General features: G+C 40.1%; 5 protein-coding genes across 7 annotated transcripts; 2 read left to right on the top strand and 3 right to left on the bottom strand.

Moving 5' to 3' along the window:
• The first annotated feature begins 25,957 nt into the window (after nt 1-25,957).
• LOC133716320 (rust resistance kinase Lr10-like) lies at nt 25,958-27,052 on the top strand. The gene has a single exon (XM_062143028.1). The coding sequence runs from the start codon at nt 25,958-25,960 to the stop codon at nt 27,050-27,052; it is 1,095 nt and encodes a 364-aa protein (XP_061999012.1).
• Nucleotides 27,053-28,951: 1,899 nt separating this feature from the next.
• On the bottom strand, nt 28,952-33,836 carry LOC133715671 (organelle RRM domain-containing protein 1, chloroplastic). Its single transcript, XM_062142273.1, has 9 exons — nt 33,436-33,836; nt 33,256-33,353; nt 32,836-33,052; nt 32,649-32,746; nt 32,497-32,562; nt 30,308-30,394; nt 29,720-29,788; nt 29,511-29,617; nt 28,952-29,365 (listed from the first exon to the last, which is right to left on the bottom strand). The coding sequence occupies exons 1-9, from the start codon at nt 33,753-33,755 to the stop codon at nt 29,273-29,275; spliced, it is 1,155 nt and encodes a 384-aa protein (XP_061998257.1). The 5' UTR covers nt 33,756-33,836; the 3' UTR covers nt 28,952-29,272.
• Nucleotides 33,837-35,631: 1,795 nt separating this feature from the next.
• Nucleotides 35,632-37,927, top strand: LOC133715169 (DNA-directed RNA polymerases II and IV subunit 5A). The gene is made up of 5 exons (XM_062141558.1): nt 35,632-35,790; nt 36,008-36,214; nt 36,291-36,470; nt 37,176-37,289; nt 37,583-37,927. The coding sequence occupies exons 2-5, from the start codon at nt 36,014-36,016 to the stop codon at nt 37,706-37,708; spliced, it is 621 nt and encodes a 206-aa protein (XP_061997542.1). The 5' UTR covers nt 35,632-35,790; nt 36,008-36,013; the 3' UTR covers nt 37,709-37,927.
• Nucleotides 37,928-41,200: 3,273 nt separating this feature from the next.
• LOC133715245 (uncharacterized) lies at nt 41,201-45,855 on the bottom strand. 3 transcript variants are annotated; one of them, XM_062141664.1, is made up of 14 exons: nt 45,508-45,855; nt 44,796-44,907; nt 44,400-44,512; nt 44,204-44,326; nt 43,942-44,117; nt 43,718-43,793; nt 43,070-43,156; nt 42,492-42,572; nt 42,373-42,405; nt 42,107-42,160; nt 41,890-41,931; nt 41,678-41,756; nt 41,516-41,586; nt 41,201-41,412 (listed from the first exon to the last, which is right to left on the bottom strand). In XM_062141664.1, the coding sequence occupies exons 1-14, from the start codon at nt 45,697-45,699 to the stop codon at nt 41,326-41,328; spliced, it is 1,326 nt and encodes a 441-aa protein (XP_061997648.1). In that variant the 5' UTR covers nt 45,700-45,855; the 3' UTR covers nt 41,201-41,325. The 3 variants fall into 3 exon arrangements, with proteins under 3 accessions (XP_061997648.1, XP_061997649.1, XP_061997650.1); XM_062141665.1 differs by having other exon boundaries at nt 45,522-45,721; XM_062141666.1 differs by lacking the exon at nt 45,508-45,855 and adding an exon at nt 45,193-45,484.
• Nucleotides 45,856-47,110: 1,255 nt separating this feature from the next.
• On the bottom strand, nt 47,111-52,431 carry LOC133714039 (uncharacterized). Its single transcript, XM_062140050.1, has 5 exons — nt 51,863-52,431; nt 50,224-50,932; nt 49,702-50,068; nt 47,910-48,294; nt 47,111-47,393 (listed from the first exon to the last, which is right to left on the bottom strand). The coding sequence occupies exons 1-4, from the start codon at nt 52,113-52,115 to the stop codon at nt 48,244-48,246; spliced, it is 1,380 nt and encodes a 459-aa protein (XP_061996034.1). The 5' UTR covers nt 52,116-52,431; the 3' UTR covers nt 47,111-47,393; nt 47,910-48,243.
• Nucleotides 52,432-71,278: the final 18,847 nt, after the last annotated feature.

Consider the following 71,278-nt stretch of genomic DNA (forward strand, 5'->3'; position numbering starts at 1 on the left):
ACAAATTAACTACTCAAAAATCATTTTATATCAAAACCATGTTTTAACTTACCCATGAACCGTTGTCGATAAAGTTCATATATTTTAAAACAAATAATTTATTTCGATAAATACGATTTTGCATGCTAACAATTAAATCTACTAATTTAAAACATAATTAATTTAATAACTGAAACACTGTGAGATTTACTCACCTTTAAATTCCGTTGTGTCTTCTCTTACTGCCGAGATAAAGTATGAATACACTTCGTCAATCACCTAAGTAAAATACGTCTCAACTTAGTACACGAATCACAACAACAATTAAATTTCGAGTCTCCTAATACGATCCAAAAATCCGAAAGTGACGCCAATTGATACGAAACCTCATCCGAGACCACCAAAGTCTCCAGAACACTTCTACGGTCAACATATCAAAACTACATGTCGATCGGACAGTCGAATCCTCACAGATCGAAAACTGATCAAACTGAAAACCCTAAAAATCATAACTTGCTCATACAATCTCCAAAAATTACAAACTATAAATCGAAATACTCGTATCAACGAGTAGATCGCAATGAGGGACATAAATAGTCCCTGAGTTAGCTGGAAACCGCTGGAAAATACCGCCACAAAAAGTGGCAGAGTCGCCGCCGACCTTCGAATTAGGTGGCGAGACCTGTGCCAAACTCTTCCTCTCAATATGTACATCAACATTGATAACTAGCACAAAGTCTGAATCAAAGCCATTTGGCTGGAATTCACCTCGAAAGATTTGAAATCCGAAGAACCATAGATTCCCAATCTTCAAAATTTGATCACCACGAGTTGAATCTTTGCAAGCCACCTTGGGTGAAAGCTTCTACGTCCTACGGGCTCCAAAAGCCCCCAAGAATTGCCGCCAGAGGTGGCCAGAAATGAGATTTCCAAGATGACCTCGATTTGCAGCGCCGCCACCCCTTTCCGGCGTTGTTGTGCAGTCCACAGCTCGACCCAGGTGATAAAGCTTACCCAGACTTGGAGAGGGGAGTGAGGCAAAGAGAATGAGACCCGCGGCGTGGCCAACGGTGGCCGGACAGCAGAGAATGAGCTCAACGAAGGTGGCTGCTCGGGAAAAGCTCGGGAGAGAGGAGAGAGAAAAAATTTCCGGTTTTGGAAACTTTGGTATTTTCTGATTTTTTTTGGGATTTTTCCTATTTAACCAAAATGGAAACTTTTTCCGATTGCCATAACTTCTTCATACAAACTCCAATTTTTGCAATCCGCATGTTCACTAACTCGTATCGACGCTCTCTACAATTTCCGTTAAAGAAGTTTTCACAGAATCCTAACGTATAAAAGTCAACCTTTGAATCGAAGCATTTCGAGCAAATAATTATTCAAAATATTTTCACATCAACCTCGAACTACGTACTCGTACCAACAATCAACGAATAAATTTCGGGAAATCTTCAGAAAATAATAATGAATTTCTGGGGTATTACAGTATCGGCCTTTTCAATCTTTATACAGCCGATCTAGTGGATGCTGTGATCGGTTCAGTGTGGAAGTGACTAGTTCTTGGACTTGTGAGGCCAGTTCCAGGATTTTGGGCTTGAGACGCTGTTGTATGGACGGTGGTGGTGACAAAGGTAGTCTGGAAATGTGTGAACAAGTGAAGGATTGCAGTGGCCAGTTTAATGCTTCGGGGGCCAATTCGCCAATTTTTTAGCCGGTTCTCTGGATTTCGCTGTTGGTTCTTGGCTTCTGGGGTCAAGTGCTATTCTGTGTGCGGCGCAGGCTGTTAGGGTTTAAAGGTTTTGTTTTGGGTTTCAGGGTTTGTCTCTTTGTTTCAGGGTCAGGGCTTCGTGCTGATAACGTGTTGTAAAGAAACTGAATGAGAGATTGAATTGGGAGAATGAATTGTGTATTCTATTCATAATATGAGTCTCTTTATATAGAGAATTATAAGCAGAGAATTTGAGTCTTACAAGGAAAGATTATCGTATAATGATTAGGTTATCTTAGAAGATGTCTACAAGACTAAACCTTATTGTTAATGCTCAAAGTCCGGCGGTAGCCGAACCTTCGTTTAACGAGGGTCCGGTGGGCGGACTGCTACTTTGTAGACTCGGTGATCTTCGCTAGCTGTCAAATGAAAGACAGGGCGTCAGAGGGAGACCGCGTTGGGCGGTCTTCACTTCTCCGATGCCTAAGTCAGTCGATGCATATAGACAGCATAACAATAAATGAGTATTAAATGCGTAATTAATGAGGAGAGAGGAGAGAACCTTTTATAGGTGAGGAGAAGGCTGATATTCTCCTTCTTTTCGATGTGGGACTGATGTGCTTCAGTTCCCAGCGTCAGGAGCTTCTGATGCTATCTTGGCACGGCGCGTGGCGGCGCGTCGGCGGTGATCTGGGGGTGATCCGAGGCTCAGGCGGTAGCTCGCCTGGCTGTGTATCCGTAGGTTACTCCTTTGGCGGGAATCAGTACCTCTGGCGGTACCATGAGCGTAGCCCAATATAGCTAATTATGCTTGTAAATGTACATGTATGTACAAGTCCCTCAAGTCCCCAGTCAAGGAGGGCAATCTTGGTTGGGGAGTTGTTCAGCGGTTTGAAGCGTTATCTTCCGCTAGACTTGCAACAGCATAATTAGCGTCAGTGCGTTGTCAACCATGGATTTACTAAGCAAACGCTTTATATCCTTTCGGGTGGGCCCCTGCTAGGCCCCCTAGGGACTCCCCCACTCCCCGGCTAAGATGGACCTCCGGATGGTCGGTAAATTGTTTGTTGAGGGGGAGCTGCGCGGAGCAGAGGGTGTTGGGTAGCGAGCCCAATCTTTAGTACCCAAGTGACGGGGGTCAACGTACCTGATCAGGGCCGTCGTAGACTGTTGACAAGTCCCCGTGTCCCGTAGGGACGGTCTGACTGTAACGCCGCGTGGCGGTCGTTGTCAGAGTGAGGCGTGGCCTCGGGATCCGCCGTTGGCGGATATCCCCCCGCTGGTTGTAGCAGGAAGCAGCGTCAAATGGACGTGCTTGGCGGTATTTTATTGAGCGGTATTTCGCTGAACAAAGTACGCAACTTGCAAGATGAGAAAGGGGGTTCCGCTAGCGGTGTGTCATGTAGCGGAGGATGCCCCGCTTGCAGGATGACAAGGGAGAAGTTCCGCTGGCGGGTTTCGCTCAGCGGAGACTTCGTCACTTGAAAGGTGACAAGGGAGAAGTTCCGCTGGCGGGGTTTCGCTTAGCGGAGACTTCGTCCCTTGGAAGGTGACAAGGGAGAAGTTTCGCTGGAGGGGTTTCGCTCAGCGGAGACTCCGTCACTTGAAGGGTGACAAGGGAGAAGTTCCGCTGGCGGGGTTTCGCTCAGCGGAGACTTCGTCACTTGAAAGGTGATAAGGGAGAAGTTCCGCTGGCGGGGTTTCGCTCAGCGGAGACTTCGTCCCTTGGAAGGTGACAAGGGAGAAGTTTCGTTGGAGGGGTTTCGCTCAGCGGAGACTCCGTCACTTGAAGGGTGACAAGGGAGAAGTTCCGCTGGCGGGGTTTCGCTCAGCGGATACTTCGTCACTTGAAAGGTGATAAGAGAGAAGTTCCGCTGGCGGGGTTTCGCTCAGCGGAGACTTCGTCCCTTGGAAGGTGACAAGGGAGAAGTTCCGCTGGCGGGGTTTCGCTCAGCGGAGACTTCCGACGGTTGATGATTTCTTCCCAAGTGGTTACTTCCATTAGACGCTTCGTCTGATGGTGGTCGACACGTGGCCAACTCCTAGAGGGTTAGTGTCTGGAGGCGTGTTTCCTCAGCCTGGCCGTCTTCTCGCCATTAATGCGAGTAATTATGGATTTTGTAACCGAGGCGACGCCTCGGTTAATCTGGAGAGTAAGTTGAGACGTGGGACATGTGTACGGCTGGTGCGCGATGTCGTTTTTCAGTGGACGGTTTAGAATTCTTTGACGTTGACATAAAAGGGGGGGAAGCTAGCGAGATTTGACACTTTGCCAAAGCTTCAAACTCTACTCGTCGTCTTCAAGCCTTGTTTGTCCGAGACTCAAGAAAGAGGCTGCTGGGATTTCGTGGAATTATGGTACCTGGAAAGACAAAGATTTCCCTCATCGAAGACTACTGTTCACCATCACACCGGAGTTTTCGCCTTTGAGGTTGGTATCTGGATTCTCTTCCCTGTTTCATTGGGTCTGTTGGTTTCTGGGTTTTGTTGTTTCTGTTTTTGGGGTGTTCTGTTCTTCTGTGGTTTGCTCTGAGGGTGTAAAGTGAGATTTGGGGGCTGGGTTATGGTGTTTAGCAGAGAGTTGGTGTTTAGGGATTTGCTAGATGGTCGAATCTGGGTTGAGTGTGTTTGTTCTTGTTTTGGCATTTTCTGGGTAACTGTTCTTGATGTTCTTGGCTATAACTGATATAGGTATAGGCTAGATCTTGTTTGAGATAACTGATTTGGGTTTTAGGGTTTGGGATGGCTAACGTCGTAGAGATTTCGAGCAGTGAGGATTCCCGGTCTGACGTGTCGTTCAGCGTGGCAGATAGAATGTTTATTGACTTGTTGCGTCCGTCTGCCCATGCAGGAACCTCACTGCCAGAACCGCTAGAGGTTGAGCCGCTACAAACCATACCCTGGGAAGTATCCATGGGTTGTGCCTCGTGTCCAGAGAGTTCTAGGGCAGGGGAGGCTGCCGCTGCCAAAAATAGGCGTGATGAGCGGTTAGCAAGTAACAGCGCTGCCAGTGGTTCCGCTGATGGGGGAGAGGTGGCGGGGGAGGATGCTGAGTCAGCGTGGGTCCTCCAGGACGGCACCCCTGTTGATGAGGCAGGAGGGCGGATGACTGTTGCCGCCGTCAACCGGGTGAAGCGGATGTTCCGATTGCCAGGTGCGGTGAAGCTGCGTCCGCCGACGGTGGACGAGAAGGCATCGATTCTTCCAGAGGGGTTTGCCGCCGTGGACGAGGCGATATTCCGCCAAGGAGTGACATTCCCACTGGTGCCAAATCTTCAAATCTTGGTGTGCGAGTTTGGCCTTGCCTTTGGGAAAATTTGTCCCAACATGTGGCGGTTAATGTTGGCGCTGAACTCACTATGGCGGCTGTCCGGTTGTGAGGGGCCAACTGTGGCGGAAGTGCTGCACTTCTACGAGCTGGTGTTTGTGAGGCGCCAAGGTTGCAGAGGGCAGGTGAATTTGAGCCGCCGCCAGGGGGCGCCCAAGCTGATCAAGAACCTGAGGGATTCCATGTCCTACTGGCGGGGGACCTTCTGTGTTGCTACGGCGGGGTAGGAATACCAAGCTGGGTCCAACGAGGGGGAGCCGACGTTTAGGATTAAGTCAGAGTTTCAGCCTATCCGAGGTTGTTTGCCGGTCTCCGCTGAACATAGCTGGCGGTTTCTCCTATGCGTAGCCTTGTACTCTACTAACGATTACTGTTTTTGTTTGTGCAGCGGGCTTGCGCTATAACCTGACTTGTGAAGAACAGTGTCGCGTGGCACGCATCCGAGGCTGTTGGCGGAATCGCAACTTGCTGGACTTTCGCCTTCTTACCGATTGGGAGTTGTTGGTCGATCAACGACTGACTCGTGCCGTTGGTAAGAAAACTCCGCCACATTGTACCTTCGATCAGACTGTCCCAAGCTGACTGGTTTGTTTTTTTTTTTTTAGAAACTCCGCCAGGTAACAAAGCGAGCCACGACGCTTTTGACAAAGCTATGGACCGTGCTGAGATCGATAATTTCTTGGAGAACAAGTATGCCTCTGGGCTGGCGGCTCAGCAGACGGTCGTGAACCCGGAAACGCTGGCCCTGAGCCCGTCTGAGGTTCCAGTGGTGCTACCTATACCGCATCACTCCCACCTTGGTGGTGACAACCTGCCCTGCGTTTAGGCGGGGGCCAATGTGGACGGCGGGAAAAAGGGGTCTGCTACCACCGCGCCACAAAAAGAGAGAGTGCCTATCGTTCGGCGTGGGCCATAGAAGGAGAAAGTGGTGCAACCGGCGGGGTCCGTCACCGCCACCGGGTTGGAGCAGCCGCCGAAGGGGTTGAGGCCTACTGCTGGAAACACAAGGGTGCTTCAGCGTAGGCGCCGACAAAATGACTCCGCTGATGAGGAAGAGGGGGACGATGTGGAAACCATCAGGGCTCGCCAGCAGAAGAGGGCTCGATAAGCTCCGCCCAAGGCTCCCGTGGTCGAGGAGAGAGAGACGCCCGCGAGCGACCTGGATTCGTTCGCCGCGTACGCAGAGTTCATGTTTGACGGTTAGCGGAAATTTCTTTACCACCTTTGCGAGCGGCTGGGGTTTGGAGGCCTAGCGGGGATTTCGCGCCCAACGGCCATTGACCAGTCGCCCTTTAGTTCGGCCTTCGGTCACCTGTCGGTTGGGCTGCATGAAATGTTCTTGGTGGCGTCGAAGCAGCCTCGGGTTGAGCGGGAGATCCAGGGTCTTCAGAGAGAGCTGGAGGAGGCCAGGGACAGGCTGGCGGAGGTGGAACGGCGCCTGACAAAGGCGGATTGTGATGTCGCAGATGCCCGCGGCAAGCTGGCGGTGCCCGTCAAGCGGGACTTGGAGCGGAATGATCATGTCTCCAAGCTGGAGCAAGACATGTCCCTGCTGCAGGAACGGGTGGCCGCCAAGGATAAGAAGATTGATATCCTGCAACGGGAGTCCGCCGCCAGACTAGCCGAGGTGCAGAAGCTGGAGGGTGAGGTCGCCCGCCTGAGAGCTGAAGGGAGCCGCGCTGCGGCCACCGCTATTGAGGCATTCAAACAGTCGGCAGATTATAAAAATGCAATGACTGAGGCGGCGAAGGTTGGGGCCCTAGCCAATGTGGAGATGCTGAAACAGAAGGGCGCTATCGACTGGGGTGAAATCCACATTCCCCATTTTGTAAACAACACTCTCATTATTCAAAATCATTATTCAAAATAAATAAAAAAAGCCAACACTCTCATTTTCTCTTTTATTCATTAATATTTTCAAATTACTCCTACAATCTTCACTACTACAAAAACATGATTTAAGGACATTGGAAATGAGTCCTCTAGTAAATTTAAGGACACCAAAAAAAAAGTGTCCTCTATTCAGGAGTCATTATAAGTCACATACAAGGACACCGGAAAAGTGTCCTCTTTTCCCTACAAGGACACTTAAACTGTGTCCTTAAAGACCAAAGTAATGTGTCCTTATATCCAATAGAGGACACATATAATGTGTTCTCACATCAATAGAAATGTGCCCTCTTTTCCCTACTCTGACACATAAACTGTGTCCTCAAAGGTGCAAAATAAGTGTCCTTGTATCTATTAGAGGACAATAAAACGTGTTCTCATATCAATAGAAATGTGTCCTCAAAACAAAATGGAAGTGTCATCCTTTGCTTGTAAGGACTCATAATCTGTGTCCTTAAAAGTTGTAAACTATCCAAAAAAATTTTTATCCAAATCATCTGAAAAACACCAAAAGGACTATATTACTTACTAAAATACATTAATATACATACAAAATAAGCCAGAAGTGACTACAAAATAAACTAGAAAAAATAACTTAAGAGAGTTTCTATTGGGACCTCCAAATCTGCTTACTTGACCTCACTCTATTATGAATTATTAAATGACATATATAACCTACTATAAAATGACTATTAAGGACAATAATTATATAAAAAAAATTGTTATATTTATTTTCTCTAGACTTTCCAATTCAATAATATGACTATTAAGAAGCTTCTTATTATTTTCCTTGCGACTCATTGCATATTTCAAAACAATTAGAGTTCGCCTAGTACTATTTGGTCTAGTGGCATATATAGTCTCTCTTTCATAAGTGGGAGGTTGTGAGTTCGACTCACGAAATAATAGTTGTAGCATTTGAGTTGTTTATCTGATAAAAAAAAACAATTAGAGTTCCTGTTTCTCTGCCATCTTCTCTCTCTTCCCACATCTTATTCAATTATTTTTAATTACCATATATACTGTTAAATTATTGAAATACCGATGAAGCAAACCAATTAACCTAATCCCAGCTTAATTGATTCCTTGTCCAAAACGTCATTGGTTTAACACTCTCTACATGAAACAAGTGCTTTAACTCTCTATCATAAAACAAGCATGTCAACAGCATCCATTTGATCACATGTTATATTTCTCTACATTCTTCTAGAAATAAGAAACTAAAAATTCTAGTTTCATTTGGTTAATCAATAAGTGGAACCAATATTTGGACCTTCGAAATGCCACAGGCCTCACCAAGGTCGACTGTTTCTTTTAGAAGATGAAAAGGAAGATCAATAGGCAAATGTTAGAATTGAGAACATATTCACTGCTGATTAAATCGACGCTGTTCATGTGTGAAGTGTGGAGGAGGTTCGACAGGTCATTGGACAACCGTAAAAGCTTTACGACATTCACAATTCGAGAACTAAAGAAATGAAATGAAAAAAATGGCGACGAATAATTAATAGGGGTATTTTTGGAATAAACAGCAAACCATAGTGTGAATTACAAATGAGGAGTGTAAACCTATTTATTGTCTAACAATAAAAAACCTGTTTTAGGGAATTAGAAATTGGGAGAGAATGAGTTGTGCTTTCATTGATAATAGGGGCCTCTTTATATAGAGGATTACAATAAGAGAATTTGAGTCTTACATAGAAATAGAATCATATAATGAATAAGATATCTCCAAAAATATTTGTAAGACTAACCCTATTACAACTTGGACAAGTTACTAGAGTTTGGGCTAGACACATAAATCAGATGTCCTTAAACACTCCCCCTTGTATAGCCCAAACGTGGTGCTCCTCTAATTTCCTCGTCAAAAATCTTGCCGAGTAACAAAAACTAAGTAGGACAAAAATAACCTCGGTTGAAGGAGAAAAAGAGTACAACACACTCTTCATGTTTCGAGACCAAACATATAGACATCTCCGCATGATATCTGCATCTCCCCCTTATGACTATGATCATGGGAGTTCAGATAACTTCTGCAAACGATGCTACCAACATGTTTCTCGAAAGTGGATTTATGCAATGACTTAGTAAACAAGTCTGCCACATTGTCCTCAGATTGAACATAGTTCACTTTGATCCTGAGGAGAGTCTGTTGTTGCTGATTATGCTTGGTGTTGTTGCCTTTGATGTTGATTGCTTCATTTGTTCAAAGCAAGCAGCATTATCCTCATAAATGCTCGTAGGCTTATCCGTGGTAGATTTCAAACCACAATTGTTTCGAACATGCATTACTATGGATCCAATTCATATACATGCACGAACCGCTTCATGAAGAGCAATAATCCCTACATGGTTTGAAGATATAGCGACTAGGGTCTATTCTGTAGACCTACAAGATATAGTGGTTTTACCCATGGTAAACACATAACCAGTTTGGGAACGACCATTGTGTCGGTCAGAGAGGTACCCAACATCAGCAAAACATTCCAAAACGCTAATGTCGTTTTGGGATGGGGACAAAGGACGCAGGCTAGTGTTGGCGGCGTTCTTGGTGTGTGATGAGTCCAAATCTGTCATCACTCTGTAGGGATAGAACAAATCCATATCAATCATACATCTTAAGTATCGAAAGATATCTTTTACACCAGTCCAATGGCGTTGCGTTGGCGTAGAGCTATATCTAGCTAACAAGTTCACTGCAAATGAGATGTCTGGTCTTGTGCATTTAGCTAGGTACAGTAATGCGCCTATTGCACTCAAGTAGAGCACTTCTGCCTCTAGTACATCTTCGTCATCATTCTTCGGACTAAGAGGATCATTTTTAGGATCAAGACTACGGACGATCATGAGCGCGCTTGAAGACTTGACCTTGTCAAAAGGCCTAAGAATCAACACGGTGCTCAATTTCCAACAGAGATAAAACTGTGTTCTCCCAAAATCCTTCATCTCAAAATCGGATTTCAAGTGTTCAGCGATTTTCCTTAACTCATTAAGGGCTTCAATGAAGATCGTGTCACTAACATGAACCACGATAGAATCCGAAACTTGTCATAGAATCGCACGGGTATTTACATATCCCTTCCCAATCAAGTAGTCACTTAGTGAGCATTTCAACCTCATTGCAGGGTACTTTTTGAGAAGCCTTACGCCATAAGGCGAGATTACCATCTCTTTTTCTGAGCACGCTTTCTAACAAAGACCCATTAGTCAATAAGTTTTATGTTAGGAGGTGTTGGCATCACTGGCTCGAAAAACCTTGCTCTTCGTTAGAGAATCCAACTTAACCTGGATTGCATCTTTCCATTTAGACCAATTTTCTCTATATTGGTATTCATTCATCAACGGAGTGTGGTTCGATATCATCAGACTCAACAAACTCATGCGCTATGAAATGCGCGAATACATCATCAATCATGATAGAGTTTCTATCCCATGTCTCATGTACACTAGTGTAATCTTTAGAGAGCTCTATATTATCCGGAATAGGTTCTGACATTTAGGCGTCCCCCAACGATAACCTTAATTCAGAACATTCTCATGAGATGGATTTTGAGTGTCGATGATCAAATGATTAAATTGTGCCAAAGTATCCTTCGAACCCACGGGCCTCCCACACATCCTAGCTGGGGTCATGGTCTGTAATACCAAAGTGCCATACTCTATAACGTTGGTGTCATGTCTACCTCTGTGTAGGATGGCGTTACGTCCTCTCGTAGGGACGTCCATCCTTGCAGACATATTTGTCGCAGATCTGTGTGATCTCGTCATTTTAACGGGGATTGAGATGAGACATAATAGAGATAGACCGCGCCATATCCTGTCATTCCTGTTGAACATTTGTGTTCTTATCTCCCTCTAACAACGGGAAAACTGTCTCATCAAAGTGACAATCCGCAAATCTAGATGTAAAGTGATCGCCTAGCAAGGGTATTAAATGGCGAACGATTGTTGGAGTCTCTAATCCAATGTATTTACCCATTGGTCAGTAATGACCGATTATGGTGCGCTGTAGCGACACAATTGCCACATAAATGGTGCACTCAAATATGCGTAAGTACGAGATACTTATACCCAGTCACTAGCCGTAATGCAGAGATAGATTGAGTGGTGGTTGGTTGTAGATATTGCATCACCCCAAGCGGATATAGGGAGATTCGCAAGACCATTTTGGTGTGTATATGAGGATATGATGTCCAACATCAGTCCCAATGATATGCAATAATCATCGAAAATCTTCGATGTAAACTCTCTAGCATTGTCAAGTCGAATTGATTGAATGAGATGATTCGGGGAGTGAGACTGCAGCCATATAATCTTTGCTAGGAGTGTAGTATAAGCAGCATTACAAGTGAATAATGGCGCAACACGTGACCAGTGTGTTTGCACATCAACCAACATTATGAAATATTTAAACGTCTGCAAGTTGGTTAATCGGCCCACAGAATCCCCACGGATTCTATGTAACAGAGTGATTATTTTCGTATCCTTTGCGTAGGATAGTCTCGATCCTAATTTTACTAAGAAACGAGCTATGTAGAATGAGGAGATGCATTAGAAGCAATCAATAAGGATTTTGGTTAGGCCTGAGCGTCTGTAACGCTATTGGAAGCAAAGTTGATGATTGCAGCTCATCCATGGCTCCATGGATATGGACTACACTAGCCCTAAGCTGGCGGTTGATGGCGACTGCGGTCACACTTAGTCTAGCAATTAACCTTTGATTCGTGCTTATTTAGCTCGAAAGAATGAATGTCCGTGTGAGGTCTTTAGTAGACGGATCATTATATCATGACTAGGATGAGCTATCATGTCGTGACAAAGCCAATATGTGTCCAAATCCAAGAGATCTTCTCTCATAACTTTATTGAATTTAATAGCTCAAATAGTGGTGACATAAAATCCATTAGAGAGACACATAAGTTTCTCTAAGATGCGCCTGTATTTGCAATAACTAGAGGTAGTGCAAAAGAACTCTTTTCTGTTCTCTATATGCGTTTCCGCATGAAATCCGTTGACTCGAATTGCTCAATTGGGTTTGATTTTTCCTAGAAGCGTAGAGAGTTTCTATAACAGTGATCAAGGTGCCATTTGGCAAGACGAATATAGGACATTCCATGTCCTTGAACTAATCCTGATGGCCCAGCCATTGTTAAATGGAGTCATAATGAAAAGAACTAGAAATTTTATTCATAAGCCAACGGTGTACATAATTATTTCTTAACCATTAAGAAAAATCTAATCTGAAACTAGCTAATGCAAAAGAAAGGTAACCGTTTAACTTCTTGCGGTAACTCCAAAACAAATATGACTAGGTGAGTAGAGAGATGCCGGTGGAGCAAAGCTCGCTTAAGTACCACTTATCTCGAAACCTTCCTAGACATCATACTCACTTTGGATGAGCCTAGTTGAAGAAAAACTAAACCAATGGCATTTAGTACAAAATATATGGCAATTGCCTATTACATCTCTTGGAAATGACGTACTCAAAATCACCAGTCTCTTGATCTTGGCCAGATTTGAAGTCTTCCACCCCTAGCTCGAGATCACCTTTTTGCTCTCTTGTTCCATGTAGTTTGCTTACCTTGCTTCGTGATGCATCCTGTATGCGATTGCAACATTATGGGATGTATACAATGCTTTTGCCCAATGTCCGAACGCTCCATATCGAAGAGAAACATCTCAACTGTTAGGCTCCCTTGATCGAAGCGCTTTTGGGGCGCGATTTGGATGGCTTTTATGGTTGGTGGCACCACCACCATGACCAAAGGCTTTGCCTCCCTCTCTCTTTACACGTTGACCACCATGGTTCTGTGTCCGCTTGTTTTGACAATTACCTTCCTCAATAGACCCAAAATATGGACCAAAACGTCCAGAAATATCTCCAGACTTAGGTTTTCGCTCTTCGCGCCCTCTCCTAGGGGCGCGACTATAATTAGACTCTGGAACAGACTTGGTTCCCACGAGTCTAAAGTTATAATTTTTCACAAGTATGTTATCGTGCTTCTCAGCTACATTCATGGCTCCAATTAGCTCATGAAACCTTGTGATACATCCTGTAGTAACATCAATACGATAATTCTTAGCAACGATCAATACAGAGATGGGGAAGGTAGAGAGAGTCCTCTCCATCATCATCACATCTGTGATCTCTTTGCCCCAAAATTTCATTAAGGATTTGATACGAAGTGCTTTCGAGTTGTAATCAAGAACTGTCTTGAAATCACAGAAGCGAAGATTATGCCATCTCACTTCTATGTCAAGAAGCAGGGTGTCACAGAAGTTACCAAAAAGCTTTTGGAGTGAGACCCACAGCCTTCTGGGATCTTCTTCATTCAGATACTCGTACTGGAGCGAATCATCCATATGACAAGTCATTAGGATGACGGATTTCGCCTTATTTGCCTAAAAGGCTACTCTATTTGCTTCCAAAGCTTGGACTTGCTCAACAGTTAGCACGTCCTGACTAGGCTCAAGAATCTTTTCCTAGATTCCATGGGCTTTGGGATGCTGGTGGACATCCCGAACCCACTTGTGATATCCAGAGCCAGTTGTCCCAAATGGAGCGAAGTCTAGTTTTTTCAGGTTACTCATCCTAAAAGTGAACAAGAAAATGGGTTAGTTTCGGAGCAAAGGCTACCAGGATAACAACAAAAGTTTCTTGAGCGTAGTCCCTCCGAAGAAATTAGGAATTTCTTAGCGTAATCCCTCCCAAGAAATTCTATTTCAAGAGGTATTGGATTAGATCGAAACAATGATGTGTATATGGTCGATTGTATATTCTCAACAAACTCTAAATTTGGAGATTTCAACAATCTCCAAGCTTGGAGATAGCACGAACCCCCATAATTTAGCTTAGGTCTCTCCACAAAAGAAAACGTGGAGGGTAGAAGAAGGGAGGTTAGAAGTCCCCGAGAAAAGAAAAGAACTCAAAGTACTGAAAGCGGGAACTTTTATAAAAATTTACCCTATTTTGGGGTCTCCGAAAAATTGGCAGGAAAAAGGGTTACTGGAGATGGCTGGAAAAATCACCGGTGGCCAGAGGAGTCACCGGTGGTGTCTGATGCTTGCTGGTAGCGAGGCTTACCGAGGGGTTAGTGAGGGGTCAAAGAAGGTTCGGCGAGGCTGCTATGCGAGGTCGCTAGGGTTGGCGAGGCTAACCTGCAGGCAGATGACGCTGGGATATGCGAAGTCGTACCGGGGCTGTCGCTGGCGAGGCTAATTAAGGGGTCAGCGAGGGGTTTGCAAGTGAGGGCGTGCGCAGGGGGCAGCAAGCGAGGTATTTGTGGGCTGGCGAGGCTAACCGAGGGGTCAGTAAGGGGTCTGCAGGTGAGGGCGCTCGCGGGGTTGTGCGAGGCTGTGTGGAGGCGAGGCTAACTGAGGGGTTAGCGAGGGGTCTGCAGGCACACGGGGAGGCAGGCACAGGGGTGCGCTGGCGAGGCTATCCAAGCTAGGCTAACAAGGCCTGTTCAGGTTTTCCGGTGGCCGATTCAGTGCTTTTTCGGTCGGTTCCGGTGGTTCTGCAGCCGGTTCTGGACTCTTGGGATCACGGGTTTCAAGGTGTGCGGCAGAGGAAGCTAGGGTTTGAAGGTTATGATTTTAGGGTTTCAGGGTTAGGGCTTCGTGCCGATAACGTGTTTTAGGAAAACTAAAATTGAGAGATAATTGAGTTGTGCTTTCATTGATAATGATAAAAATTATCTCCCATAATTTTTATGATCTCTACATTATATTAGAAAGGAAAAAACTTGTATCCGAACCGGTTCAGATCGCTGCATCCAAACTCTCTTACAAGGCCCAATCCCCAACTGCCACCTCCTATTTGGCTTTTATTTTTTTCTTTTTTTGAATAAATGGCTGGTGTGGTTGCCCTCAAGCCTTGATTAATAAAACTGTCGAATACATGGGGTGGACATTGAGCCTAAATCCTTAATTACAATAAGCATTTAGAGTATTTTTTTAAATAATATCAAGAATCTCTATAAAAGACATGTATTCTAACAAGCACTAACTAGCAAAGAGTGTTCTACTGGCTATTCTATTTTCTGTGACATAGCAGTGACATAACAGAAAGATAACTTGATATGTAACCCGATTACAACATAGCATAGTTACCATAAGCACAACTTTCCTACTATGTTGCCATCGGAGGATAGGTCCGATGACACTTAGTTTCACCCTGCCACTAGGCGGTGGCAACCATTTGATGAAGCAAGGAACTCGCCGCCTACGTAAAGCAGATAAGATCATTTGAGTGAACACACAGGCATACACTACTACAAAAAGGCCATCAGACGACGGTGGATTTCTGTTGTGTGATGACCAAGCTCACCGTGGTCTAAGTGAGTGTTGTGTGATTGAAAATTCAGACAACGGTGATTTCACCGTTGTGTGATAATAATTTGCTCAACAGAATACCTATTTCCGTTGTGTGAATTCTACGCAGGCATGTGTCTGGCATGGCATGCGCGGGGATGCCTCCGCACATTCAGACAACAGAAAAAGAAATTTTGCCGTTGTGTGAGATTCATAACACACAACGGGTATAACTTATTCTTTGTTGTGTGAGATTCATAACACACAACGGGTATAACTTATTCTTTGTTGTGTGAGATGCATAACACACAACGGGTATAACTTATTCTTTGTTGTCTGAGACTAATAACAGACAACAGATATAACTCATTCTTTGTTGTCTGAGGTAAGTAACACACAACCGAAGTGAAATTATCTCCCTTGTCTGTTGGTTATCAGACAACAGAGATGATTTTATTTCTGTTGTGTGTTATGAATCTCACACAACATAATTTTGTTTTCTTTTGTTGTTGGTTGTTAGTTCACACAACAAATTCTTTTTATCAACCATTGTGTGAGCAACATTAGGTTTGTCGTCTGAGCTTGGTTCTCACAACATTGTTTTGAGCTGTTGTTTGTTCATTATGTATTCCATACCTGGAATATCTTTTCATAAATAATGGTCCATATTACCACATAAAACCACACTAATCCATATCATATAAGTTTTTCAAACTTCCAAACATTCAAGTTATTAGATAATGTACCAAACAAGAAAGCCTTCCTATGCTACTACCTACACATGAATCAAAAGCATTATTCCTAGCTGCTCGCTAGACCCATGAATCAAACTTGGTAGCTCATATGCTGAAAGGAGGTAATCCATAGCACTTGCTTCTCGAGCTCTAAGATCCCAGTCCAAAACTCATTTACATTGCTTCTCGAGATTTGGATCATTACCGCAGAGTGGGCATCCTTGTTATGGCTCTAATGTCTTCCTTCCCAGTCCTCACTGTCATAATTGAAGACTGTTGAAAACCAGAAAAACGTTAACAAAGACATAAGCAACATAAAAGGACCAGAAAATTAAATGAAATGTTACATGACAATATATGCAGCAATAACTGATGCAAAATGTAAGAGAATGAATGAAAGAGAGTTAAGTGGTGATGCATAATCATTTTGGTTGCTGTCATTTATGCCATTTGAATAGCTCATTAGTATTTAAGATGTTGTCATTTAAGTGCAGAGACGATCATACAAAGAAAGAACAATAGTCTAGTTAAGAAAAGATAAATGAATATATCAATGCAGTACGTTTTTACTCTATCAATTAACGATCAATTAACGATGGCAAAGAGCAATGCCTGCAAGACAAACCAACTCTATAACACCCGAAATAAGTCCTAGACAAATGTATATAGAGCTAGAGCAATACATACTGAACAAATCAAACCAGGCTAGGCATGAACTCATATCAAAAATATAATAAGTTCGACAGAAACTTGCCACTCGTGCTCGCAAGGTGCGTATTTTTACAAGTGGCTCAACCATTTCCCAATAAACCTCACTCCATATGGATTATCTCTATTTTATTTCATTCTTTAGTTCCTGAAAATGGAAAGATATATATAATGTCAGAGAAATTTTACATCAAGAAAGCAGTGAAACAGCAGATAGTATAATAAAATTTTGAACAGAAAGCTTAACAGTAAATCAAAAGAACATAAAGGAAATTGGATAACAAAAGTGTGTGCGCGCGCATGAGTATACATATAGCATAAAGAAATAAGCCACCTCAAGATAACCAAATATCACGGTCTCAACACCCAATGCATGAATTGCACTCTTGATTTCTACAACCTTGCCAGATCCAATGTATGTCCGTGAATTTGGAGACACTAGCCTGCATTACAGAAAAGGAATGAAACCCTTACTAGAAAGATAATGGTCTTAATTACTTCTCCAATTGTGCATAGAATCCACAATCATTTTTGTATTAAACTACAAAGCAATATAAAATAACTAGGAAGGCAATGGCAAAGAATTTCCAAGTATATTCAGATGGCCAACAAAAGTACTATAAGGCAGAAGATATTAATGCCATCCCCAGAGTGATAATGAGCTAATTCCTGTGCTGTAGACGCAATCCTTCCAAGAACTGCATTCATCTAAATCACAGTAACACATTTATGAAACTTCAGGAGTGTTTAAGTGAAAACAAATAGATTGAAGTGCTTGTCTCTCAAGAAAATAAAAATTAAAACTGTGCATGCATCGAACTAATACTTCTATTAATTCGTCTTGATCTTTATGCCACCTACTAATGCATTGATGTCTGTGTATTGAAAGCCAAACCTAAGGAAACCAAATTACTAACATATGAAGTGTTGGGTTTCCAGCCCATGAGTCTTTCCTAAGACAATTGTCTTAGAGTATGAGAATTGTTTACCCAGTAGGTTTTGGATTCCTACTGATGAATGGAGTTCCAATGAGGAATGAAAATCCTTATTGATGTAGGATTACCTGTAATATATCCTTGTTGATTACAGAGAAGGAGAAGGCACAATTGCCTACCACCAATAGGAATAGGTTTCCTAATTGGTGAAGAAAGTTGATATCCTTATGGCTATATAAGGAGGGGTTGTGCTCTTAGTTTTGCATCACAAAGACAGAGAGCAAAGTGTATTCCATTCTCGGAGTTAGAGAGTGAGAGAGGGCAAAGAAGGGAGGAGATAGGAAGAGAAGAGAGAGTCCTTGTTTTCTTATTCTTTCTGGTTGTACCCATTATAAATATAGTGGAAGATTGTTTTTCTGCCCGGTGGACGTAGGCAAAGGTTTTGCTGAACCACCTTAAATCTGTGTTCTTGTGCTCGTATCTCTGTGGTTGTTTCTCTTTTATTTGTGTTTTTCGACTTCACATATTGACCGATTCTCAACATGAAGGTATCAGAGCTCAGGCTCGTCTGGGAAATTCAAGGTTTGAATCGGCAAGTTCGGTGTTGTCAGAATGGAAGGAACAAATAGCACAATGATCAAACTCACTCACACGAATTGGGTGATGTGGACGCCAAGAATGAAGGAAAGTTGGGAAACTTTCTTGGTGACCGTAAGTAATTCTGCGTCTGATGGAGTACTGTCTATGGATACCGTTAAGGATAACATGCTTAACAAAGAAACAAGAAGGAAAGCTGTGGGCATAGACAATGGACAAGGAAAGCTCCTTGTCACAATGGGTAAAGACAAGAATTCAGGTCGAGGGTTTAGTGGCAAGTGTCACTATTGTGGCAATACGGGCCACATGAAGCGGATGTGTCGAAAGTGGAAACAGGACAAAAAGAAAGGCCACTACCAAAACGATGGAGATGATGGCATTATGGCTACTATCTCGGGGGAGCTTCTTACTGTTCAAGAATGTCTATATGTTGGTGACAAGGGTCACGATTGGTTCGTGGATACCGGTGCAAGTTGTCATGTTACTTCCAACTTGGAGCTTTTTTCTACATACAAAGCATGTGACTTTGGGATGTTAAAGATGGGCAATACAAGCTACTCTAAGATTTCAGGAATGGGAGATATTTGTATCGAGACTAATCTTGGTTACCAAATGACATTGAAGGATGTGAGGCACGTTTCTGATTTGCGTGTCAACATATTGTCTTCAAGTGCTCTTGATAGACAAGGTTTCCACCAATATATTGGTGATGGAAAGTGGACGCTTACAAACGAGTCGTTGGATGTTGCTAAAGGAGAGCTTTGTCATTCCTTGTACAAGACACATAGCTTGGTATGCAGAGATGACTTGAGTGTAATGAGTGATACTTCTTCACACATATGGCGCCACAGCGAAGGCCATATAAAGAAGAAAGGTGATCTGGAAAAGAAGTCCCTAATTTCCTTTTCCAATGATGAGTTTTCTGACCAGGAAGAAGATGGTCAAGAGTTGTTCCACCAGGAGGGACATGGTGATGGGTTATTCGATCAGGGGGAGCCTGATCAGGGGCAGCTACATGCTCCAAACATGAAGTTCTGCATCAAGTCAGCTCGGGCGAACTCCCAGTAATGGAGTCACGCCGGTATTCCTCCCTCATGGTCTGGAGGGGGAAATTGTTGGGTTTCCAGCCCATGAGTCTTTCCTAAGACAATTGTCTTAGAGTATGAGAATTGTTTACCCAGTAGGTTTTGGATTCCTACTGATGAATGGAGTTCCAATGAGGAATGAAAATCCTTATTGATGTAGGATTACCTGTAATATATCCTTGTTGATTACAGAGAAGGAGAAGGCACAATTGCCTACCACCAATAGGAATAGGTTTCCTAATTGGTGAAGAAAGTTGATATCCTTATGGCTATATAAGGAGGGGTTGTGCTCTTAGTTTTGCATCACAAAGACAGAGAGCAAAGTGTATTCCATTCTCGGAGTTAGAGAGTGAGAGAGGGCAAAGAAGGGAGGAGATAGGAAGAGAAGAGAGAGTCCTTGTTTTCTTATTCTTTCTGGTTGTACCCATTATAAATATAGTGGAAGATTGTTTTTCTGCCCGGTGGACGTAGGCAAAGGTTTTGCTGAACCACCTTAAATCTGTGTTCTTGTGCTCGTATCTCTGTGGTTGTTTCTCTTTTATTTGTGTTTTTCGACTTCACATATTGACCGATTCTCAACATGAAGAAATTACATGCCATCAGACTTATCAGTAGCAGATTTTCCATAATGTGCGACAACACCAATGTGCACATTAGTCAGGTCCATTTCAAGATTGGTCCCATGTGACAAGATATATTGGAATAATTGTAGCTATTCTAGTTAAGGAGCCTTCTCTATATATACCTGCAAATTTTTTGCATAAAGGGTGTCATCTATGGTTGTAAGATATCCATTAATAGTAGATGTTGCAGCAACTCGAGCTTGTCTACCTTGGATCAAAGAAAAAGCTTGACCAGTAAGCATGTCAAATTGAGAGTGCAGACGTCTAAGCTACTTCTGCAACTGTAAAGCTTCAGATTTATATGCCAGAGTTGCATCCCTGAGGAATAAAAGAGTCCATAAGTACTGGGAGCAGGATAACACATTGCATCAATAGCCGAAAAAGTTACAGCTTCAAACGGAAACCAAGAAGATGGCAGCAGGTGGTTCTGACTCTCAAGACCAATACTAAGGAACTAATCACTGGTAAATCTGAGAGGACATATCATCTTCACAAACCTAAAACCAGGTTTTCGAGATGTAACTAAGTAATAACCAAACCCAAACAAAACTCTAGGTGATGCAAACTTCCAAAATATGAATAAATTCCGATGTTAAGATACATGCAAACAAGCAACCGAACCCCGTCATTGTCTATCCTAGTGTAATATTCATTCATATCTTACACTAGAAACAAGAAATGCAATGAAATCCTTGCTCAAGCTGATTCCATCAAGACAGACAACAACATTGCATAAACAAAAACCCCACGCCACCGCCTGTAATATTCTACATCCTCAAACATAAATACATAGTTAACAGAATACTGCTAAGAAACAGAAGCAGCAAAATAATAAACAGTCAAGAATCGAGAAATTACCGAATATCTTTGAGTCCCTCTTCAGCTGCGAAAACCGCCTCCTAGTTGTCTCGGCTGGAAGAAAAGGCAGAAATGCTATCATAAGCAAAGTCCAAATCTTCCCCCTGTAAATTCAACAAACATCAACCAATGTGCACACTTTAAAGCTCAAACACCTCAAACCAGACTAAAGAAGAGAGCGAATTTTATCTTGCTCAAATGACATTGACCAAATGGATTTGAAGCTTCAGCATTCTTATCGTGCTCTGTAGCAAATTTAGTATGCAAGTATAGCCGTATACACAGACAAAGTGAATGTGAATTAGTAACAACCTGGTGAGGAGAGCTTGAGAGCGCGATTGTAAGCCAACAGAGCCATTTCTTCAACAGTGTGCTGGCTACAAAACTTGTCCGAAATCTATAGCAACAAAGCAAATCAATATTTACACAGATATAAAATCGATCAAAAATTCAAAGCTAGAAAACTGAAGACGAACCTTGCCGAGTAATTGGATCATAAACATTTGGGAATAAGGCACTACAGTTTCCAAGTCTGTACTTACGGCTCCGGGAACGGAGAGTAACCACGCCACCGCCTGAAATCACCGGTCTTAGTCAATTTTGACGGAATCTTAATCGGAATTGCTAATTAGAGAGAAAGAAAGAGAGAGAGAGAGAGAGACCTGAGAGGCTCCGCCGGAGAGATAGAGAACGGACTGCGTGGGAGTAGAGTGAATGGCTTTCACTAGTGCTCTGATTCCGCTATTCATCACATTCGTACAACAAGCAGCCTCTGTCATTTTCTTCTCTTCCTAAACCTCCAACCTCGTTTGCTCCAGAAGCTTCTGCCTATCCCTCTCCTTCGTACTCTGTCCCCCCAAATCCACGTGCTTCCGATTCGACGAATCGTCGGAGAAGAACATTCTCGTGATATTCGAATCTCTGGAGCTAGGTTAACGTCCACTCAACTCGTTCCAGGCTTCGGTGAGTGCTTGATCGGCCGAACAGAGAAGCTAGCCCTAGAATCGGAGAAACTGAAAAGTCTTCTGCATCTCTTCAATTGTAGAAAAGGATTTGGATTTGGAGGCGAGGAGGAGAGAGAGATGGAGGAGAGAGAAAGTGGATCTAGGGCACTCTATCTCTTCCATTGCTGAAGAGGATTTGGATTTTAGGGGATAAAGAATAGAAGCAAGGAGATCGAGAGACTGAGAGAGAGGGGTTTCGTGGAGGGGGGGGGGGAGGGGTTTCACGATTGAGAGAGTCGTGGGGAGGGGGGGGTGGAGAGACGGGGGTTTCACGACTGAGAGAGCTTGAGAGAATTTGTTTCATTTTTCTTTCGACACGATGTGGCTTGGGCTGGGTGGGAGGCACAATTAAACTTCCAACAAATTTTAAAGTTGCTCACACAACAGAAACCTAACAAACTGTTGTAAGAGTGCACTACATAAAATCAAAATGTCAAAACATGGAGGGAAATCTGCCGCATACAGCAATTTGGCTCAAAATGTTGCCGCCTATATGTTCCCACTTTCACACAACAGAAAAGTATAACTTCTGTTGTCTAATTTCTACAGCTTGCACTAGGTTTACCTTGTGGAAGACATTCAATCAAGCTTCCTCAAAATTTGGCATCCAGTTTTCAATCACACAACAGAAATATAAAGCACCGTTGTATCAAGTAGCACAAATTTCAGATTTCAAGAGGCAACCAAGACTCCAAAGTGGAGGGAAATCTGCCGCTAATTTTTTTAAGACTCAGACGACAGACATTACTTAATTCCGTTGTGCAATGTAGTTCTGATAAAAAAGTTATCACTTTGTTGGCATTCACACAACAGAATATAACAAGTACCGTTGTGCAATAAAGCTTACTTAAACACACAACGGATGATTTCTGTTCCGTTGTGTGATTAGTGTTGTGTGATTAACTTTTTGTAGTAGTGATATAGCTCGACTAGCCCTACACACACGTGTAGGGACTTATTACTCGCAAAAAGCACAACCAAACTAGACAACATAAAATAATAAAAACTAGAAATAAAATAAAGGGAAAATGTCTATTTACCTAAATTTGAGCTACACTAACCCCACTTACCGAAACATCTTATGAGATTTCCTACATACCCAATAAATTACATATCTTTTGTCCTAATACCCAATTAAATATTTTTTTTATTTATTTTTAGGACAATTTTGCCCTCTCCATCTTTGACACTTAGAAAGAGAGAGAGAAGTTATTGAAAATTTTGCCAGATTCCGGTGATCGGAAACTGGATTCTAGCGACCAGTCTCCAGATTCTGATGACCAGAGATTGATTTCCGACGGTCGGAGATCGGAGTCCGATGACTGGAGTCCCGTTTTATTACCCTAAAATAATATCCAATAAACATTTTATAGCCCCCAATAAACTTTTTATTGGCGGGATAAACTTTTTATTACCCGCCAATAAAAAGTTTATTGCCCCCCAATAAAAGTTTTATTGGAAGGGGGGGGACAATAAACTTTTTATTGGAGGGCAATAATTAATGAAAAATGAAGATTATTCTTGATTTTGAAAATTTTAATAACTCAAGTCGTATTGAAAAAGAAAAAAACAAGTAATTTCATTAGAATTGCATTAGAGACTAGTTTACAAAATAATACAAAATAAACCAAGAAATAAAAAGATTAGTTTACCCCGTACAAATCTAGAGAAATATAAGTCCATGACCTCAACTTGGCATATCCATCTTGGTAACGTGCTGGACCATCCTCATCAACAAAACAACAACTTTGTTTTTTCTCTTTCTTACCCTGAAATGACTTACACTGAATACTACGATAGTGTTAAAAGAAAACAATTGCTCACAACTGTAATCCATTCATAACCAGACTTAGCGCACATACTGTGAATTTGCATTCCATGATCAGAAATGCCCAAGATCCCAGACGCCTTACGATTAGTTGAAAAGGATAGATAATCACCCTTTGGCATTGCCACTGTTTAAGTGGCCACACATTAAAGCTGTCCAGGAAACCACATTTCTCTCAGACATTCTATCAAACACCTCACGGGCACTTCCCAAGTGACCACATTTACTATATATATCTATAAGGTCATTGTTCAACATCAAATCAGACCCTAGTCCCATTCTCAAAAAACAGAGTTTAAAAGTTAAAAGAATACTATGATAGGACACCAAACACTCCCTTACATTCATTCTTTTTGAGTTTCGTCGAAGCCACAGTCATAGATAGAGGGAGAGTCTAACAGAATGAGACTTAACGGTTTGTGAAATCCTACAAATTTGGGGATCTCGCCGGAGAGAGAAAATGAAGCAGCACGGTGGTCTGCGCTTCTGGTTCTGCAGAATCTGATTCAAATCCTCTCGGTTCGAATCTGATCACTGCTAGAGTTGACCTCCTTCCGAAGTCACCAAAAAACTGTGGCCTCACCGCTTCGTCATCACCGCCAACCCTACTATGATGTCCCCGGCGCTAGTGGAAGTCGAAATCAGAGGGGGATTTGAGAGAGAGAGAGGGGTCGTCATCGGCGTCTACGATACGAGAAGAGAGAGAGTGGGGTGGTTGTAATTTGATAATTGAGTTTTGTGTAAAATAGTCTTTTAGAGCATCTCCAACAGTAGGAATTATTTTATAGTTAAATATAGCTAAAATTGTGAAATATAGCTATTGATTTAACAATGTTGCTCCAGCAGTAGTAGCTATTTATAAATAATATACTATATTTTATCCACATAAATTGACATGTGGACAAAAGAGGAGAGAGGAATATAACTTTTGCTTTAGCTATACATGATTCTCTAGCTAAATATAGCTAGTCAATTTAGCTAAAGCTAAATTTAACTTAGCAATAGCTAGTCTGTTGGAGTTGAATTTTGCTTTAAAAATAGTTATATATAGCTAAAATTTGAATTTAACTAGTCTGTTGGAGATGCCCTTAGCTGTTAAATGGGGTAAAAGTTGGAGGAGAAAGAGGGACATGTAGGTTGCAAACGCACGTCTCTTCTTTTTTCAAGTTCTCATAGCTTGTTAGCGATTAAAGAAATGGAAGTGAAATCCACACTCCTTCTTTCCTTTTTTGGTCAAAATTCTCATAGAGTTACATAATTTAAGTTAGAAATAAAAACAAAATTTCAGTTACTAAAGAATGAAACATGAAATGTGCATTGTAAAATGGGAAGTGTGAATCTCACTCCCTTAAAGAAAAGATAAAATCAAAATGGTAGGTGGTAGTTGGGGATTGAGCCATGTAGGAGAGTTTGGACTGAAGCCATCCGAACAGATTCAGATGTAAGTTTTTCCTATTAGAAATTGATTAAGAGACTTGAAAGCGTGAAAATTACATAAGCCCTAGTTTTATCTGCGAAGATTGATCGACACAACAGTTTCAAAGTACGTCACCTTTCAATCCCTTTTCACTTCTTTCCAACTAAAAAAAAAAAAAAAAACATACAAGAAATAAATACACATAAGGAGAGCTAAGCATAAATATCAACACTAAAAGACATAATACAAGATTATTCGCATGTCAATTAGACATGGAACAAATTCTCTTAGTTGTAAGTATTACAAATATCGCCTTCTCAAAAAAAAAAAAAAGTATTACAAATATCGCAGATATAATTGAATAGAAATATGAAAAATGCTATAATTTTTTTCCCCACCCCACCGATCGTATCCCGAAAATGCATGTTTTTTTGTTTTGTTTTTTCTAAACCCAAAATATGTGTTTAATTTCATCTAATTAATGTATAATTTAGGATATAAATCATACCCCAAACAATGGTCTCATCTTCAAACGATGAAAACTTATTATTTGCATACCCAATGATGTTTGTCTATTTCATGCCTCATCCACAAACGCAATTAATCTAGTTTGTTATCTGGTTACACGACACATAAAGGACTTAAGGAAGTGGTCTGAGGCTCTGATTTAGACCAAAAATGGATGCATCTAGGGTTTTCTATGCTTCATGTTATCACAACAGCGGGATTGCCTGAAGAGTTAAAATGAGTGAGGATTAGTTGTCCTATGTCATTAGATAATTGACTAAATTCATAGTGTTAATAACCGAGGTATGAAATTTTCAATATATCAAAAATAATTTCAGGCGTTGAAAGTTCTGGGTTTCATTTACGATTACTCCCATCTAAAAATAAGTAACTAAATGTTGGTGTCATCCACAAATGATTTATATAATCTCCTTTCGTGGATGTATTCCTATGCAGGACTAATTTTACCAGCACGACTTATTATGGGAGCTCCGTTTGTTTCGGCTTTCTTAATCTACAAATGGAGAAAAAGAAATATTTCGATGTATAGCACCATTGAGGACTTTTTGAAGAGTGACAACAACTTTGTGCCAATAAGATACTCATACTCTGACATTAAGAAGATGTCCTTCAAATTCAATGAAAAGTTGGGTGAAGGAGGCTTTGGTTCTGTATATAAAGCAAAGTTACGAAGTGGCCGTTTTGCAGCAATTAAAATGTTGGGCAAGCCTCAATCCAATGGGCAAGAATTCATCAGTGAAGTAGCTACAATTGGAAGAATTCACCATGTTAACGTGGTGCAACTTATTGGTTATTGCGTTGAAGGATCAAAACGAGCTCTAGTATATGAGTTCATGCCAAATGGGTCTCTTGATAAATATGTATTTTCAAAGGAAGGAAGAGTTCCATTAAATTTGGAGAAAATGCATGATATTTCTCTTGGAGTGGCTCGAGGGATTGAATATCTGCATCAAGGTTGTGACGTGCAGATTTTGCACTTTGATATCAAGCCTCACAACATTCTTCTTGATGAAAATTTCATACCAAAGATCTCTGACTTTGGTCTTGCAAAATTATACCCTACAGAAAATAGCATTGTTTCTTTGACAGCAGCAAGAGGAACATTAGGATATATTGCCCCTGAGTTGTTTTATAAAAGTATTGGGAAAATCTCATACAAAGCTGATGTATATAGCTTTGGAATGTTGTTGATGGAAATGGCAAGTAGAAGAAAAAATTTGAATCCATCTGTAGAGCATGATAGCCAAATATATTTTCCATCATGGGTGTATGACCAATACAGTGAGGGAAAAGATTTTGAGACAGGTGCAATGTCAGAGGAGGAAAAAACAATCATGAAAAAGATGGTTATAACTGCTTTATGGTGTATACAAATGACGCCAAGTGATCGTCCTTCAATGAAAAAAGTCATAGAAATGCTTGAAGAAGATGTTGAATGCCTACAAATGCCTCCCAAGCCATTACTTTATCCACGAGAGATGTCCATATGCGAGGTTCCAGATAACACAAATTAAGCGTGTTCTATCGCGAGCTACAACTACTTTCTCCATTAGGTGAGGAATTGATCATCTAAATTTGAATCACATTGGAATTTTACTTGTAATAAATAAGGAAGTGTCGATGTGCTAGTTAATTAAATTTAAATTTCCCCATGAATGAAAAATGTAGTGTGTATATCCTCTGTACAGTAAAAGCTTATCAACACATATATAAGTTTCATATTTATTTAGAGCAAGTTCACCCGTTGTCTTACTACTGCGATATCTTGGAGGTCTACAGAATAGACTCTAGTCGCTATATCTTCGGACCATGCAGAGACTATTGCTCTTCACGAAGAGATTCGTGAATGTATATGGATTGGATCCATAATTACGCATGTTCGAACAATTGTGGTTTGAAGTCTACCATAGATGAGCCTACGAGCATTTAGGATAATGCAGCTTGTTTTGAACAAATGAAGTAAGGCTACATCAAAGCGACAACACCAAGCTTAATCAGCAACAACAGACTCTCCTCAAGATCAAAATGAACTAGGTTCGATCTGAGGACAGTGTGGCAGACTTGCTCACTAAGTCATTGCCTAAATTCCACTTTCGAGAAACATGTTGGTAGCATCGTTTACGGAAGTTATCCGAACTCCCATGACCGTAGTCATCAGGGGGAGATGCAGACATCAGGGGGAGATGTCTACATGTATGGTCTCGAAACGTGAAGGGTGTGTTGTGCTCTTTTTCCCCTTCGACCGAGGTTATTTTTGTCCCACTGGGTTTTTGTTACTCGGCAAGGTTTTTAATGAGGCAACGAGAGAAGCACCACGTTTGGACGACACAAGGGGGAGTGTTCAAGGAAATCCCGATTATGTGTCTGGCCCAAACTCTAGGTTACTTGACCTAGTGGTAATAGGATTAAATTAGAAAGATCTAGATTCCTATTCAATGTATGATTACTTCCCTTGTACGATTGAGATTCTATACATTGTAATTCTCTATATGAAGAGGCCCCTATTATCAATGAGAATAGACAGCAAATTCCTCTCAAATTCAGTTTCTCTACAACAGAGATTTTATTTTTTTATTTTTTAAAGAATACTCTTTAACAATTTAGAGATTTTATTTTTTTATTTTTTTATTTTTTAAAGAATACTCTTTAACAATTTAGAGATAAGGGGCCTAACGATAATTCTCGCCCGGGGCCTCGAAAGACTCAGGACCGGCCCTGCTAAGCTGAGCACCAAATTTCACTCTTACAACAATACTCATATATCAGGAAGTATCGTATCGCCAGTACCAGTGCAAACAACTGCGCCAAGCCCTTTTTAATTTACCGAACTTTATTGACAATTCATCAAAATATGGTTCCCATACTTGCGTGAAATGTAGGCAGGCATGGCTTTTGAAGAGGGCAAACAAGAAAACGAGCTATAGGCAAATGAGTCACACTCGGAAAATCAATGTTTGGTTGAATTCGTGTAAACCTGTACAATATGAGCCCATTTAAGCTAAAACTGCAAACCTTGCCCCAACACTACGCATGCTAATATGCCCTACACAAATATGCCATTGAGACACCTACTTTTGACGTTAGTAATAGAACCAACCAAAATTTGACCAAAGACAACAAAAAACAGAACCAATCAAACATATTAACAGGAAAATATATAAGTTCATAGCTGCAACAACTTCTGGTATCATTTTTTATGCTGGCATCGACACCTAATTTCTACCATTCATCTCTGTAAGAAGATCAATCTGTCAATGTTGTTTATTAGAAAAAACATTTTAGGCAGAAACCAGTACCACAAATCAGAAAACACAAGCCTGAGGGGTTGATGAGAAACTTACAACAGGGTTTATGCTCGAATCTTGCATTTAACATGGGCAACACATATACAAAAAAAAAAAAAAAAAAAAAACAACTGAATAGAACTAAATTGCATTAAGAAAAAGTACAATATCCTACGGAAACCTCTAACACGAGGACCCCTAAATTTTCATATATTTTAGATTTTCACAATTTCCCTAGGTAGCTGCTCATCAGGAAACACTCCACATGCAATGTCATGAAAAATTTCAGTGTGAGAAGGGTAGCATGAGAAAAATATTGATTTTCAATTACCTTTAAAAAACTTTGCTTCTGTCAAGGGTCACACAGGAACATTCTACAAAAAGTAGATGGCTGGTTACAAACATTATTCATTTCTGGGGTCAAATCTCTCTATTCTTCTCTCTTAATTTTCATCTGGTTGCTGCTGATCTGCTTTGGCCCCTGCTATATCTTGGAGGGCTAGTCTTGGCAACATCAACAACTATCATCCAGCCATTAATGATCTGTAAGGAACATTAACAAAAAGTACAATAAGATTTGGTTTCTCGGAATGATGTGTTAAAACATGTAAACAAAGATACAAAAGAATTGCTTGGTGTTCGACTTAATCTGATGAGGTTTATACAAAACAAAAAGGAATGCTCTTGCCTTGCCATTCATCTCATTGAGTGCAGCAGCAGCAGCTTCCTCTGTAGTGTATTCTATGAATGCATAGCCTTTGGACCTTTTAGAAATCTTGTCCATTATTATTTTTACTGTTGACAAAGTCAGTTCATCAGCATGAGCATTACCATTGCCAAGAAATTGAAAATCCCATTTTCTGATAAAAAGAAAGTATATTTATGTATAAGTATTACCTTCAACAAGCTGACCAAAGCCTTCAAATGCTTCTCGGAGGGTTTTCTCAGATGTATAAAATGATAAGCCTGTTAGAAACTAAGATGTTTTAAGCAGTTTCAAACCAATTTTGTAATTAGAGGGAATAAGAAATCAAGAAATAATGGAGAACTGGTAATGTTTCCACAAGGGGTAAACAGTTTTTAAACTCAGCAAAGCATAACAGAGGAAGATTTAAATTTTATTATTTATTTTGAAAATATTATGCTGCTGTAACAAAAAAGATTAAAATTAAAATACTGCGAGTATCATATAAATTCTAAAGGAGCACATGTTATGAAACGAATATTGGGTGGGTCTAAATGAATGGAAGGATTTGGATTCCAGGTTTTAGTGTAACATTCATAATTGGACTCTAGAAATCTTAATTTCTTCTGTTGATAAAACCAGTAAAGTTCTCTATTTGAAAACAACGGATTTGATATTATGAATATAAGAACAAATTACATTGTTAAAGACATTCAACTAAAACTCAAGTCCAAATACTCTCATTGTAAATCACCCTATGGAGCCTAAATGTTTGACATACGAATTGACTCGCAACATACCAGTCACAAAAAGCTTCTTTGTTCTTGTGGGGGTTGTTTGACTTGCCTCCGCAGAGATTGACACATCCTTAGTCTTTATGTCATTACCTGATAAAATAAATATCTGTTACTCGCATCCATGAGAATTAAATACACCTTTATACATGCTTAGCAACTTAGCAGGAATGCCATCAAATAGAACAGGATCTGATTAGCACTGAAAAATAATAATTGGCAATTGGGTGCATGATGAGAATTTCCAGATAAAATAAATATCTGTTACTCGCATCCATGAGAATTAAATACACCTTTATACATGCTTAGCAACTCAGCAGTAATGCCATGATCTGATTAACACTGAAAAATAATAATTGGCAATTGGGTTCATGATGAGAACTTCCAGATAAATAGTTCTAGTAGATTGTAAATGCGTACCAATATATATGTCTACTTTTTTTTGTTTTATGAAACTGAATTCCTCAAAAGACTGTAGATAGGGTGAATACGGAACCCACTAAACTCTAAAAGCCAGCCAAAACAAGAAACCAAGCAACCAACAAGACACTCTAAGAAACTCGACACTACGATTTGAACAAGTAACAAAAAAAGAACTATCTAACAGTTTACACAGCTCCTCCCCCCTTCCCTTCCTAAAAATCTTCTGTTTTTTTTTTTTTTCCTATTGAAGCATGCACATCTTACCAAAACCATTCCCGTCTTCCTCCCACAAAAGAACTTGTGCCTTTCACTCAACAGAGCAACACAAGCAGCTGGGAGGTTTGATTATCCCAGCTCAACATAGTCTCCCAGAAACGTCTTGTCCAAAGGTCTAAAGCAACTGGAGAATGTAAAAACAGGTGGTCTCCACTCACAGCTACCACTTTGCACATCACACCAATGAGGAAAAAGAAAAATCCAAGGTCTTCTCCTCAAAACATATCACAGGTATTAACCTCCCATGAACAATAATCATCCATAGTCATAACCCAGGTGGTACTTTGGCCTTCCAGATTGCAGTAGGGGAAATAAATTGAGCAAGACTGACAAGAAAGTTCCCTGAAGATTCTAGCAAGTGCCTTCATCTATCTGGCCTAGGTGAGACCAGCACCACATAGATATCTGAAAACCACAATATCTAATTCAATTCTAATATTTTTGTACAACCACCACTTTCATATTTTCCTTCATTAACCTTTAATAAATATGTATTTCCTTAGACTTGGTACATATTTCTTACCCATCGTAAACCTGGTAGAAACAAGTCATCATTCAGTGGAAGGGATTAGCAATAAACATTAAATCACAGTTGAGAAAACAGTCAAGCTCCATAAACTATTCCACCAAGTCTCTTCCCACATACACTGATTGAGAGTAGACTAACCACAATGGTGTATTGAATAATTTCTATAGAAAAACCTACTCAGTACCAGAAACATGTGGCTTTGTTGTATGTGTTCTTCTTACTTTCTAAAATCAACAGATCTTTTATATTGCCAGAAAACCACGAATTTCACGAAACAAGAAACCAAGCTCAGTACCGTTTCATTTTACCTCTAAAATGAAGCTGCATCATTATAAGGTGTGTCAGATAACCTAAATATTTTTTGGCTCATTTTGTTCTGCTTTCTCCTTACTCGTTTACACCCTTTTCTGCCACCATCAAACTTCAGTAAATTTGTCTGTTGAAGCAAAAGAACATTAGGTGCTGTCTATTGCAAGATCAGAGTCACAAACTTGAGACCTGCTTCTGAAAAATTGTCTATTGCATCATGAATCTCACAATCTTGCCAACTCCCCTTCACTTTACAGACAGAGAAAAAAGTCATCTGTCACCATTCTGCACTTATCTTCTACTTCCTTGCTCTAGTGTTCAATGATACATTAAAAATTGTCTCCACAAGAATTTTATTGTTTTCAATCTATGCACATAATTACTTGGGAGGGTATGGTGTAATTGCTTTCTGGCACTGACAGACATATGCAAAACCAAGACACAGAGTGCTACTCTAGTATTACTTATATCCCAAAAGCAAGACATTCCATGACATCAAGTTGGTAAATATAGGTGCAAATGGGTTCAAAAGGCATTTAAATTGAGAAGCAAAGTTCTGATCTAGCAATGACAGGATACAAAATCATCTAAAATTACAAACATAACCAGATAGTTTTAATGAATGAACGGCAATATCCAATTTAAGAAAGAGTAAAACCTCCATAGTCTTTATTTTCTGAGTCATAACTCTTGTCTGGCTGAACAGATAAAACACCAGGAACACCTGCAGTATATGGAGCATTTAGTCCCCAATATGCCAAAAAAACCCAAATGTGGGCATACAAAATTTCATTTCATTCATATACTAACTTGCTAGATTGCTTGCAGATTCTTCATCAAGTTCACAACAGAAGCCAAAGTTAGATTTCCAAGAAACATGATATATACACATTTGTGCATCTTTCTCACTACAGACACACACACCACACCAATCAGCAAAAGTAAATAAAAGAAGGAAGCAAACAGCATTGACACCTACTCATAATAAGACACCTACTTTCCCAAGATCTTTGTTAGTATTTGAGCATAATAATCAACCATTTGCGCCTTTGTAACAACGCCAATCTCCGGTTTATCCATTCGAACAAGCCAGTGTTTGGTATTCCCAAGTGGAAATAACAGAGTACTTGCACTTTGAACATTTGAAAAACTGTAATCCTTTTTCACAGAACCAAAATCTGGGTCAGGCTTAACTGATAAAACCCCCGGTAAACCTACAACAAAGACATGCAAAGAATTAAATCATTCAACATTGACAATAATGAACAACCAAGCCTCACAGAAACTTCATTATCTGTTCAAACAGAAAATCTCAGAAGCACTCATTTTGTGACAGCCACAAAATAGCACTCCCACAGATTTAGTGTCTAGCAAAAAGCAATTGAACTGAATATCGGTAAAAATGATAGAATTTTACGTGCAAGCTTCTGGGAAGTTTCATCATCAACATCACAGCAAAAGCCAAAATGGGTATCCCAAGAAGCATCATATATACACATCTGAGCATCCTTCTCACTGTAGAAACCAACATCAAAGCATAGTTCAGCTTAAGAACTAAGCAATTCCACAATGGCAAACAAAGCTAAAGCTTACCCACTTGCCCAAAACTCTTTGAAGGGTTTTAACATAGTATTCAATAACTTGTTGTTTGGAAATGACCCCTTGTGGAGGAGTCTCCATTAGCACCATCCAGTGGCAGGAAGTTGAAGCTGAGGGTGCTGTTGATGTTGAAGCTGCACATGCTTTAATAGAAAAACACTTGTTGCAACAACTGAGACAAAAAGTTGATGGGTTTTGATGGGTTTGTGAGATGGGGAATCTGAGGTTGGTACAAGGGGTTTGGGAGTGGGTTTTGTTAGCTCTGAATGAGTAGCTGTTGGATATGGTGACTGTTGCGGACGGAGAAAGAGACTTCATGGTTGCCTAGTCTGGTGCCTGTCCTCTGCTGTCTATGCATTTAATCAGACTAATCCTTAAAATAGTTCATAGAGGTGTAAAACAACAGTATTGGACTATTGGGTAGGAATAGGATATGCCCCCAATAACTTTCTTATTTTGATACAGAAACTATGAAAAAATCTTTTTTATTTTTTATTTTATCAAATCAATAATTCATAAAAAAAAAAATACTTATGTCACTAGACCAAATGGTAATAGGTAATCATATATAATTAACTATTTGATCAAAAGGTACTAATTACATAAAACTTGAGAGTTAATTTTAAGATGACTCGTCTCCTCTCTCTCGTCTTTGCCCTAACCCTCATCTTTTGTTCGGATGGCAGCGGTGGGTATTGGGATGGTGGCGGCGGTGGGCTTTGTGATGACAGCCGCAGCTGGCTTCAGGCATCGGGGTGGTCGCGGCTAATCCCCTTTTCTCTTCCTCCTTCTCTCCTAGCGGCTGTGGAGGCGAGGATCGATCCCCTGTGGAATTGGAATTCTCGACCCGTTTACGCCGGTAGAGAGACGATTTGGATGTCTTTGCGGCTATGCTTTTGACTGGTTCGGCAAAGGGCTTGGTGGCGTCGGATCAGGCGTGGTGTCCAGGACTACGGGTTGGAGAGGTTCGGACGATTCTTGGGGTGCAGCAGTGGTGGCTGGCACCAAGGTCGTACCTCTTGTCGCTGACGAGGTGGAGCTAGGTGGCACGACCGCTATTGGTGGCCTTGGCGCTGAGATGCAGGGCGTAGGCTCGGGTTTGAAGCAACGGAGGTGGTCTGGAGGCCTTGTGAGCTTCTCTAGGGTTCCGGCGACGTCGGGAGGTGTTTGCTGTCATTTAATCCTTCGTGAGGCTGGTCAACATGAGGTACGGCCACTGACGTCAGTATGGCTGAAGTGGGTCATGGGCTTGTTGTTGCTTGGGCTCGTAGATTAGTTAAGTATTGGTCTTTTGGGCCTCGAGTTTTTATTTTTATTTTTTACCTGTTCATTGAGCCTAGAGAAGCCCCCTCTGTGTAGGGTTCTTCTTTGGGAACATGAATAAAATTAGGGAAGGGTTTTGGCTGCGTTCGGAGTCTTCCCTAATAGTGTCAAGGTTACCTGAATCATTGGAGCTTAATCCTATGGTTACATTATGTTCGAGTAGTCTAGGGCTTGCTTTAGATTATTCATTTATGGCTCTCTTCTGTCATTGCCCGGAGTCCGGGTGAGTTATATTTGTAATGTTTCCTATTTTACTATAATGGACTGACACCCCTCGCGTTCAAAAGAAAAAAAAAAAAAAACTATTTGATCAAATGTCATAATTCTTATAGAGGTGCGATATTCACACTTCTTTATTTCCGTAGTATCTTAAATTTTGTCATTTTTATAAAAAATACTTTGAAAGTGTGAATTTCATTCTAGAAGAGGAAATGAGCGTACGGGAAAGTGTTAATTTTACTCTCCTTGTATTTGTAAGTTAGAGGTCTTGTGTTCAACTCAAAAACAAACAAAGTAATTAATTATAGTGACAAAAAAAAAAAAAAAAAAAAAATCTTTAGGTGTACCTGATTTAATGAACCCAATTAAGTTAAGTAAATAACTAAATACAATACTAGATTGTACTCTAGAAAATAGGTTATTTGTTATGACTTATGAGTGTCATAACATCTCAAGTAGGCCTGACAATGTGCGGGTATCGTGCGGGTTTTTGATGGGCCGACACGGTAAGAACCCGTTAGCTTAATATGTAAATTAAAATAAGGTTCTTACCTTAACATGTAAATTAAAAGAAAATTACAAAAGGCTGTTCATCGTGAAATGACTATTTTGCCCTTCTTTTTCTTCCCTACCTAGGTATAAGAGAGTCGAGTCGAGTCTTGTTCTGCGTCCGCCGATCTTCTCTCTTCGATTTCTCTCTCAAATCTCTGTAAAATCTCATCTTTCTCCTCCGGCTCAGGCCAAATAGTATAAGCAAAATCCCCAACTCTTTGTGTCTTCGGGAACCCATCAAAATCAGCAGCAGTAAAAGGTTGGTAAGATTTCGGCTTGATAAAATCAGCACCGATGGCGATATGATAGTCATTCGTCAATTTTCGATTTATGTGTGAAGAAGACATTGACCATGCTGTTTTTGATTTATGTGTGAAGAAGACATTGATTTTATCTTTGATTTCGGCAAAATCTTTGTTCTTTGTAATTCCGAAGAAATCTCTCACTAAGGTTGGGTTTTGTTTGTTAATTATCAGGGAAGGATGGTTTTGACAGAAGAAGAAATCACGAGGCTGTATAGGGTTCGAAAGACATTGATGCAAATGCTGAAAGATCGGGACTATCTAATTGTTGATCATGATCTCAACATGACAATGTCGCAGTTTAAGAACAAATATGGAGAGAACATGAAAAGGGAGGACCTTACTATCAATAGAAGGAAGAGAGGTGACGAGTCTGATCAGGTATTATTTGATGCTGTTTTGCTGTTCTCGAACTAGTATTGTTTTCGGGTTCTAACTGATGGTTGTTGTGTACCAGATTTATGTGTTTTTCCCTGACGAACCAAAAGTTGGGGTCAAGACAATGAAGAGTTACATTCAACGCATGAATCAGGAGAATGTGATTAGAGCAATCTTAGTTGCTCAACAAAATCTGACTCCTTTTGCAAAGACCTCCATTAGTGAGATGGGTTCAAAGTACCACTTGGAGATTTTCCAGGTCAAGTTTAATTGTTTAATTTTTTTTGTTTAGAGTGAAGTTTTGTTCTTGAAATATTGTGGTTGTCGTGATAGTCTATTACCTTACATATTGGAAACCTAAGGTACCAGAAACTTAGTATCAGAAATATGAAAGCTATACGCAGATAGGTCTATGCTGAATAATTAGAATGTTAATTCCCAACCATTTATGCGTTGGAGACCTTAGTTTATCTCTATTCTAATGCAGTTTTTGATTCACGAGTAATGTGATCGAATGCGCTTAATAGTATTGTCATTCTGACACTTAAAAGTGACAATTTGGATGCATAGGGTTATCTGATAATGCTAGTTAATAGAGATGCCCAACTGACAAAAGCATCAAAGTTTAACTAGGCCTGTCTTGGGTTCCAAGCGAAGCCGAGGAAGATGTTCTTATTGCTATATAATGCAGCATATCTGTGTGGTGTTTGCACATTGGGAGAACAAAATAACAATCGGTTTAATACGATGGTCTCCTCTAAGAGAAAAAACTAAGGGTATTTTGAGGATTAGATTGCACTGTTTGATTTTTTTTTATTTTGTTGGAGGAACATCTTCAACAAATGCTGGCGCTATCACATTATTTTTGTTATGTATTAATCTTACCTTAATATGTATTGGCTATTCTGTGTGCTGTTCACAAAGTTAGAAGATTTTGTTTTCTGAGTTAAGTCTATTGGTTCAGGAGGCAGAATTGTTGGTGAATATTAAAGAGCATGTTCTAGTTCCTGAGCATCGGGTTCTTACAAATGAGGAAAAGAAGACTTTGCTGGAGAGGTACACTGTGAAAGAAACACAGGTCAGTCCTGAACAATACTATATTTGAATAATAACAAATGACTGACGTTAGATGCATATACACACTAACAATGTGTTACAAGTCTCTTTAGTAAATTCTTTTTATTGTTTCGGGGTGGGCATATTTTGTTGGTAGTGGTGCTTAATCTATCTTTGCACCCTCCAAACTTTTTACAAACTGTTGATCTTTTTCTAGATTGGAATGTTTAAAACACATCTTAGTTTATTTTTCTCGTGGTTACCAAACTGATTTGGATACCTAATTCATTTTCATATTTGGTGGATGGTGTTCAGCTTCCTCGTATTCAGCTGATTGATCCAATTGCAAGATATTACGGGCTTAAGCGTGGACAAGTTGTGAAGATAATCCGGCCAAGTGAGACTGCAGGACGATATGTCACCTACCGTTACGTTATCTAAGTACTTTTATTGTAAGCTGAAACCTGGATTGCATTAGTCTTACTTATAATTGTCGTAATGGAAGGTTAGGTCAGAAGTGAACATTGCAGTTGGGATTTTGGGCATATGTGATGATGTTTTCAACTCAGTCTGTGTATTCCTCCGTAGTGCCTGTAATGTGAGCTTGTGTAATGCCGAACTCCAATGATCTATAATGCTGTTGTTCTTGTAGTTGTTAAACCCCTCTTCAGACTGAGTTGTCCTGATTTGTTTTAACCATTTTTGTTTTGGTGGTGGTGGGAGATGAGCCATACCAATTGTTGAGGCAGTCTATGAAGTTTGTAGATGAATATGGTTTGTAGATATTCGATGCCCAAACAAAACCGAGAAACAAAATATATAACGTGTCAAATCTTTCTAATTTGCTTTTTTCTCATTCACTAGGCTGCAAAATGTTCCTTAAAATCTGTTCAAAATGCAGGTCATGAAAGATCTCCCTTTTATATGTACTAGCGATGAAGTGTGGACTTATCCATCAGGTCTAGTTTATTGTATCCTTTCCAGCCCTCTGGGCTGGCTTAAATGATCCCATATTACCAAACACAGGCAGTAAGTTTGAAGGACAAAAGGCTGGCTAAGATATTCCGATCGCTCTTATTATGGACTTCATGTTCCTCTTTTTTAGTCCAAGCACTCGGTAATGTACGTAGAAGTAGAACAACCCTGCAATGTAATATAGTTTATGGAAAAGAAAGTAGCCAATAACATCAATGCGTTGCATATTTTAACGCATTGTAGGGGAGGTGTTCACTGTTTAGATTTCTCATCTCTGGAAGGGTCGGTAGACCTGGAAATATATTTGTTGAGCAGGTCAAAATTCACTAAAGTCTTTGTTTCATATGAAAGACTTGACTAAATTAATGATGAAGCAGCTTTGATCCTTGATCATCCTCCTCTGTTTCAGTGTGTGGATTTTCTATATGATGAAGCATTTATCACCTTCTCAGTTTAACAAGTTGTTAGTCTTGCTTTGGTTCATTTTAAAGCACGTAATGATCAGCTATGGCAAGGTAAACGATGTCTCCCTCGAGAACTTTTACTCGGTGGACAAGTTTGGTTAGATAATCACTTGATGAGAGCCAAAACTCATGTTCCCAAACTGTGCCACATCACTCGCATGCGCTCTACTTGGAAGAAGCCTCCACCTGGCTGGTTAAGTGTTTGCTTATATGGAGCTTTTGATCCTCACACAAGGTCAGGTGGTGTAGGGGTAGTTGTTAGAGATTGGCATGGTAATTTTCATTCGGGGACAGCCTGTAGTATTGCTTATGTTTCATCTCCAGCGCACATCGAAGCCATTGCTGGGCTTATAGCTTGTCGCCTTGTCCTTGATCATGGTCTCTCCCCTGTCAAGTTCGTGACAGATTCACTTCAGCTGGTGCAGTGTTTGTTAATTTATGAAAAATTAGGCTGATAATGACTCCATTTTATTGATATTTAGAAAGGATATCATAAGATAAGATAAGACATGTGACAGATAAAATCTAATCCGTAATTTAGATAGCCACTTAGAGTTTGACACGTGGTGACAAAATAACATTCAAATTCGGGATAAGAAATTATATCTATATAACTCGACCGTGGCCAGAATATTTTCTTCATTATTTCATTGTTTGTCATATATGCCGACACAACACGACAAAGAAAATATAATCTCTAATTTATGTCGTCTTGACCTAGCGCTCTGCTAGGGTTTCGGAATCCTCTTCCCAAGGGCGGCGGTTTCTCGTATGCTCGTTGTTGCTCGTCAATGGCGGTTATGGCAGACTTGGGTCTGCTTATTCTCTTCTTCATTGCGCTGGGTGGCGCTGAGACGGTGTTGATTTCATGGGGTGGGGGCGCTGTTGTTTCCGCGTCCAAACTAGTTGGTGAAGTGAAAGATGCGGCCTCTTTTGCAGGGATGGCATCTAGGTGGCGGATGAGCGGTGATCCGATCTTGGGTTGGGATGTCGGTGACCTTGCTGTGGTGGATGACGATGATCTGCTGGTTTGCTTGACCTCGGGGTCTGCCATCTCTAATGGAGATCTGAGGCTGCCGGAGATGAGACCGACTCTGTTTCCCTCGGGCTCGGACTCTCTGTTGGTGGGGCGGATGACTTCTTTCTACTCATCAGAAGCAGCTGCTTTTGCTGGTGGTAACCCGGTGGCCGGGATGTTGGCTGCGAGCTCTGACATCGGTGTATGCGCAGATTGTGACGAAGCTCGATGGCAGAAAGGGTATGAGATCGGGTCTTTGGCGTTATGCTCGTCGTCTGAATTGGTTCGCCTGGAATCGGGCCCCACCAGTGAAGGTGGCAGAACGGGCGCCGTCCTCCGGCGGGTGGTGATCGGTAGTGGGGGCAGGGCTGTCTTCTCACTTCGAGTTTGCCCTAGGTGGGTTGACTGGGCTTGGCATTGGAATTGGGCTGAGAGAGCTTTGCTTTGGGCTTGGACAGCTGTACTGTTTCCCATTTTCATTTTCAGTTTGGGCCTTCATCTTTTTGTTCTGAAAGATGATTGGCCTGATTATTTCTTGCTTTGAGTGGGAAAGATCGCAAAGAAAAGAGAGACCCTGTTGAGCCTCGTTTTTCGGGGTGTTATTTTTAATTCCTCAGGGCTTTTCTTTTCTTTGTTTGGGCTTAATACTAGAAGGTGGGTGTGCTAGGAGATTACTAGTTTTGTTTGCTCTGTTTAGGGGTGGCTTTGTAGTAGTTTCTACGGAACGGTTCTTTCTGTCGCCCCCATAGGGGGGGATCGTTTTTGTACTGCTTGCTGAGCTGCATAATGGATGACCTTTACCCGCAAAAAAAAAAAAAAAAAAATATAATCTGAAATAAAATTTTTATTAACTACTATTAAATGATAAATATAATTATTAAATATTATAATAAAAATAAAAGTTGAATTTTTTTACTTCATTTAATTGAAGTAACTTATTATTAACATAATATTCATAAACATTATACTCATATTATTTTTCCATTCAAGAATAGTGAAAATAATACCCTCATATAACACTTCATTGTTGTAGATGAGAATGGGTGCTATATAAATAGTGTTACAAAGAGGTGCCAAAATGAGTTTTGCACCCCCAATAGCACTTCATTGTTGGAGTTGCGCTTAGGTCTTATGAGTCCAATTCCGTCCAATCCCCAGTAATAAACGTACCCGGAGACTTTACAAATTTTCACTCAATCAGAAATTCATTTGCTCAATGATGTTCAATAAAAGAGACTTGCTTTCGCTGCTCTAAGATATTGTAGTCAGTTATAAGTGGCAGAGAATTGCATTCAAATTCATGTCAGGAAAGTCGAGGGTGAGGTTCATATTTCAGCGAGAATGGACAGAGCCACCCAATCTGCTATGTATCAGGGCAGTATTTGGCAAGTTCATATGATGAGGTTCTAAATGTCGGACAATAGCAGGATTGTAATTTGTAAGTGCACTGGGCTCTGGAACTTGGAAGATTTGAGGTTATGGAGGAAAACGTACTCTTCTCTTGGTGAAGCATTTTATATATATACTAATATAAATCAAATGTTACTCAAGGTATCCAAAATAACTACACACATCATTTACAGGATGAGAGAAAGATCAGATTATATATCAGTCAGAAGCGGTGCTTCAGCGTCGTCTGTAGAGCATGATTCAGGTTTAAGCTTGCAGGCATAACAAAGGGATATCACCTGAGCACATATATATTAACATGTTTGTTAGTCAAGGAAGGCAGAGATTGGAAGAGGAAAAACAAAAAACAATCGTGAAGAGATAATATAAGTGCTTAATTACCATGCATATGGATGCACATATTATGCTAAAACCTTTGCAGTCGAAAGGGGCACTGCTAGATAGAAACCATGCTATTTTATACAAGAAACAATTCATCCCATCAGTACTACAGTTAAAAAAGTCATCATCTATATATCAGTACTACAATTAACAACCACTAACATGTCAATGGACTCATGGCAACTGGAGATAGCAGGCTTGATATGGACTGCACACCAGCAATAAATCCTTGCACCTTTCCCTTCAATTAATAGAGAGTATAGAAGGTGACGAAGTCATTGTGTTAAGAATGAAAAACCAAGTATGATATATAAGATTGCTTAAAAAATGAAAAACCAAAATCATTAGTCCACCAGATAGTTCAGTTTGCTAACCTGATCAGATAAGTTTGATGCTTTTGAAATAATTGCAAAAGTCTGCAATATCAGGAATTCAATCAATGAAAAAGTGAAAATACGGCCACTACACTATATATCCAGAAGGATTACTAAAGCGTTGACTCGTTTTTCTCTAGCCATGATTAATAATCTCTTGTGGAATATAATAGAATTCCTTTATGGTTACTATTGAGGATATCAAACATGTACTTACGGAAGGTTTCACAAGGACGTAGATGACTCCAAATGAAGCACTTAAGTATGGTACCTGCATTATTCAAGAATAATGTATTCCCATTACAATGGATAACTTGAAGAGTTGAGGGACTGAGGAATAGTAATTTTGCTTTTGCCAACTGAAATAAGAACATATATCAATTTCTTTCCGTTTTTGTTGATTCAACAAAAACAAAAACTGAAAATATTGGAGGTAAATCTTTGGCATTTATCCCTAGAAGTTAGTTTTCAGCTTATGCATACCCAAGAAGCCCAAGCCAAGCCATAGAGCACTGCCTGTACATTAAAAAGCAACATTAGATTTTCTCTTTTTGTTGCCTCTCTTTTCCTTCTATAGGGAACAACTAAAGAAAATGACTTACATAAGCTATTGACGCACACAAGGATATGCATAGTATCACTTTCTCTCCAACTAATGGATTGATTAATGGAAGCACCAACATCTAGAAGAAAGCCATAGAAACAAACAGTTTATGCAGAAGAATAACAAAGGATTCCTTAATCCTCCAAACAGAAAAAGAAGTTAAACGCTTGCACATACTGCAATGGAAGTATGATAGCCATTCCTGAAAGAGTGGTAGAAGATAATAAAAACTGACATTACAGCCCAGTACTACTTCTGTTTCTAAGCATGGTTGTCTGGTTTGGAAAAGAAGTTTAATGAGGAAGGTGGAATACTGAAAATGCTCTTAATTACGGATTCAGAGATGGCAGATAAGAGCAGAGCACTTATAAGAAATTTCAGGAATATATTATTCACAGGAGTCAAAGAAGAAGCTGAATACATGTACATAATCAAGTGAGAGTCAATATGACATATCTTGCCCTTACTTATAGTATAAACTAAGAGTAAGAATTGTACTCTGCATTTCAGCAATGTCAAAATACTACTTTGGGAGTAAATGAGAGGAATTTGGAAACACTTTCAAAAAGAATATACCTGAGAGACAATTGAGCCTATTCCCACCATCATCAGGATCTCTGAGAATTGATTTTTGTCAAAACCAAAAGCTGCCTTCAGATAGTACTGTGCAACAATGCAAGTAATTATACTGTTATACATTTGTCTTCAAGTCTTTGGATGAAACAGAAAGCAAGATATATGATAAAGTGTTCGGGGCTTCACACCAAAACCAATTGGCAATAGTTGGAGAGGCCAAAGTCTCTTGTGAACACATTTGCAAGGTCACAATTTTTCAATGTGGGTTACTTCAGATTCTCACAATACATTTCACTGTCACAATACATTTCTCCGAACATTCTAACTAATCACACAAAGGGCATTGGTATTGTAACATGCATAAATAGCTTAAAGTCAATGCACTTTATGCATTGATATTGTAACATGCTAGGATAATTCCACCCCTTCATCATAACTTTAATACCGCTCTTCTACAGAATCAGTATAGCCTAAAAATCTCAAATTCATTAAAGTCGAAGTTATATCTTAGGTGGCCTATAGATCTCCATATATAACAAATAAGCCCCTCCACAAATATTGTTTCATTCAAGTCAAAGAAGCAAATTTGAATAGCATCCTCTCTCAAAAAAAAAATGGTGGTTAACAAAAGTTGTCAGGAAAGAATACCAATAATACAGTGCTGATGCCAGACATTCCCATCTCATAGAAGAAGGAAACCAAAGAAATGCTCCTCAATGTTGAACTGTAAAGTACAATAGCAGCTGTTTAGCAAACTATATAACTTTTTGATGCATAAATTTGCATGAAAGAATTAATCAGATTCTCTATCTCATTTAAATAAGTAGAGTCTTCTATGAAGACATAAAAAGACAGTCACTAGAAGCCAGTACCTGCTCATAACTATTGTTGCAGCATCTCTCATTGAAACATAACGTTTATGAATAATCGCAACTCTCTTGGTCAGGCAAGACAAGTCTTGGTCCATTTGAGGGGCCAATTTATTAGTTGTCTCAACCAAAAATATTTGCATATAAACTGGACAAAAGATCAGTAGTGCTATTGAAACCTGAAAACAACAAACCTCATTAATAAGATGAAATGAAATTTTGATGGACTTGAACTTTAAAGTTTCTAGTTATTTCACGAACTTACAGAGAAAATGTACTTCTCAGGAAGAAAACGGGCCAGAACATTTCCCAACACATGCGATGCAGAGAAGAGACCTGTGATCCAACTAAATGCTGCAGCCCTATTATTTTCGCTGACAACATCTGCCTGAAAGAGGATAAAAGTGTCAGCACCACACATTTCCAGTTCATGGCTTTCAATCAGTGGAAATAAAACGTACCACATAAGCAACAGCGATGCAGAATATACTCCCTTGACTCAGAATATATGAAATTGTACGAAGCACATAATAAGCATACACAAATCCCTTGGACTGATTCCAGGCAAGTAATGCTGCAACCAGACCACACCAAGTTATGACGGTCAAAAATGCACAGAATCACTATGTGATTAATAAATAACATGGGGAATAAAAAAGATCGATTTAATTTACAAGCATATACGACCTCATTTCTTAATGTCCTAGTTATAAGCAATTACAGTGAGGTGTTTATAAGTACTTCTCTTAAGTTTTTCTTTTAAGGCTACCCAGAAGTGCTAGATAATATACTACTCAAATATTCTGTTTCATTTCAAAGGAATAAATGTTCGAAATATATATCTGCATGAAACCTACCAAAAGGGAATATGGTTGTTGACACAGTAAGAAGGAGCACTGGTTTACGGCCATTCTCATCTGCGAGTTGACCAAGAATTGGTAACACCACCATCTTGAAAAGTCCAACAATCTACAAACACAGATTCATCCAAATACCTATTTTTAGATTGTTAAATCACAGAAAGTATATAATCATATCTCAGTTTATCATCATTGACATCATAATCCCCAGTTTATGTGTCCATTAGAATCATTAAAAGGAACACCATTCCAACACAATAATGTTTTAAATCATCCCACTACCTACATTCTTCCTTGAACAGAAATATTTATTGAATTAGTCCCATTCTTGAGTATCTAGGAATTTTAACGATTCCAAAAAAGGCTCGAATCCAAGTTAATAAATAACACATACAAGCAAATATACAGGCAACGCCAAGTGGAGCTATCAATCAGAAAGCTCCATTTAAAAGATGTACACTCAACTTTCAGGTAAACATTTAAGGACACATAGGATCAAACAGAGTTGTCCGGCATCAACCTTCCATGTTCAAACAACACCAAGCAGAATGAACATGAAAAGATCAAGCTTATATCATCTAAAATCGTAATGTTGCTGGTAACAATAAAATTAAAAAGAAAAAGTAGTTATCTAAAAGAGCAGAGGGACTGAAACATATGGTGACAGGTGAGCGAGAGAGAGAGAGAGAGAGAGCATGGTACGTGTTACCGTTTGTTGAATACCAGTGATATAGATAGGTTGAGAACAGGTGGAGTGGGCGGGACAAAGAGCAGTAGTAGTAACATCAACAAGGACAGAAACGGTCATTTCTTCAGCGACCCAATGGAGACACAGAGGCAAGAGCAAGTGAAACAATGGCCTCATCTCTTTGAAACCACCATAACTAGTCTTCCAAGCCATGTATGTGATGATATCTACGTACTTGGTAATTCAGACAACAACCACGTTGTCCTTATCCCAATCAATGAATAACTGGGCTTCCTTCTAGAACCAGATACTTATAGCGTGAGAAATGACTTGGGTTAACAACAACAACAACAAGAAGGAAAGGTGGTTGGTTGACTGATTGGTGACGATGATGATATATGCTAAAAGCGGGAATGGAGTTAGTTGCGGGCATGGCATGAGACTTCACATGTTAGCGTGTGGGATGGACTTGCTTGCTCGTGTTTTGTGGATTCTGCGGCGGTGCCCTGTCAATAAAATTATGCTGACTGGGTTGGGATGGGGCCGCCAGAAAATTAACCTCCCTACTCTTTCATCGGAAAAAAAAAAAAAATTATTAAAGCTTGTTTCGATATGGTAATTTGGATTTTGAAGACCCAAATACAAAGTAGCATGTTTGACACATATTTTATCGTCAAAATTCAGATTTGATGAAATCAAATCACTGATTTCATTAAACACAATACGCAGATTCTAAATAACTAGGGCACCCAAGTTATTTCAAATCTCATGCTCTTCGTCTTTCATAAGAGCTCGCTTTCTCCCCACACGTCTTCTCTAGGAATCGCAAAGTTTGGGCTCCATTTGGTATGAGATTTGGTGAAGGTGGTCTCTCTTTCTTCTCTTAAATTGTACGGTTATAGTTAGTATTATGTTTTCTCTATGCTTTGAGATAAAGAATCTATAAATAATTCCCGACCATGGAAATATTGCAAAGACTTGCTATTACAGAAATAGGTCTTGATACCCATCACCACCACCATCCCTAATCAGTGATGTATACATATTGAGGGTGGCCTGCATGCCCATACCCGTTACTTATCTAGACGGCCATTGAAAACAAATGTCTTTATAAAAAAAATAAATAAATTTAATTAATTGATAATGATGAGATTTCAGCTTAGATTTCCCCATTCAAAATTTTTTGAAAACAAATGTTTCGTAATTACACAGTCATCTGACATAGTAAATGGGAATCTTTCTTTTTTTTCTTTTTTCAAATTTACTAAAACGGTCAGCATCCAGTAATTGTACCTCTACTACACTACTTAATTCTAAGGTCATAATTTCATGTGCAGACAAGGAGTTTCTGGGGATTTACACCATTGTGGGGCGCAAGAATCATTCCGATCTGATTTAAACTAGAGCACCATAAGTGAACTTTTCCGTCAGTGCCTAAGTTTAGGTACAAATATCTTCACCACAATAGACACTAGTCACATAACCTACTTTTGCAGCCATGTGGGTTCTCATGATAATGTAGCATGAGAATTGACATGGAACCAGTGACACTTACAAGGCATCTGAAATGGTGACCAATGCACTCATGTCTAAATTGCAGGAAAGATTTTTGAACTGCTCCAACTCATAAAAATAAAAACCATAAATGGTTATCAAAATAAAGAACTACAGACCAAACTGTTGTATGATACATAATTTAGTTTGCCTCTTTTATTATTCTGTAGACATGTATCTAGTAAAGCATTCAAAGTATCAGATCTTTGTCAGAACAACCTGGATGCAGACCAAAGTTCTCAAAAGCATACATACAGCTTGCAAGTGTCTTCCTAAGCACTGTGGCTCTTCGTTCTGCTGTATGCACCAAATAAGCAAATCAATGTTGCTTACTCTCTAAGGTGGTTGGCAGCCTGCATAATATAACCGAAATCTGTAACTAACAAATATATGCAGGAGATAATCCAAAGACTCGAGTCAAAAACTTGCTAGTCATTTGTCAGACCAATACAAACACATCAACTTTCACCAACCATGCATATTGAGCAGGTGAGATTCTCGTAAAAACAGTCGGGTCATCAGAAATACATGCAGACATATATAGCTAGGTTCACTTGGGAACATTGATGTGTCAACATATAACTTCCTGTAGTGGTAGACCAGCTCAATCCAGTGGTATAGGCAATTCAATAGAGGGAAGCAGCAAACCTAGAAATGTACGAAGTTGATACCACAGCATAGTCTACCGCTACCAGGTGTTAATGTACTAATACAAAATGTACTGCAGCCTATCCCTAGGCCCATTCAGAAACAGACCTACAGACTAGTGGACCAAGTCCATTTTTGCCAAGTCTGCAAGTCCCTTCTAGAATGAACTAAGCTAGTGCAATGCACTGTCTGTATCTTGATGAGGTTTCCAAGAAGCATACCTTCATCCAAGCAGAGCACAAACTTTTGAAGCTCTGTTAAAACTCTTCGGAACCATTGTCGTCATCGTTGTTGTCATAGGGCTATAGATTGCCAAACCGAGGGAGCTTCCTCACCATTCTATCATAAATGGAAGAAGCTTCCGTTGAAACCAAGGATTGGGGGGAATGGATGTTGTGATTGTTGTTGGTGTCCTTTGAATTGATCCATCTCAACCCACCTTGGTTCTCATGCCTGCACTCCTGCCAACAAAAACATGTCTTGGCTGCCACAGGCAGCCAATTCTACATCAAGCTCAACTTCATGCAGGCAGGGTGCAGGCATGGCCCATGCCCCTCACCGGGGCCGGGCTAACCCAAAACTTGCATCAGGCTGCTGTTGATGAGACTGTAGGAAAACAAGCATTAGACATGAGTACTACTTAAGAAGGCAGATATAATTCAAGCATATTTTCTCCAACATACTTTTATTTTTATCAAGATAAACTCTACTGCATACAAATTTACTATTTGTGATTCTACCTTGTACGATCAACTTTTCAGATTAAAGAAAAATTAAAATAGCCATGAAACAAATCCACAAATCACATTTAGGCCACTCATTTAATGGAGGTAGTTAGACTCATCTTTTCAAGACAACATAATGGCAACTTCTTATAGAGGGTAAACAGATGATTGAAATGACAAAATGCCGAAGTAAGAAAATGCAGAAAATCACAGTAAACTCCAAACATTAAGGTAGAAGAATACCCACTACATGTTTTATTACACATGCCAGACCTATATAATGAAGGATCAGCACATAATTATACAATCTGATGTGGCAGGCAAGTTCAAACTACACTAAATAAGTTCATCTAATTACTAGCATCAACTAATAAAGAGTTTCCCCCTTATTAAGTAGTAAGTAAATGCGATCACAAATGCATCAATAGGTTATTTGTCTTTGATTTTCTTTTGTCATAATGGCCAATGTATAATTCATCAGCTTTATTCTTTCAGAATTCCCAAGTGAATTATTTTGAGGCATTTCAATGATTCATACATCGACCACTCTATAAAGTTTACAATGTATGCTTTTAACAAACGAAATAGTGAAAAAAGTTCTTGAGATGTTAAGCTTGTGTGTCAGACATGGTTTAACTTAGAGAGATGCCAAGACACCTCTGGAGTGGTGTGATGCCAAAGGCCAGAGGGAAGCTGAAATTTTTCAATTGTACTACACCACAATCGTAAAGCAGTACACAAATTCTCACAAAGACCCATATGTACATTAGCTAGTTCACATGTGAACTCTGTGCATGTAAAAAGGGGAAGAAGAGACATTAAATTAAAAACTTTGTAGTTAAAAAAAAAAATATATATATATATATATATATATATATATATATATATATAATAATAATAATAATAATAATAATAAAACTTAATGTAGCTATGGCACTATGGAGAGTCAGAAATCAGTAAAATTAATCAACACATGCCTGCTGCTGATGTTGTGTAGTGTGCATTGCATAAAACTAAGTTCATCAGAGTGGTCAGGTGGAGAGTTAATGAATGCAGGATGTAACAATTAAGTCAACTACCTTACATAAAGTTTTGCACTATACATCCAAGTCATTACTATTATAATCAAGGGTATCTCCCAGGGAAATGTGTCATAGAGGGCCTTCTGTCCACTTCCCCCAAACAGGAATGCTCGCATAAACTAGCAATTTGAAACTTAAAAGCGCTTCAACAAAAACTAGCAAGGCTACTTTACTGACAGTAGAGAAGAGCTGCAGAATTGCCATACCTGTGAAAAAGGTTGGTGAACATGTTCATGAGGATGGATAAAGGGCATTCCAGGCTGCTGACAAGGATACTGGGAAGAATGCAGGTATATGCCAGACGTGGACCGTACACCAACATGATTAGGATTAAACGGTGTCATTATGGTCTCTGGATGACCATACCCAATACCAGCAGGGGATGGTGCAACCCATGGCCCGGGTAAGTGTTGTGGAAGTGGGCGAGGTTGATGTTCAGTAGAAATCTGAGGCCCGTGGGTAGAACCAAGTTGAGGGAATTCAGTATTATAATTCAATGCAGGAGTATACATGGGCTGGATGGTGTATGGTCCACCACTGAATCCGAACCCAGGATCAAATCTTTGCATGTACCTGATGAAATTTTTTACTGTAAAACCTCTTGGCTAACTACAGAAATGCTGCAGACATTATATCTACCTCAAAGTTAAAAAAAAAAAAAAAAAAAGAGCATTCCTACAATGACTAGGACATGAAGCAAAAACTAACACAAACATTGAATACCGTACCTGTCATAACTTCTGTCATAATCCGGATCCTTCCTGTCAATCTCACGGTCCCTAAATATGGCTACCCTATTATTTGGTTTGTACCTCCCCACTGGCTCCTTCTCTGTCCTACTTCTAGAAGATGCTCTACTGCTACTTGTTGAATAATCAATTAAACCTCTACTAGAATGTAAATCAGAAACATCTGATTTATCTTCCACTTTTGACATCACCAAGGGAACATGTTGTGAAGTATCCTGCAGTCTTGGTTCACTTTCTGGTTTCCCACTTGTACTGCCACTAATATTATTAGCAGCATTAAATATTCGCGCACGGGCCCTGTTATACTCCTCTTTCCTCTCTTCCACACTTTTAGAACTGTTCCCCTTTGATGAATTTGAGTCTGCACTGTTGGCCATCTGTGACCGTTTCTGGGGCCTCTGTTTTATTGCAACTTTAGTGACACCACTTTCTTCTGACGGCAAACTAACAGGGATGTCTGCAAGCCGAATCAAAGGAAGTCGACACTCGGGAGTTTTGCGAACAATAATTCTGGAACCAGAGCCATCAGGCAAGTTATTATCTAACAAAACCATTGACTGAAGTGCATAATGCTGAGCAACACGGTGTGCAGCCAAGCGTAAATAAGAAGTGGGCAACTGCTGAAACTCCAGTTGCTGCTGAATAGGATCACGGATAAACTTCTCAACATCTTGCTCCATTCGTAAAACTGCACAGACAAATGCAAATATTTATTGTAAAGACAAATTACTGCACGCAACCAAAAATATTATACAGCACTTGTGATAAAATGGACACGTCAAAAAGTATAGCGCCAGTATACAACAAGTCATGTAGTCTATCATAAAATAAATAGGAAAAACACAATCCTAACTCACATCTCATCCACACAAGCATTAGCATAATTGGCACAATATTCAAATCAAAAGGAAACTAGCAAAGGCAAAAAGAGAAAAGTGTGTGCGTGTGAGAGAGAAAGTGAGTGTGTGTGTGAGAGAGAGAGAGAGAGAGTGTGAGACAGAGACAAAGAGAGTTGGTTTTTATCCAGCTTGCCCTCACTATGTGGGAAAGAGATTCCACTTCAATTGACACAACAAACCGTCATCTACCTTGCTTCAACCCTGATCACAAACTCACTTTCAACTTTTATCCCACATAGAATTCAAAATGAAATATCAAACTGCATAAGGTTCTATGTCAGCAAACACCATTCAAGCCTACCCTTCAAAATTGAGAAAGAAAGCCTCAACAGTCTTGATGCGTGCATTATAGCATAAAAATTGAGAACCATTCCAAGAACCTTATGGCATTTCATCTTATTCCTTTTCAGCATGAAGTAAGCAAGCCCCAAACTATTTCCTCTGTTGCTTATTTCTTTTGCACATGTATTGTTCCTAAAATACTCCACAATGAACATGCTTCTCAATAGATAACCTAAAAAGCAAGCAATACGACACCGGAAACAAGTTGAATCCTACCCATATAAGATCCCAAAACAAACAAACACACTAGAACAACTTAACCAAAACGATAAGCTGAAGGGTCAATTATGGTGGTGTAGGCAAGTACAGGTAAAACACAGATGCATATGTGTAACTACGAAAGCAGGTAAGAATTGAGGTGCAAGGTAAAAGCATACTTGATAGGCGCTCCCGAGGGTTTTGCAAAGCCTCGCGAAGGAACTGGTCGACCTGATTGAGGGCATCCTCAGAGAGCTTATCGCCACCAGCTCCATCAGAAACGGAGGAAACCAAAGACGACGCGTCGTTGAGGTCTTGCTGGGGCTTGGGGTCCTTGTTGGAGGAGAGCATCAGGCGGCTCATAGCCTCGTCCACACCGGCGACCTCCCATGACTCCGGGGCTCCGAGATCGTCCGCCACAGAGCCCTCCATGGCCGATCAATCGCTCTCTCTCTCTCTCTCTCTCTCTCTCTCTCTCTCTCTCTCGCTCTTTCTAGATACGAATTCGAAATCCGAAAAAGGCAATAATCGAGGCTAGGGTTTGAGGAAGGGATTCATCAGAGGACGTATGTGTCTCCCGAGGATGAAACCCCAACGAGAATTTGGGGTTACGATTTCATGTGAATTTGGGGGTTATTTTAGGGTTTCGGAATGAAGAGAATTCCAGGCGAATAGAGAGAGAGAGGCGGAGAGATAGGGTTTGACGATGGATGGTGTGCTTTTGGTTTTTGGGGGTGGGTGAGATTTTCTTTTTCACAAGCCACGTGGCTTTAAATACCTTTCTTTTTTTCTTTTTTTTCAGAGCTTTCTTCTCCCATTTTCCCACCGCCAAAAAAAAAAAAAATGTTTGGAAAATATTTGGTTGTGTGCGAAGAGCACAACATTGATTCCGTCTCTTTTAATAAATGTCAAATATTCGAACCAAATCAAAGAATATAAACGTACATGTATCATGATATTACTAGCTGTTTGGTCAACTCTAGACTTCACCCAGGGAGGGCAACCAGCAGCCCCAGCTGACCTTGGGCCAATTCTGTCACTTGGTTACTAGATTAACACATATCCTTCTGTTTGAACCTAAATTTGGCAAGACTCACTTGGCAGACTAGTGGATCGGGGCCACATGACATAATGGATGATAGCGGCTATTTAGTCGCCAAGGTTGAATTGTCGCGCCATAACAAATGGAGAAAGCTTATGCCCATGAGTTTTGCAGTAGTAAAGTAATCTTTACACTGCAGCCAATCAAGGGGGCTACAAAAGCAAGTCACATCATGATTTGTAACCGAGAGGTCATGAAATTGTCAACAACGCAGCCGTTCTAGCAACCAGAGTAAGCCGTACGAAGGTCACCTCGACCCGAGTTTTGGTTAAGTTCTATGTAGACCAATTATTGAAGATTTATAAAAGCAGTTTTTTTTTTTTTTTTTTTTTTGAAAAGGAAAGGAAAATTACAACGAAAAGCCTCTAGGGCAACCAAAACTAAATTGATCCCAAGTCAAGGCCAGAACAGCAGCAGCAGGGAGGTTATTGATCCAAATCTTGGGAGAGGAAATATTGTACGTACCCAACAACAGTGATAGCATCAGCAAGGAAGTTTGCTTCCCGGAACACATGGGTGTTGGTGACGAAAAATTCCGTAGAGGAGTTTGACTCACCAATGAATGCGGACTGCAGCGAGAGCTGACCGGAAACGATCGAGAAGCTTCATTGGAGCGTTGACTCGAAGTTTGACCGCCGCTCGAGGAAGAGGGGGGGTACCTACAGAAAACCCTCCGATGCCTAAGTCAGTACGTTTCTTAGCCGAGTGGAGTAAAACAAGTCGGAATAAGATGGTTTACCTTGACGTCGAGCCACCTTTATATAGGCGATGACTTACTTGGAGGACAAGCTGCCATTATTTCTGCTTTTATGGCTGCATTTATTTATGTACTTATGATGACAATTATTGCTGCACTAATAACGGTTAATTATTGCGTACTTATGACGGTTATTCATTGCGCATTTACGACTGTCATTCATTGCGCACTTATAATCATAATCATTGCGTGTTTATTACCGTAATAATCGCCGCATTCATGACTGAAATTCAACGTCATATTAACTACGGAATTAATCGCCTTAATTGCGGGCCCAACAAAAGTTGACCACTCCCACAATGCCCCCAAATTTTCTCTTTGGACACTTGTCCTAAGAGGAAATTTCCATTCTCTGGCTATTTCAAATCTTGCCTCAAATATTTCCTCGAGCCCTGGCCACTCCTATTATTTCCTCAGGCCCTGGCCGCCCTAATTCTTTCCTCGGGCCCTGGCCATCCTAGCCACCATGGCCGCCCTGAATTTTTCCTCGGGTCCTGGCTGCCTCAATTCTTTCCTCAAGCCCTAGCCGCCTCGATTCTTTCCTCGAAGTGAAGATTCATTTTCAGCATGAGACATGGAATTGCCCCCATTTCCCTTTGAATCTAATAAACAATGTTTTTTTGTTTTTGGTCACCGACCTTGGTTATTTACTTTGGCCACCAGGCTTACACATACATTTTGATAACACCAACCACAAATATACTTTGAATGCAAAAGGAAGCGAAAATCAGAAAAATGATTACTAAAGGAAAGAACGCTGGACAACGTTACTCGGACTCTTTGTCTCTTTGGGGCTTGTATTCCATCACTCCCAATCCTTAGTGACGGAAATGAAATTTCTTGAGGTGCAACTCCCACCATCACCGTAGAGGAGTTTGACTCACCAATGAATGCGGACTAGAGCAAGAGCTGACCGGGAACGATCGAGAAGTTTCCTTGGAACGTTGACTCGAAGTTTGACCGCCGCTCAAGGAAAAGGGGGGTACCTGCAGAAAACCCTCTGATGCCTAAGTCAGTACGTTTTTTAGCCGAGTGGAGTAAAACAAGTCGTAATAAGATGGTTTACCTTGACGTCGAGCCGCCATTATATAGGCGATGACTTACTTGGAGGACAAGCCGCCATTATTTATGTTTTTATGGCTGCATTTATTTATGCACTTATGATGACAATTATTGCTGCACTAATAACGGTTAATTATTGCATACTTACGACGGTCATTCATTGCGCACTTATAATCGTAATCATTGCGTGTTTATTACCGTAATAATCGCCGCATTTATGACTGAAATTCAACGCCATATTAACTACGGAGTTAATCGCCTTAATGCGGGCCCAGCAAAAGTTGACCACTCCCACAATGGGAAAAGAAAATACTTTCAAAGGACTTTGCAAGGGAAATGATGTCCCGGACCAAAGACTTAACAAACCACGGACAATGGGATCGGCGCAGGAAGCAGTTAATGATTAGAGCAGAATCCCCTTCAACAAGAATTCTAGTATGGTTGAATCTCAAAGCAGCAAACAAACCATCCTTGAGAGCAGTATATTCAGCCACAACAATGGAAGCATAGCCAATATTCCGATAATCGGCAACAAATGGGTTACCAAAGTGGTTTCTGATTTTCTCCAAAAAAAAAAAAAAAGGTTTTTGATAGCAAAACTAGAAGAAGCAAGATCAGAAGCGGACATCAAGCCATCAAAGTTGAGTTTGAAGAGGCCCTGAGGAGGAGGATATATGCCACTTGATAGCTCTCTCTAGGAGGAGCGACAACTTGAACATTGTGATCTCTATAAGCAGCACCAAAGGTAGCGACAGCATGCACAACAGAGACAGGAGAAAAGTCGGCAGACCTGAAGACAACATTGTTTCTAGTTTTTTAGATTTGCCAACACAGAATCAAGCAGTCTTCAATAGTAATAGAGCTAGTAGTATGAAACAAATCCAACAGCCAATCCTCCAAATTGGGAAAAGAGGAAGGCTTAGAGGCCACATTAGCAAGATTCTAAATAGGGGCTAATCTAGGATGAGAGTGGAAAATATGATTAGAATCATCCACGTCAGAAGGCTCGAGTCTTTAGTCTATCTCTAATCAGAAGCCAAGAAAAAATCTTAACTTTAGGGGGGATGTTAAGTTTCAAAATTTTATTCAGTAAAGTAGTCTTACTGAATCCAAGTAGCCGATTTAATGAAAAATTTTCCATTTGGGGCAGGACCCCAAACAAATCTATCATCAACCTGACAGCAACGAATGTTAATAAGAAAAATTGTTCTAATTGAAGAAGAATCCAGAACTTGGGACAGTTTATCATTATTCCAAGAACCATTGTCAATATAATCTGACACTGAATCATCTATATTAATGGAATTTCTAGCATTGACATCAAGCAGATTAATAAGAGGAAAGTCATAAACCCAATTAAAGGTCCAGAACTTAATATCCTTGCCATTGCCAATAATCCACCTCATGCCTTTGAGAATAATATTTCTTGAATCCAGAATCCTTTTCCAGGCTTCAGGCCTAGTTTGGGATTGATTCCTGAGCGACTTTTGAGCCAAGTAGTGCTTCTCCCAACCTGGGTTTTTGAGAAGCTACAAATCGTAGCTTTTGGAATTTGCTTATGCGAAACCAATTTGAAAAACATGGAGCAACTTTAATGAATTATGTCAAACTACCTATTCTGTCCTCATCCTTTCTAAAAATTACATTGAACAAGCTAATCCTTATCTTTCAACTTCATCAGGGCGAACCGAACACATCGCGTTCTCCTCCTCCTCTATTTGCCGTCAAACACACATGGCATCATTCATCGTAATCGAAACAAATGGCGAGGGAAGGCCTCTACTTCTCCTCCTTCTCAGAAACAAGTGAAAGGATCTCTATTTCTGATAGTCTTCTCCTCTTTCTCTCTATGGGATCATTGAATGATTCAAGCATCAAACATCTTCAGCATCAATCGTCTCCAGATTCTAAAAGGTAAAACCTCATCTATTTGCTAAATTTTGGGCTAGATTCACAAAGGGGTTCCATTGGTAGAAAATAAAATCTAGTCAATTGTTTCCATTGTGCAATCATTTATCAGTTGTTTGGTTTTCTTAAAAGAAAAGAAATCATGAAGAACCATTAATTTATAGACTTGGTGCTTTGTACTGAAGTAGTCTTTTGATATGCTAGAACCTCAAGGGAGACCGTTCTATTTGAGGGAATCATGTAGAAGATTTTCTAAGGAGTAAGGATGCTTTGGTTTAAATAATGATGATTGTGTGTGTGTGTGTGGTTTGATTCATTGATAATCATTGTTCTCCGACCTCTTGATGCATGTTTTGAATTCTATTTATGTTTATTTTTGTTTAGAATTGGTTGATTAGTACTAACCACTACTAGAAAAAAAAAATAGTTCAAATATTTCTTTAGCGAGTTAGGAAAGTAGCATCTGTGCCTAACTGAATAAGCAATTAATTTATGTAAAACTTGCAAGCATAGGATTAATTAAGCTTTATTGATTGTGATTGATTGTTCTGTGCAAGCATCGGATTAAAGAATAGAGAAGAAAAAAGCTGGGCATATGCTCTACTACTTGTTCTTGGAATAATTACTATGCAATTGATTGTAACTATTAAATATGTAGTAATGAGTTTTTTGTTTTTTCCTTTCTTTCTTTCACATCACACAAAACATATGGGAAAGAAGAAATCCACTAGTAGTGAAATAGAGGGAACTGAAAAATCGAAAGTTGAAAACAGAGTATAGGCTGTTCTTTGTTGAGTTTACTTGTTGTTCTTTGTTATTGATGGTACTTTCTTTTTTATTAATGGTGGTACTATCTTTATTAATGATACTTCATATATTCTACCTTGTGGAAATTGGTCTTTGTTAATAGATTGATTACTTGTGCTTGTTTGTTGATGTTAATGTCATTTATATGTTCAAATTTAATGAGATAGTAATACATTGCAGGCTTGTTCTCTAAATGATGGAAACTTCCAAGATTTGAAGAGATAGAGGACAATGCCGATGAAGGAGATGATCCGGGAAGACGAGAAATTAAGGTGTTAAGAAATACAATTGCACAAAGTCTAGTGAATGCATCTACTTAGCATTTAATTGCAAATTTGAATTGACTTTAATAGTTCTCATTGAACTATGGTCGGGAATCTTTTTCTGGACTTATGTAAAACATAATATGTATATTAAAGATTTAAGGTAAATCTTTTATTTGCTCCAAACAATATATAACCAAACAAATTACAAAAAACATAAAACACTTAAATAATTTGTACAATTAATATACACATTTTTTTAATAAAAGTGATGCATTGATAATTTGAACTAGCGTACAAAAACAAAATTAATTTAGTATGGTTACATAAGTAGAAAACAAAATTATGTATTTTTGTAGCATTTTTTAGCATGTATGACTATTTTGGTAATTATAAACAACCAAAGCACTTTTTACTTACCACTTATCAAACACTCAGAAATTATTTTTCGTTGTCACAACACTTCTAAAAACAGTTTACCAAACACCTCAGCTGCTTCTTCTCACAACAATATTAGAAGTGCTTCTTCTCATAGCAAATCCAAAAGTTATTCTTCTCACAGCACAGCAATCCTAAACTTGGTCAAATAGTGATTAGCTTGCTGTAAACTCAAATCTCTCAATGTCTAGTAAGCTTCAACGAATCAATCCTTCCCTATTTCCTTGTATCAAGGATTCACTGATTTCAAGTATGATGTGTGAGAAGGAATGCAGAGAACAAGAAGAGAAAAGTTTAATATCAAGGAGAGTTTTTCAAGTAATCAATTCATGAAGACTATGCAACACATGAAATAACCAAGGATATCTAACACCAAAAACTCTACACCCTAAGATGCAGTTTCAAAACCTTTTATAGAGGAGCAAGGCTCCCCCTCAATCAAATCTCTTCTTAATCACCGAATAAGAAAAATATGGAAAGGTTCTAAAACTGTTTTGAATATGCAATCAGAAATCTGTGATCAAATCTCTATCGGATATGCAGTAGGGAACAAATGAGATTTTTCAGATCAATTAAAAGCAATGCAAATCAATTTAGAATCATGCACAAAATGATAAGAATTAAAAGACATAATCAGTGAGCATGATTTCCATGATTTCCTCTTGATGATCCGATTCTGCAATCTTCCTTTATAGCCTTGAAACACCGGAAAGGCAAGAGAGATATTCTCCTAATCCTTTGCGTCTTCTGATCTCCTAGCAGCTTTGGGAGAGCATGTGTTGAATGGTGATAGCCCAATATACTTACAAAAACAAAAATGAGCCATAAACCTATTAGACATTGTTAATGCTTGGATCCGTTGGGGATCTAATTAACGATAAGTAAAAGAGAGAAAAAGAGAGAGTTGACACGAGATGTATAGTGGTTTGCCTCCGCATGAGCGGGAGACTACGTCCACTTGAATGTTGTACTAGTGTGTTGAGCCTTGCGGCCTAACAAGATTACAAGAGATGTAATGGGATGGTGTTTAAGTGAGAGGAGACATTCCTTTTATAGGTGAAGGAGTGCTCTTCCTTTACATTTTCTTAGATGTGGGACAAGAACCCACTATTCTAGTATAGAAATGCATATTGTGGATGCAACTTGGCAAGGCCGGAAAGGTGGCTTCCCGGCGGCGGATTTGCGACTTCCGGATACCGTAGCGTAGCTTGAACATATGGCTACAAGATGCAAGTAGCGGTTGGGCCTCACCATGGCTTGTGGGTGTCCCAAAGAGGGTGTTAATTATGCTTGGTGAGATAGCAAATACTCCATATTGTTGGAGGTATGTACAGACATAGTTTTCAATAGCTCCAAAGAACTCAAATTCTCAAACTCAATCATTTGCTCACCAATTACTCAATTATAAACCCAAAAATCACTTCAAAACAAATTGAACTTATCCAAACACCACAAGACCCTCCAATTCAAGCACAAACTACCAACCCAGTCCCTCAATTGCAAAATCATCACAATTACAAATCGAAAAACCAAAAGAAACAACAGGTAAATGATTTGCAGCAGAGGTCATAAATCCACATAAAACCCAAGTAGAAGAGAATCAAAAAGCCAAATTGAGATTACGTGAATACAGTGAGAGAGACGATGAAGGCCGTTGAGAGAACAGATATGGATAGATGATGGAGAGAGCCTTCACATAGTGAGAAAAAGAGATATAGACGATGAAGGAAGTAGAGACGATGAAGGAGTTCTTTTCGAGGTTTAGATGAATTTTCTTTTCTTTTTTGTTTTTCTGGCTAAGTGTCTTCCTAAGACTAGAAAGACTTGAAAAAAAAAAATTTTGATGGGCTAAGGCGTGTAATGAAAATTTAGCGCTGGTCTTTAAATTTTGGGCCAAATATTTTTATGACATTTATGAAATGTCATGTCCCATTTTAGAATCAATGACACTTTTCAAACGTCATAAAAAAAAATTCTCATGAAATTTTTCAAACGCCATGACCCATTTCAATCACGACACTTATCAAGCGTCATGAAAACATTTTTTATGACGATTTCCAAATGTCGTGGCTCATTGTCATTCACTACACTTATCAAATGTTATGGAAGAGCTTTTCATGACTTTTGAAAAGCGTCATAAGAATAATGGCAGTTTGAAAACGTCATTAAATAGTAAGACTTTCAATGACGTTTGCAATATGTCATAAACTTAAGATGAAATTTTGATCCATGACGTTTGCTAATAAAAACGTCATGTAAAGGGTATTTAATGACGTTTTTGGGCAAATGTCATCTAAACATTGTCATTAAAAGTCATATTTGTAGTAATGATTCATTCTCCGATCATTGTACTAATATATTACAAATCCGAATAAAAACAAATAAACGAAAACAAACTTAAAAGCATCATTGTTCCAAATAAAATAATAATAAAAAAACAATCTAGAGTGATCTGGGGGCTATGGGCTGTCCAGGCTCCCCCTGTCTAAAATAAGGTCTCTCAATGGTCGCTGGGATGTCAAAGCCATACATAGTGGGAGCTTTATAAGTAGGCCGCAAGTTATAACGCGACTGCTGCGACTGATCCTGCTTTTGATTAGACAACGGGTGATCGTGATCATGATCATCATGCGGGGGCCCATCATGATCATGATCATGCAGCGGCGACTGCGGCGACGATGTCGGTGAGAAACCTAGCGACACATCATGATCATGTAGATGATCATCCGGGTGCGGCGGTGAGAAATCTAGTGACCCATCATGATCATATAGCTAATACACTGTCGGCGGTGGCTAATTAGGCAGGGAGAAACCTAATACCTCATCATGCTGCTGATCGTGCTGTAAGAATGATTGTGAATCCTGCTGTTGCTATGCTGAGCCAACAGCTCTACAGAACCGCCATTTACAATTGAAAAATGGCAGCAAGTCAGATTGGTAAATGTGACAATATGGAAGAAAATAACTAAAAAAAAAGGCAGACTAGTTGTTTACCTAGAAAGTGAAAGAATGTAACAATCACAGATAGATAACTGTGACTTACCTACACCCCTTCTTCTCTTCATTCGATAAACAACCAACTGGGGTATGCCTTCCTTCACCAAGCAGTGCTCCGCCCTATGCCACGCTTTGTTATGTCTATCCCAAGTTCGAATTCTCTTGTAATTTTGAAGCAAGTGAGGAACACGACTCGCATCGGCCTTTCTAAGTCCAAGTTGATTTGGGCAAAGATGGGGACGTTGGTTTATAATGGGCTGTCTGTGCATCGGATTAGTCAAACCCCCCTTGTACCTCCCTAACCATAACTGGTCCGATAGATCTTGGGGAAGGAAGAACCTAGGAAACCTATTATAAGGCCGCCAAGTAAACTACATAATACATATATTTGTTAGAACAATAAGACATTCAGTAAACAAAGGCAATTAACATGCAAAAGTTGAGGGGTATGTGAACAAGTGTACCTGATTATCATTGTAATACCCCGGAAAATCCAAATTAAATTCCGTGGATTTTTAGAAATGATTTCACGATAGTAGGAGCGAGTACGAAGCTTGGAGAAGTGTGGAATTAGTTCGAACGATTTTATTTTCGAAAACGAACGTTTTTAGGGGGTCAACAAAGTTGACTTTTTATACGTTCAAAATTTGGGAAAACTTCCTTCATGAAAGTTGTAGAGCTCGTCGATACGAGTTCGTGGACATGTGGAACGCAATATTCGGAGTTCGTATGAATAAGTTATGAACTTTTGAAATTTGGGAATTTTCTATAAATATCGAAAAAAAATCAGAAATTTCATTTAAGGACGAAACAATTTCTTTTTGCGGAACAGTCCCCCATTTTCTCCGTTCTCTCTCCTCTCCCACGCGGCCGACCCGACTGACCCGACCCGGACCCATCTTCGTCCTCCGGCGTCTTCCGGCCACGACCCGGCCCTCCTTGTGATCGCCGCAAGCCGCCCAGTCGCCTGGTGCCGCTGCCTTGCACCGCCGTTGCCCCCAGAGCTGGATCGAAGCGACCCCAGGCGGAGTAACCGACCCGACCGGATCTCAGCCGTGCCGGCGTTGCACGGGCCGATCCTCCCCATTTTCGTGATCTCCTCTTCCCCCTGATCATCCCCATATAGGCCTTGCTTGACGATTTGGAGTGTGGAGTGAAAGATCACGAGTTGAAGATTTCGACGTCCCTGATTCAATCTGGAATCTGATCAGACGCACGAGATTAATCCAACTTCAACGCTTGATCTAGGACGATCTAGGCCAAACCAGACTTAGCTCCAGGTATGGAAGTCGATCACCCTTTCATTTTGAACCAGTTTGTAGTTGGTCACTTTGCCATCTGAGGTGGTTGACCGGCGTTGACCGCCGCGTTGACCGCCCACTGACCACCGCTTGTGGCGGCGCATCAGACCATATTTCGAGTTTTCATTATCTAGGCGATGATCTATGCATCCATACGAGCGTTTTGATATATAACATGGTCATGTTAGAAAAAGTTGATAAATAGTGGATTTACGTTTTGACGTTACTATTTAACGTTTTTACGTTTATCTTCGGTTTACGATCTGTGAAGATCTGACCATCGGTTTTGCTTCAATTTTGGATATGTTGATCGTATGACTGTCCCGGTGACCTTGTGAGGTCACGGGCGAAGATCCGACCGTTGGATCTTCGTATAATTGAGAAATAGTGATTCGGAAGGCGATTCGTGAGAATCTGACCGTCGGATTTTCATATAATTTTGTGGAGATGTTAGTAAAGGCGATTCAGGAAGATCTGACCGTTGGATCTTCGTGATAATTTTGGAGGATGATCCTAAAGGCGATCCGTGAGGATCCGACCGTTGGATCATCATTAAATTCAGATCCGACCGTTGGATCATCGTTTAATTTGAATCTGAGCGTTGGATCGTCGTTTAATTACATATTTGAGTTGTTGGCTAAGTCAAGATCATTATTGGACTAGGTGATTGACGGTTTGAGTTGGTGGACGATTGTGGATCGTATTTTGAGCTGAATTGAAGACGCAGCGGGATTATCGAGGTGAGTAAACCTCACGTGGTTCATATTACGAACCCAATACAATTAATTGCTTTATTTTGTTGCAATCATATGAACTATTGTTGGTGTTACTAGACATTCCTGTGTGAATGTCTGTATATATATTATTACGTGAAATAATATGTATTGTTGGAGTTGTGTTGAGTTATTGTTGAGAAACAATATATTGTGAGAGATATTGAGTTTATTGTTGAGAAACAATATATTGTGAGAGGTGTTGAGTTTTATTGTTGAGGAACAATAAATTGTTGTGATCTGTGGAGATCACTAGGTCACGAGGTGACCATGGCATCTATTAGTGAATCACGCTCTCGTACCGGGCTGGTGGTTATTAATAGTATTAAATCGTAATCACGTCTGTGGCCGGACGAGTGGTTACGTTCAGTTAGAGCTCTAGTCTGTCTGCCAAATGTGGAGTGACCTTATGAGTGAAATTGAGAGTAACTCATAAGTGTCAATATATATATGGTAACCTTATGAGGGAAATTGAGAGTAACTCATAAGGGTCTATATATATATATGAGTCTGTCTACCAAATGTTGGGAAATCTTATGAGCGAATTTGAGAGTAACTCATAAGTGTCTATATATATATATGAGAGTGAGGGATCTTATGAGCTAAATTGAGAGTAACTCATAAGTGTCTACATATATATATGAGAGTGAGTGATCTTATGAGCTAAATTGAGAGTAACTCATAAGTGTCTATATATATATATGAGAGTGAGAAAGTAACGTGGGTTTGTGGTAGTCTTGAAATCTAATAAATCAACAGTTCTTTCTTGTTTACTCATACTGGCTGTAAAAAGCTTACCGGGTTTTGTGTTGTTGCAACTCCCGGTACACTATTCAAATTGTGTAGCGGGTAATCCTACAGGACAGGAGAACCAGGACGGTGATCGTGCGGTTAGAGCAATTGTTAGAGTTTTACAACAATTGTAAGTTGTGAGGTGTGTTATGCTCATTTGAGCTTTATAATATATTGTGAGAGTGAATTGTAATAATGAACTCGAAGTTTCGAGATTTGGTTTTTTTGTAATTGTAATTATTCAGGTTTCGGATTTGAATTTATCATTCAAAATCCGGGGCGTGACAGTTTGGTATCAGAGCGTAAGGTGCATATTTGGTGATGTGTCAATACCTTCCGAGTGATGGCCCGTCTGCAGCGGATCCCCATCGTGTGCTCTTTGGTATTGGCTAAGTCATTGGGTATGCGTGAGTGTTGGGAGTTGTTTAGGCCGCTAGGTCGTTTAGGGAACGTGAATACATTCCCTATAGTATTGACTTGGTTAATATGAATTTGTATTTGACTTATACTGTGTTTTAAGTGTTATACATGTATTAGCCAAGCATACTATACTCCTTAGGTGATGGAGATTCGAAGGGGTTGTACTTAGAACCTTACAGTTGTCTTGTAGGTTCGTATTGGAATAAGTTCAGTGGCTGCGAGTTACAATCCTTGAGGAATAGAAACCTCTTGATTCAACTCTGTTAAGTCAACGAGGATTGTTTTATGGAAATGAGGTTCTTTTGATTGTTGAAGTGTTTGGTTGAAGGCATGGTGTGGACCTATGCTCGTCTGTAATGTGGATACGAGTATTAATCGATAGTAATTTTGCCTTTTTAAGTTGGATATACTAATGTTTTTGAATAGATTCTTGACTCATGTGGAGTTGTGAGTAGTGTTGCGGTTAGGGAAGGAATTATTGCGGTTACTTCTTCCTTGTGCTTGTAAGTTGTTAAGCAGGGTTTAAGGTGCGAGACAAGAATTTTATTTTGTGCTCGATGGTTAGAGAGGAGAGACCATTGTTTTGGGTTGTCGTTGAGTACTATAATTCCTTCAGAATCAGGATTGTTGGTAGAATTGGAATTAGTAGTAGTTTTGGTGATTCTGAATTTGAATTGAGTTCGCGAGATGTGTCTTATATACGTGGTTGATGTTACTTGCATCATTTTGGAACGATACGTTACGATTCACAAGGAAAACTGGATTTGAAATTTATTCATTTGAACACCATGGGTTGATGACCTGACCGTGACTTGTGAATATAGTTTTGTTCAAGTGAATGAAATTGAATTTTGTGGCCTTTGTGTGGTGAACTAGTTTTCTTAAGTTTTGGATCGTAGTATGGAGATGGGCTGCAGTGAATTTGAAGTTGTTGTGTGTTTTAAGTTTAAGTAGGCGGGACACTTAAAGTTTTGCAATGGAGTTGATTTTGGTGTAATTAATTGGGAGAGTTAGAATCAGTTCTTGTGAATGATGTTGGATGAGAGTGTGTGCCTTTGGTGATTGATTTTAGGTGTTATAGTTAAACGCAATTTCGGATATTGATTTTAGTGATTTTGTTAGGTATCCATAGTGGTTCAAGTGAATTACTATGTGATATGGAGTTTGATTTGATTTCTGAATCGCTAAATGTTAGGGATTGAATTGTGGTGAGTTTTTGTTGAAACAATTGATAGATGGAATTATCGAGATTCTATAAGAGTTGTAAGAGTAACTCTAAAGACGTGGGTTTTTCCTAGCTAACTCAGGATGTGTTTAGCTTTATAAATCCCTAATCCTATCGATGAAATTGTTGTGTTTGGTTTGACTCAGAGGATACTAGCTAGACCTCGATGCGACTTAATTGATTGTTGGATTCTTTTTGAGTGATTGTTTTTATTGCATCATTATGAAAGATGTGTGCAGTAGAGTTGTTTATGGTTTTGAAAACAGTATTGGGTGACCAAGGTTCGATCCTTGGTGTTGTTGTTGGTTAAACAAACAGGAAAGAAAACATGCACACCATCTTATTGAGTTTATATTACAAAAAAAAAAGAAAAAAAAAAAAAAAAGAAAAAAAAAGCGAGGACTATGCTATACTAAGCCTAGTCAGCAGCTCCGGATGGGTTGAGGCTGAGCTCAAGAGAAACGTTTGAGCCACTGTTGTAACCGCCTGAGCCACCGAAATAGTAATCATGTGCACTACCTTCCTCGGAAGTAGTCTTCAGGTTACCAAAGACGTCCTCGCCGTGCACGGGGAACAGAGGAAGAGTTTGAACCTCCTGGTGATCTCCTCCTCGTTGTTGCAGGGATGTTTGTCCTCCTGTTGTGCCAAAAGAGTTGTACTAGTATTAGTGTTGAAGTGTGAGGAAGAATATGAAACAGAATTTAAATCAAGAAATCCTTCATTACCAGTAGAATAGGTGGAACCAAAGTTGAGATCAATGGATCTACCATCATCAGTAGAACTAGTGGACCCAAAATTGATGTCAATGGATCCACCAGCTGGCCCAAAATTGATGTCGATGGATCCACCAGCACCAGTAGAACCAGTGGACCCAAAATTGAGATCAATGGATCTACCAGTACCAAGAGAACTAGTTCTCATGGGCACTGGAGCAGCCTGATTACACCTATTCATCTGCTTCTCTCGAGCCCTGACGTTCTGGAACCAAAAGTAAATGTTCTTACCCTCAACATACCCATACTGGTTCAGCTGGAGACAGATCTCGTGAATCTGCTCTGTAGTTGGGCACTTAAATCCCTTGACATAGTAAAGATCCTTGAGGATTCTTATTTGTTCTGGAGTAGGAATCCACCTGGTACGGCTTCGCCAGAAATCCATGTTGGCACTACTTCCAGCTGCTTGGGTGTTTCCTCCCTCCTCTGTTGGTTGCTGTTGTTGTGGTTCCATTTGTTGCGGGGTTTGGAGCTCCATTAGTTGCAGAGTTCGTGGCTCTTGGGTCATGGGGTGAGAGGATGTGGAAATCGAGGAATACATGGTTTAGTGTTTGAGGGAGATTTTGTTAGAAGGATTGGAGTTGTTGAACTGGTGATTGGAGATCTGAGATTCTCAGAGGAAAGATGAGATCGAATCTTCAAATGGAAGAAAAGATCTGAGAAAGAAGGATTGAAGATTTGGAGGAAAATATTGAAGATCTGAAAGTTCAGAGGAAAGATGGGATTGAATCAACTAGATGGGAGAGAAGATCAGAAGAGAAGGATTGAAATTGATGAAGAAAGGATTTGAGAAGAGAAAGGCTGAAGAGTTGAGAGAGAAAGACTTGAGCTCGGAAGAAAATTTCTTTCTTTTGGAGTGAACAGTTTTTCTCCAGAATGCACCTATTTATAGAGCGAGGTGAGCAGATCTCCACCGTTGGATGAACGATTCCTGTGATTCATTCTACGCGTTGGATTAAAGTCGCCCCGAAACCCGGAAAAGCTGTTGGCGCGTGTTGAGCGTGTAAGGGGACAGGCCGAACCTCGAGACGCTGTGGCAGACAGCTTTAGCCGAAAGTGATTTGCTTTCCGTAAATCACGGAAGAGACGTGTCGTGGCACGTGGAGTGTACCGACAGTTTGTTGTTATTCTATCGCTTATGATAGAATAAATAAAAGAAGTTGCATGGATAGTAACGAGAGCAGCTGGTGCTCTAGTGGTTGAAGAGCAAGGCTCATGTACAAGAGGTCAGAGGTTCGAACCTTGCCTCTCGTTTATTTTTATTATGTTCGCTTATGACATAATAAGTATAACATTTGTACACATTATATTAAGCACAGCTTGTGCTCCAGTGGTTGGGGACAAAGGTTTCGTGCAGCAGGTTGAGGTTTCGAACCTTGCCTCCCCCGTTATTTTATTTATGTCGCTTATGACATAATAAATATAACACGTGAGCATATATTAATGAAGGCAGCTCTTGCTTCAGTGGTTGGGAGCAAAACCTTCGTGTTTGAGGTCGGGAGTTCGAACCTTACCTCTTACAAATATTTTTGGATCTCGTATATGCTTGATATACGACGTATATACGGTATGTACGGTATACATACGTATATACGGTCTGTACGGTATGCATACGAATATACGGTCTGTACGGTATGCATACGTATATACGATCTGTACGGTATGCATACGTATATACGGTATGTACAATTTCATACCGTAGCCGAGCTGGAAGTTGGTGGGCCGATTGGTAGGCCCAAATCGTAAGCCCAAATAGTAAGCCCAAATAGTAAGCCCGAATGGTAGGCCCAAATGGTAGGCCCAAATGGTAAGCCCAATTGTTCGGCCCGAATAGTAGGCCCAAATGTTAAACCCAAAGTGGTTTGGGCCGGTTCGAAATGTGGATGGTCCGATTTCTTCAGGCCCAAATGGCCAGCCCTAGTGCTTAGCCCAAGGATTGAACAAGCCCAAGTCATCGTCACTGGGTGACATATTTTATTGGCGTGCTTTTGGGGATGATTTGTTTTGAGTGATGCATCTCTATTGTTGTGAAGAATGGTGCATGCTTGAGTTTTACTATAGAGATTTACCGTGATGCTAATTGAGTAGCGAAACACTTTGTGGGAGTGTTTACTGTGCTTGTATGCCAGTACAGAGTGAAGATCTATGTAAGGATCTATGAGATGATCCATGTGATGATTTTGTGTAATTGATGTGGAGTGATGTTGAGCAGTTGTGTTGTGCGTTTACGTTTGTGATGAAAGGATTTAGTGGCCATAGGAATGTATTTTTATACAAAGGGCTGAGGCTTTGTAGATTACTACAGATTTGGAAAAGATGGAGATTCTATAGTTAGGTCAACCTTAATCGAGAGGAATTGACTTACGCTCAAATTTCGGGACGAAATTTCTTTAAGGAGGGTAGACTGTAATACCCCGGAAAATCCAAATTAAATTCCGTGGATTTTTAGAAATGATTTCACGATAGTAGGAGCGAGTACGAAGCTTGGAGAAGTGTGGAATTAGTTCGAACGATTTTATTTTCGAAAACGAACGTTTTTAGGGGGTCAACAAAGTTGACTTTTTATACGTTCAAAATTTGGGAAAACTTCCTTCATGAAAGTTGTAGAGCTCGTCGATACGAGTTCGTGGACATGTGGAACGCAATATTCGGAGTTCGTATGAATAAGTTATGAACTTTTGAAATTTGGGAATTTTCTATAAATATCGAAAAAAAATCAGAAATTTCATTTAAGGACGAAACAATTTCTTTTTGCGGAACAGTCCCCCATTTTCTCCGTTCTCTCTCCTCTCCCACGCGGCCGACCCGACTGACCCGACCCGGACCCATCTTCGTCCTCCGGCGTCTTCCGGCCACGACCCGGCCCTCCTTGTGATCGCCGCAAGCCGCCCAGTCGCCTGGTGCCGCTGCCTTGCACCGCCGTTGCCCCCAGAGCTGGATCGAAGCGACCCCAGGCGGAGTAACCGACCCGACCGGATCTCAGCCGTGCCGGCGTTGCACGGGCCGATCCTCCCCATTTTCGTGATCTCCTCTTCCCCCTGATCATCCCCATATAGGCCTTGCTTGACGATTTGGAGTGTGGAGTGAAAGATCACGAGTTGAAGATTTCGACGTCCCTGATTCAATCTGGAATCTGATCAGACGCACGAGATTAATCCAACTTCAACGCTTGATCTAGGACGATCTAGGCCAAACCAGACTTAGCTCCAGGTATGGAAGTCGATCACCCTTTCATTTTGAACCAGTTTGTAGTTGGTCACTTTGCCATCTGAGGTGGTTGACCGGCGTTGACCGCCGCGTTGACCGCCCACTGACCACCGCTTGTGGCGGCGCATCAGACCATATTTCGAGTTTTCATTATCTAGGCGATGATCTATGCATCCATACGAGCGTTTTGATATATAACATGGTCATGTTAGAAAAAGTTGATAAATAGTGGATTTACGTTTTGACGTTACTATTTAACGTTTTTACGTTTATCTTCGGTTTACGATCTGTGAAGATCTGACCATCGGTTTTGCTTCAATTTTGGATATGTTGATCGTATGACTGTCCCGGTGACCTTGTGAGGTCACGGGCGAAGATCCGACCGTTGGATCTTCGTATAATTGAGAAATAGTGATTCGGAAGGCGATTCGTGAGAATCTGACCGTCGGATTTTCATATAATTTTGTGGAGATGTTAGTAAAGGCGATTCAGGAAGATCTGACCGTTGGATCTTCGTGATAATTTTGGAGGATGATCCTAAAGGCGATCCGTGAGGATCCGACCGTTGGATCATCATTAAATTCAGATCCGACCGTTGGATCATCGTTTAATTTGAATCTGAGCGTTGGATCGTCGTTTAATTACATATTTGAGTTGTTGGCTAAGTCAAGATCATTATTGGACTAGGTGATTGACGGTTTGAGTTGGTGGACGATTGTGGATCGTATTTTGAGCTGAATTGAAGACGCAGCGGGATTATCGAGGTGAGTAAACCTCACGTGGTTCATATTACGAACCCAATACAATTAATTGCTTTATTTTGTTGCAATCATATGAACTATTGTTGGTGTTACTAGACATTCCTGTGTGAATGTCTGTATATATATTATTACGTGAAATAATATGTATTGTTGGAGTTGTGTTGAGTTATTGTTGAGAAACAATATATTGTGAGAGATATTGAGTTTATTGTTGAGAAACAATATATTGTGAGAGGTGTTGAGTTTTATTGTTGAGGAACAATAAATTGTTGTGATCTGTGGAGATCACTAGGTCACGAGGTGACCATGGCATCTATTAGTGAATCACGCTCTCGTACCGGGCTGGTGGTTATTAATAGTATTAAATCGTAATCACGTCTGTGGCCGGACGAGTGGTTACGTTCAGTTAGAGCTCTAGTCTGTCTGCCAAATGTGGAGTGACCTTATGAGTGAAATTGAGAGTAACTCATAAGTGTCAATATATATATGGTAACCTTATGAGGGAAATTGAGAGTAACTCATAAGGGTCTATATATATATATGAGTCTGTCTACCAAATGTTGGGAAATCTTATGAGCGAATTTGAGAGTAACTCATAAGTGTCTATATATATATATGAGAGTGAGGGATCTTATGAGCTAAATTGAGAGTAACTCATAAGTGTCTACATATATATATGAGAGTGAGTGATCTTATGAGCTAAATTGAGAGTAACTCATAAGTGTCTATATATATATATGAGAGTGAGAAAGTAACGTGGGTTTGTGGTAGTCTTGAAATCTAATAAATCAACAGTTCTTTCTTGTTTACTCATACTGGCTGTAAAAAGCTTACCGGGTTTTGTGTTGTTGCAACTCCCGGTACACTATTCAAATTGTGTAGCGGGTAATCCTACAGGACAGGAGAACCAGGACGGTGATCGTGCGGTTAGAGCAATTGTTAGAGTTTTACAACAATTGTAAGTTGTGAGGTGTGTTATGCTCATTTGAGCTTTATAATATATTGTGAG

The sequence above is a fragment of the Rosa rugosa genome, chromosome 6 (genome assembly GCF_958449725.1).
Source record: "Rosa rugosa chromosome 6, drRosRugo1.1, whole genome shotgun sequence".
Taxonomy (NCBI): domain Eukaryota; kingdom Viridiplantae; phylum Streptophyta; class Magnoliopsida; order Rosales; family Rosaceae; genus Rosa; species Rosa rugosa.

Coding starts and splice junctions, on each gene's coding strand:
- LOC133716320 (XM_062143028.1), top strand. CDS start 25,958: ATGTATTCCTATGCAGGACTAATTTTACCAGCACGACTTATTATGGGA.
- LOC133715671 (XM_062142273.1), bottom strand. CDS start 33,755: ATGAAGTCTCTTTCTCCGTCCGCAACAGTCACCATATCCAACAGCTAC. Junction 33,354..33,435: donor CTTCAAAGAGTTTTGGGCAA/GTGGGTAAGCTT, acceptor TGGTTTCTACAG/TGAGAAGGATGCTCAGATGT. Junction 29,618..29,719: donor CTTTGGTCAGCTTGTTGAAG/GTAATACTTATA, acceptor CTTTGTCAACAG/TAAAAATAATAATGGACAAG.
- LOC133715169 (XM_062141558.1), top strand. CDS start 36,014: ATGGTTTTGACAGAAGAAGAAATCACGAGGCTGTATAGGGTTCGAAAG. Junction 36,215..36,290: donor GAGGTGACGAGTCTGATCAG/GTATTATTTGAT, acceptor GTTGTGTACCAG/ATTTATGTGTTTTTCCCTGA. Junction 37,290..37,582: donor ACACTGTGAAAGAAACACAG/GTCAGTCCTGAA, acceptor GATGGTGTTCAG/CTTCCTCGTATTCAGCTGAT.
- LOC133715245 (XM_062141664.1), bottom strand. CDS start 45,699: ATGGCTTGGAAGACTAGTTATGGTGGTTTCAAAGAGATGAGGCCATTG. Junction 44,327..44,399: donor GCATCGCTGTTGCTTATGTG/GTACGTTTTATT, acceptor ATCCTCTTTCAG/GCAGATGTTGTCAGCGAAAA. Junction 41,413..41,515: donor TATGTGCATCCATATGCATG/GTAATTAAGCAC, acceptor ATATGTGCTCAG/GTGATATCCCTTTGTTATGC.
- LOC133714039 (XM_062140050.1), bottom strand. CDS start 52,115: ATGGAGGGCTCTGTGGCGGACGATCTCGGAGCCCCGGAGTCATGGGAG. Junction 50,933..51,862: donor CCCTCGGGAGCGCCTATCAA/GTATGCTTTTAC, acceptor TTGTCTGTGCAG/TTTTACGAATGGAGCAAGAT. Junction 50,069..50,223: donor TATGACAGAAGTTATGACAG/GTACGGTATTCA, acceptor AAATTTCATCAG/GTACATGCAAAGATTTGATC.